This window comes from Peromyscus californicus, unplaced genomic scaffold, assembly GCF_007827085.1.
Source record: "Peromyscus californicus insignis strain IS unplaced genomic scaffold, ASM782708v3 Scaffold_14__1_contigs__length_90479793_seg_2, whole genome shotgun sequence".
NCBI lineage: Eukaryota > Metazoa > Chordata > Mammalia > Rodentia > Cricetidae > Peromyscus > Peromyscus californicus.
The window spans coordinates 29,493,348-29,565,436 of NW_026294436.1; positions in this window are offsets into that span (position 1 = coordinate 29,493,348).

Genomic DNA, 72,089 nt, shown 5'->3' on the forward strand with positions numbered 1-72,089 from the left:
GTCTCAACTGAGGCAGTCAGTGGCAGCAGAGGTCTTCTACCTTGACATACAACAGGAGGGCCAACAACACTGGAAGACACAGGGCATCTCAGAGCCTAGGATGAGAACTCATACAGCCTCTCTTCTACTGTGTTGCACAGGTAGCACATTTAAAGGGACTGTGGAGATAGACTCAGCCTCTTGGTGAGAGAACAATTTATGGCTACATTTACAAACTACCCCAGTGGTTGATTAGTCACGAAAGGGCTAATGTAGTACCCATAGTAAGAAGACAGAACCAAAAAACAAAGACTGTATTTTCACAGTGTTCTCATACAAATACAGATTACAAATATTTATTCATGCTACCATTTTTAACCATCTGGTTGTATACTAGAGCTTATCTGAAGAAGGATGTCAGTATTCTATGCCTCAGAGACCAAATGCAGTATATAAAGATGGCTTTTATAAATAGTTTTATTGGCAGGCAGTCCTGTTCATTAATTTAGGTATTTGCCTTGCTTGTTTCCAGTACAATAATGACATATGTTACACCAGAAATTACATGGTTAACAAAGCCTAAAGTATTTAACGTCTAGCCTTTTACAAAAAGAAAAAGAAAAAAATTCCAACTCCTGCTCGCTGACACCATTTCAACAGCCCTCAAGTAAATGATATTCTTAAATCTAATTCCAACAGACATACTGTCCGTTACTCAAATCCTAAAAGACTGTGCAAAAGATCTGACTTAACAGAGCCACACCTTATGGGTTTCTGCTGTCTGTGTTGGAAGGCATTGATTTAGTAGACATTTAGGTTCCCACACGTGAAATATTTTCCATAGCAGAACTAACCCCACACCTACCCCTGACAGAGACCACAGTGCATATAGCACTAGAAACTTAAGGAATGTGACAATACCTCTTTTACCTTCAATATCAAACTAGTACATAATAGTGAAGAGAGTAAAAACCTAGATACAGTCCTTAGACATTATTGTACTTCAGAATCTTCTGGGATGACTGCTTTGGGGCCCAGTCTTTCAGAGACAAGAATCAGAAAGTTTAAAGGATGGCCTAAAAACTGCATTTTCAGCAGACAGTACATCAATGTTGCAGTTGATGATTCATTTATGTTTATTTTGGTGAGTACATATTATATTCATGTGCGATATCACTTTGAGAAACTCTGAACTAAATGGGCTTAGAAATAAAAAATAAATAGGACTTAGTTAACCATGACTATTCTTTCTTTACTTTATAGAGAAAAAGGAATGCTCTGTTATCTGTATTTATGATATGTTAGTAACACAGCTTATAGCAATGAACTCATTGTTATATATTAGTAACATATCATTCCTCAAATTTTTTCTAGGGTTTAATAAAAAGCCATCATTAAGCACATTGGGTTCAATTCTAAATAATTACATTATCTAACTTCTATTACATGAACCTTTCCTGGGGAAATAAGAACAAACATCTCTTTACTATATTCAAGGTACCAAGGATAGGCCAAAGTAGCAGTTACATCCAAGTCCAGCTTAGCAAACCAATGGGTTTGTTGAGCTTATTTATAAAGCATGTATGGATATGGACGTGTGTGCACCCTCCTCTTCCACCAAGCAGTCTTACAACTGGCAAGTCTTCCCTGCAGGTGCATAGGAAGGGATCTCTCTTCAGTTAGCCTTCCAGTCTCTGTATACTTCAGCACCCTAGGAGACCAAGAAGCCACATGAAGCTGGGGCAGAATCATATGTAACTGCCAAAGACGTACAAAAGAGAGTGGCTGAAATCTTGGGTGAGAGTCTACCGGACTTCCCCACTCCTTCCTTCTCGTGTGGAATGTCAACACACCTGACTCTAGGTGCCTTTTCTAAGTAGTCACAACTGCTCTAATGAAGATGTTAATGTTTGTTATTCTCGGAGGACAGCATTCCATAGCAACCCTCCTTCTGCTCTTTCTGATGACATTGATTATACTTTTTCTGTGTGTGTGTGTGTGTGTGTGTGTGTGTGTGTGTGTGTGTGTGTGTGTGTACACACGTGCATGTACACATGCATGAGTGTATGTGATGTCTGCATGATGATACCCACAAAGGCCAAAAGAAGACTCCAGACCTCCTGGAGCTGGAGTCAGAGATGGTTGTGAGCTGCCCAGCATTGGTGATGGAAAACAAAATGTGGTTCTCTGAAAGAGCAGCAAGTGCTCTTAATAGTGAGCCATGTGCAGCCCCATCAGCGCTTTAAAATTATTAACTTATTGAACCTCATTGGTACCCTGGAAAACACTTTTCTAGTTCTTACTTTCTCTGTAGACCCTCCCCAGAGCTTTATATGCTGAAATTACTTCTAAGCAAATGTTAAGTATCTTGATATCAATACATATGGTAGCTTTGTATGAAGTTAAATAGTTTTATATTATATATGTGAGTGTGTGTGTGTGTGTGTGTGTGTGTGTGTATATATATATATATATATATATATGCACACACATATATAATGTCAATTCAATTTACAAAAACAGTTTAATGTTGCCAAAGGCTAACTGAAATGAATCGTCAGATGTGACCCATCAAATTTGTGTATGCACTCTAAAGACAGCAGTTTCAATTCTAACAGGGATGGGTTAGGCTAATTATTCTTTTTTTGTGTTTTCCAAGTTTCAGTCTGTGATTTTTGCTGTTTACATTATTCTAAGACCTCAAAAATCAATTTCAAGTGTTCACAGGTAATAATGGAAAATAAAAGTAGATACAATAAAGTCAACAAATAATGTGTCCATCTTTATTAGGTACCTATATAAAAACTAAGAAAGAATAGTCTAAATTGATGTGAATGGAGGAAATAATATACTTTTTCCTTTTAAGTCAATGAACATGTGTAGGGTTACATTTCACTACAATGTCAATGTAGTGACATGGCACAATGACATGACTATATCACTGGGATGTTGCTGAGAAGTCATAATGAATGAATTCTTCTATTTTTTCTATTATCATAAATAATGTTCATAAAGAATTATGTGGAAGTGAAGAATTTCCTGCAGCCTGTTCTAAAGCACAGATGCAAAAGTCCAAAAAAAAGTTGTTCTTTTTCCATTGTTTTTCACTTATATACACCTTAAGATAACTTAAATCTTGTGAAAATAAAAGACATTGAACTGTCCCTAGATGAACCCCAACCAAACAGAATTCAGAAGAAGCACAGATGGAAGACAATGTCCCAGTTATTTCATAAGCAACCTGTATTAGTTGCTTTTTACATTGCTTCAGCAGGGTTCCTTATAGAAAGAACAGAAGAAAGGATTTGCTCTGGCCCACTGCATTATGGTACACTCCATCATGAAGGGGCACTGCATCTGCAGCAGGAAGCAGAGGATGGATGTTGATTCTCCACTTACTTTCTCCTTTTTATCTCTTCTGAGACCCCACCCAACTTCAAGAGTAGGTTCTTACTCAGTTAGACCTCTCCAGAAACCCCCTTACCAATACACTAAAAGGTGTGTGTCCTATGAGATTCTTAATCAAGTTGACAATTAAAATTAACCATCACCCAAGCTCAATACAGTCCTTTGTATTTGGTTGTTTGTCAACTTGTGAACGCATGTCCATAGAAGCAACAAGAAACCTAGTAATTTCTAGCGAAAGTACCAATGAGCCTACAAACACATTCAAGAAGAAAGTGTACTAGGTCCCAAGAAGAGGGCACTGCATTCCAAGCAGAGTATCACTGAATATGTGTGTCTTAGTTAGGGTTTCTATTGCTGTGAAGTGACACCATGACCACAGCAACTCTTATAAAGGAAAATGTTTAATTAAGACTGACTTACAGTTCAGAGGTTTAGTCCATTATTGTCATGGTGGGAAAGATGGTGACGTGCAAACAGACATGGTGCTGGAGAGGTAGCTCAGTGTTCTACATCTTGTTCAGCAAAAGGAGACTGTGAACCATATTGGGCACAACTTGAGCATATGAGACCTGTAAGCCTACCCCCACAGTGACACATTTCCTCCAATAAGGCCATACTTCTTAATAGTACCACACCCTATAGGCCAAGCATTCAAACCCATGAGTCTATGGAGGCCATTCCTATTCAAACCACCACACTCCACTCCCTGACCCCCATAGGCTTGTAACTATAACAATGCAGAAATGCATTCAGTCCAACTTCAAAAGTCCCCATAGTCTATAACAGTCTGAACCCTGCTTAAAGGTCTAAAGTTCAAAGTCTCTTCTGAGTTTCATGCAATCTTTTAACTGTAAAATCAAAATCAAAATGCAGATGACATACTTCCAACACACAATGGCACACCATTCAAAAGGTAAGGAAAGGAGCATAGTGAGGAAATGATGGACCAAAGCAAGACCAAAAAACAGCTGGACAAACTCCAAACTCTACATCTCCATGTCTGATGTCAAAACACTCTTGAGATCTTCAAGTCCTTTTATCTTTGTTAACTACAGCACACATCTTTCTTTCTGTTGGGCTGGTTCCCCTCCTTGTTTTCATCTTTCCTTGATAGGTATCTCATGACTCTGGCATCTCCAATATCTTAGGATCTCCAAGGGAATCCAGGCTTCCCCTTCACAGCTTCATACCATGAAGCCTCTCTGGGCCTCCATGCAGGGACACCCCTGCCATACGCTTGGCCTCAGTGGCCTTTCTTAGTCATGGAGGGAGATTCCATAACCCTTTTCTTCTATCCTTGACTCTGAAGCCAGAACCACATGGGCAAAGCTGCTGAGTTCTGCTGCTTGCTGGGGCTGGAACATGACCCCGTCATTCAATTACATCTTCACAAGCTTTCTGTTTCCCATGGTTTTCTTTACAGCCTGAGTTTGGGTGTCCTGGAACTCACTTTGTAGACCAGGCTGGCCTTGAACTCAGAGATCTACTTGCCTCTGTTTCCTGAGTGCTGGGATTAAAGGGTATACCAAAACACCTGGACCTAAACTGTTCTTTAATTCCTTTTCACAAATTGGAAATTTAACTGGGTGGGGTCTTGACCTGAGGTCACCACTCCCTTTATTCCATTTCTTAATCTGTTTATCTCCTTGAACACAGGATTTAGCTCAATTCAACTTCCTGGTGCCCCTTTTCACCTCAATCTGCACATTTTGTATTTTTCCTTGCTCAACTGGCTCCTTTCCATCATAGATCTTCCTAAGAGTGAACAACAGAATCAATACTAGGCTGTTTTGAGATTTCCTCTGCCAATGCAACTAATCCAAAACTCTTCCATTAAACCTCAGGCAGACTTTTTGGTCAAGGACAGAAAGCAGCCATCATCTTCAACAAAATATCACAAGAACAATCTCTAGGCAACATACTAACATTCTTCTCCTCTGAAACCTCTTGAGCCAGGCGCCCACAGTTCAAGTTACGTTTGGCATCACTCTCTTTGATGACCCCACTGAAAGATTTACAACAAGCCCCCATGGTCAGGCGTGTCTGCATATGCCTGGCGGACACTTCTGCCTAGCTAGGTCCAGGTCCAGATAGCCATTTTCGGGTCAGGGCATCTCGCGGGACCAAGATCCATGACGTCCCACTAGCCACGTAAGCACGCAACGTGGCCATGTGATCTTACGCTCTTGCGTGTAGTAGTGACGCTGATCTGTCCACGCCCAGCCTTTAAAATCTGGCGCCATGTTCCCGGTTCCTCCTTCTTCTCCACACACGTGTTTCCCGCAGGCCTGTTCACTCTCTGTCCCTTTAATAAAACTCTTGTTAGCGGATTCTGTCGTGTTTCGTGGCATTTCCTTGCAGGGTAAGCACACAACACAGCCGAAAAACTAACACCCACTAGTATAGGTTTAATCTACAGTTCCAAAGTCCACAGTTTTCCAAACAAAAGTATGGTCAGGTCTATCACAGCAATACCCCAGTCCCTGCTACCAACTTCTGTCTTTGTTAGGGTTTCCACTGCTGTCAAGAAACACCATGACTATGGCAACCTGTAATAGCAATGACAGAAATTAAGTATACATTATTTCCTGTAGTTTCTACAACACTCAAAAGCTGTTTGGGAAAGCATTGAATTAAATTGTTCAGAAGATATAGAATCAGGATTCAAGAGCAAACCTGAGTTTGTCCTCAAGTTCATTGTCTCTATGCAGGTAAGTACAGTGGAGCATCCCTAATCCAAAACTTCAAAGTACAGAATAAAAAAAAAAAAAAAATGTCCCAAATCTGCAATGTCAAGTATTGACCTGACCCCACAAGTAGAAAAATGCATACTATGGGGCTTTGTTTTATGGACAAAATTATGCTTTAAATATTTGACAAAATGACTCAGGCTGCTTAGAAAGTGAATATGAGACATAAGTAAATTTCATTTTTAAACTTGGGTCCCATCTCAAAATTTGCAAAACCCAAATTTCTTTTGAAATTTTAAAATTCTATGTATCAAAAAATTTAGGGTAAGAGATCATCTCTCTGTGATGGTAACTCCTCAAAGACCCTGCTGACTTAGCACTCTCTAAGGTCTTTGCTGATTCCCAGTGCCTTATTCTGAACCCCTCCTTATTTCTTCCCTCCTTCCTCCTTCTCTTACTCTTTTACAATGTTCCTCGTGTAACCCTACTGGGACTGGAACTCCTGGTCTTCTTGTCTATTGAAGACTATTGGGGTCTAGCCTCTAATAGTCTTTTTCTCAGGGTTCCAAAAGAGACACTACCAGTGCCAGGAATTAATCTGAGGGAATGAATCTAAGTACACCGAGCTCTTTAGTTCATCTGCTTTATTCTTCTAAGACAAAATTCTATCTACACAGCTTCAATTCTGTTCTCATATTTAGCTCCTCTCTGTCCCTTCTCCGCCTGTCCTCTCATAGTTCTAAGTTCTTTCCATCTCATTCCCATCTTTGTCTTTGTTCCTCTCTCCAACCTCGTTCCTTCTTTTCCTTTTCCCCTGACCCATATCAAGACCATACAATCAGCAATACTCTGGCTCTCACTTTCTGGTCAAGTGAGGTAAGTGTGCTCAGTAGCTAGGAAATCTGCACCATAGCTTGAATACACCTGGTATGATAAAAGCCCTTTTGTTCTGAGTTAATTGTTGGAAGGGAAGTCTGGGGGTGCCATTTGGGCTGAAGAAGAAAGGAAGGTCTAAGCTTAATTTGCACAAGAAACAAAACTATGTATCTAACATCCTCCTAGCCTAGGCAGTGTCTCTGTATGGATATTTACCTTAATTCAGGAGACTAGCAGGTGGTCTGGAATGCTTATTCTGTCTGCTGTTTGTCTTTGGATGTTTGAGAGGTATCTCAGATAAAATGCTTTTGTCTGGAGCTGGCCCTGGCCTTGGATGCTAGCTAAGGGAGATATCTGATTCTCACACTGAAAGAAAGAAACAACAAGTCTGGAAAAAGGAAGCCTTGCCTGTGTGACTGTTATCTAAATACCTTAATTGTATATGCCCAAAGAATGATCAATCCACATTGTTTATAAATTCTTAGGAAAAAGAATCAACTGGGGAAGCTATGATAGTGCATATGAAATTCACAGCAGAAAACAGCTCATATATTCGAAAGGCAAAAAAAATCAATACTCCTCGAGCCATGGCTTCCTCTGGAAAAATCCTTGACTTTTCCAGCCATAGACAGCTAATTTCTACTTCATATTTCTATGGCCCGCAGCACCTGCCGTGGCTCCCTGAGTGCTGGAATGGCAGGCATGGGCCACCACACCCACCTCTCTGAACTGCTGCTGTGAACTACCTCTAGACTCTACAGTGCTTAACAATGTTCTTCTTCTTTCCTCCTTGCTGTCAATAATTACTCCTCAGCAAAAGTTCAGTTCTGCAGCTAAAGTGAAAGAGACTGATGAACATTCTCTTGCTGAAAACTGAGTGATGACAATTGACTATTAACCTGTGATCTTGGAACATTTTAACATAAAGCTCCTAAAATGTCTAATGTGTTCACAGGCAGGCTAGTGAGAGAGACATCTGCAGGGTAGAAGTTCTCCATAGAGGGAAGCACCATCTCAGTCTACCTGACTGAGAAGTTCCCTCGGGCTTACAATAAAATCAAAACTGTCCCTAAGAAAACCAGGTTGACTGCTGTTGTGCCCAGATCGTGACCCCCAGAGAGACCACCAAAGACGAACATGCTGGAATGCAAAAGCAAGGTTTAATTCTGGATATCCAAAAGCAATACAAGCCTAGGCAGGGACTTCGTCCTATACATCCAATGCAGTGGAGGCTGGAGGAAGTGCCCACCTACCTGCAAGCTCAGCTTTTAAAGGGAAAAATCACATGGTTACATCATTTAGGGGTGCTAGTACAGGTACAATTCTGATTGGCTTGCTTCTAGGGGCTTTCTAGAAATCATGGTTTAATCTTACTTCTAAGGGAGTGGTTGCCCGCCACCATTTCTCATTGGCTGCCCTCAGGTGGGGGCATTTTTTATGGTCAGTTACCTTGGAAACCAGGGAGAGGACATTCCATAGTCTGGCAGGCATTACCTTGTGACTATCTTGTGACTCTGTACTTTTACACTTCCTGGTTTCTGGAATCTGAACTGACTTGTTTCAGTAACTATTGGCCTATTCCTAGAAGGAAAAATCTTAGGCCTTAGTTTTTGGGTGAAGGCATTTTGGTCTTATTTCTAAGATGGCTCATTTTGGTCTCACACTGCAACTGTATGGGTATCATCCTAAAACTAATGTGACATCTAAATGCAGAGCCTTTATGAGTTGATTAGGCCACAAGAGCTCCCACTCCTTTGAATAGGACTTTCAAAGTAGTATTCTTTGCTCTTGTGTCATTATGACATACAAAAGATACTGTTCCTCATCTCTGGAAGATTTAATGATGAAGCAACCATCTTCAGGAAATCTGACTATGCCTTGGCTTTAGAATTCTCAGCTTTCAGGACCATAAGGAATGAAATTCTGTTCTTTATAATTACATAGTCTCAGGTATTCTGTTGTAGTAGCAAACAACAGACTACAAGTGCTTTTTCTAATTCCTCTGAAATCAGTACAGTGATATTCCCTCAGGACAAATCTCCACATGCAGGAAATCTATACATTTCTTTATCCACACCAACTCACATACACACCATGCTGGCTAGTTTTATATCAACTTGAAACCAGCTAGTGTAATCTGAAAGGAGGGAACTTCAATTGAGGAAATGTATTCTAGGATTGGGCTGCAGGCAAACCTGGAGGGTATTTTCTTAAGTAGTGATCAATGTGGGAAGACCCTGCTTATTATTGATGGGACCAACCCTGGACTGATGGTCCTGTTCTATAAGAAAGAAGGCCAAGCAAGCCAAGGGGATCAAGCCAGTAAATAATATTCCTCCATGGCCTCTGCATCAGCACCTTCCTCCAAATTCCTGCCCTGTTTGAGTTCCTGTTTCCTGACTTCCTTTGATAATGAATGAACTGTGAGGTGAAATCATAAGTTAAATAAACCCTTTCTTTCCCAATTTGCTTTGGTCAAGGTGTCTAATCATAGCAATAGTAATCCTGAATAAGATAGAAATTAGTGCCAGAATTGTTGGGTATTGCTGTGACAGACCTGACTGTGTGTTTTGGGGAAGATTGTGGAAGGACTTTGATACTTTGTGCAAGAAAAGCCACTGAGTACTCAGCCTGGTGAGTTGTTCTGTGGGAGGGAACCTGGAAGAAAAGTATGTTAAAAGAAATGTAGGCAATGGAGACCTGGCTTATGAAGGTCCAGAAGGAAGTTTGGGAGTTACTTAAAGACTATGTAACTATTGCATATGTGCTATTTTTAATTAAGATTCTATGGTTCTGGTCAGCTGATGCTGAAGAGTTGACTGTGATTAACAAAAGACCAGCAGCATTGAAGAGAAAGTTTTACTTTATTAGGACAATTGATGCTGGTTAGCAGTAATTAAGAAGGGACCAGCATCACTAAGGTGAAATCTTCTGGGAAGTGTTTCCTGATAGTCAGCACACAGAAGTTGTATTCCAGGGACATCAAAGTTGTATCTTGAGCTAGCAGCCAAACTTGGTAGTGTAAGAGTCTCTCAGGTAGTACTTGTTTTGAAGGCATGAAGGGGTCATGGAGAGTATCTGAGGCTTGGCACTAGTTGGAGAAGTAATGAGATAGGAAAGAAAAGGATAATTCCACATTGGTCAGTATATCATTGTTCACAACAATACAACACAATAGTTTCCAGGTCTTCTAGAAACTACATGGAAAAGAACATAAAAGGGTGCAAGTGTCACTGAGGACCTGAAGGAAAGATGAAAAATAGTGTTGGGGTCATTTTCCTCAATCCCATTGTGCTGCCTCCTTTTCCTCATACACAAGCCCCAGCACCCCCACCCCCATAAGATACCTTTGACTACAACTATTGCAAAGGCTCTACTCCATTTGTTTAGGGTTTTTTTTCCTCCTTTTGCTGTCAACTGTAACAGTAAATAAAGAGCTAGGGGAGTGGATTAAAATAAAAGTATAACTTTTGTATAGCTATAATTTCTGTCTCATTTTATGAAAATACAGTTAGAGCAAATTAAATTTTCTTCATTATATACTGCATTATTATTTTTTAGATTTCCAGTGAGTCATTAGGGTTTTTAATTAAACAGTAAACTCCAGAAAATGAAATGTAAATACTTGAGTCCAAAATTAATGAAGAGGGGGCAGAGGATAAATGATGTCAAGAACCTCTTTCATTTCTGCCAAAGGCAACTCTTCCCTGCTTTTAATAAGTTACCATGCGTTGTTCCCTGTTCTGTTCTCAAATTTTACAGCAATGAGGACAGAAGAAAATTCAGTTCCACAGGGAAGACAGAGTCCCAGATGGCCATCCCTTGTCACCAGAGGAAGCTTCCAGTGCCAGGATTTGGTTATATCTTCATTGAGTTGTTAGCCAAAGAGGTCCCATGGAAATGCCCAAATAACCGAGACTGTTTCCAAGACTATAGGTTGCGCTCCACAAACCAATGGCAAGGCCCCATTGCTGAAGACAATACCTACACAACTCATTGAATGTGGAGAGGTTGAGCTGGTGCCTACCTAGAGCCTCCATCCCTGCTTTCTAGTGTTTTTGGTCCAGGAAGGTACTCTGCAGGCTACCAAAAAAGAAATGTGGACACTCACCCAGCCACAACACTTTTGATCTAGAGTGCTGTCCTGTCTGCAAAATATGCTAGGGCGATGGTGGCACAAAGCTTGTGGGAGTTACCAACCAATGTCTGATTTGACTTAAGGCCCACTTCATGAGGTGTAACCCATACCTGACACTGAGTAACCAAGAACCAAAGAATACATAGCCCAGAGACCTAGGGAAAAACCAAAAACTACTGGTCATGTCAAGCTTTCTTGTTGGACTTTCTTGGACAACCAGCCTAAAAATAACAACACAGAGACTTATTACTAATTAAAAAGCTTAAGCTTTTTTCCAACTAGCTCTTATAACTCAAATTAACATGCTTCTACTAACCTATGTTCTGCCACCTGGCTCAGACATCATGCAGCAAGTGAGAGACCTTGGAACACTCAGCCACTAACTGATGTCTCTATAAAAATCCTTCCCCTCGGGGCTCAGGGAACCCCACTGAAGAGGAGATAGAAAGAGTATAAGAGCCTGGGGGCATGTAGGAAAGCAAGGCCTTCTAAATCAACATGATCAAAGCTCATATAAATCCGTAGTGACTGAGGCAGCATGCACAGGGCCTGCACAGGTCTGCACCACCAGATCCTCTATTTATATTATTATGGCTTCCAGTTTATTGGTCTTATGGGATTCATGATTGAGTGAATGAGTGGGTCTCTGATTTTTGTGCCTTTATCTGAGCTCTTTTCCTCCTGTTTGCTTGTCTTGTCTTGTTCTTATGTGTTAGTTTTTGTTTTATCTTATTATATTTTACTTTATTATTATACCTCCGAGGCCTGTTTGTTTTCTAATAAGAGATAGAAAGGGAGTGGATTCAGCTAATGGAAGCCATGGGAGGAACTGAGAGGATTCAAGAGAAGGGAAATCGTAATCAAGATATATTACATAAGAAAAAAAAATCTATTTTCAATAAAAGGGGGAAAATCAGTTCCAGTTAGGGAATGAGTCATTATTTACATTTGCGTGGTACTGTCCACATGGTGTGCACTTTTAAAATGTTTTTTATGTGTCAATAAAAGTCAATAAGTACCTCCAGAAGGACTTGGCCCAGAAGGAAGGTATCACTGCCCCTACTTAATCAGTAAACTGTTAAGCAATGGAACTGACTTGCCCAATTATACAAGTACCTGTATGCATATGTATACATGAACTAGGTTTCCAACAAAGATGTTTCCATTCCAGATTGTATACCTTTAAACACTCTCATCTTACTAAGGAAGGAAAGCGCCTATTCACAAGCGTAATATCAAATTAGCATAGTTAAATTTAGTCGATACTTGAGCAATATAAAACTACACACAACAGTGATAACAAATCTTCAGTTTTGTAAACAAACTCCAGATTGAAAAAGGCAGACCAGATATATTATATTATTTTGTTTATAATAACAAATATAGGACTATGGTATATCATATATTCCAATATGCATTGATATATCCTTCCTTATGTTATATAGTATATGTACTCTATATAAGTATTCTATATAGAGTACTACTACTTCAAAAAGGAAGAAAGCAGATCTTTGCAGCTAGAATTCAGTCCTTTGAGAATAAGAGATAGTAACTGAAAAGAAATACAAAATGGGGGGGCAGTTCTGTGAGTAAAGTACCTATTGTGCAAGTGTGAGGACTTGAGACCAGACTACAGCATCCCTGTAAAAAAGAAAGAAAGAAAAAAAATGCCAGGCAGAGTGGTGAAGTTGTAATCCCAGTGCTGGGGAAGCAGAAACCAGTGGATCTCTGTGGCTCACTGGCCAGCCAGTCCAGCAGAATCAGTGAACTGTAAGTTAATGAAAGAACCTATTTCAAAAGTTAAGATGGGAGCCGGGCGGTGGTGGCACACGCCTTTAATCCCAGCATTTGGGAGGCAGAGGCAGGCTGATCTCAGTGAGTTCTAGGCCAGCCTAGTCTACAGAGAGAGTTCCAGGACAGGCTCCAAAGCTACACAGAAGGGAAGGGGAGGGGAGGGGAGGGGAGGGGAGGGGAGGGGGGGAAGGGGAGGGGAGGGGAAGGAGAGGAAAGGGGAGAGGAAAGGTAAGAGGAAAGGAAAGGAAAGAGAAAAGGAAAAACAAGATGGACAGACAACACCTGAAGAAAACCCAAGGTTGACCTCTTTCTCTCTCTCTCTCTCTCTCTCTCTCTCTCTCTCTCTCTCTCTCTCTCTCTCTCTCTATCTATCTATCTATCTATCTATCTCTCTCTCCCTCTCTTATACACACATACACACACACACACACACAAACACAATACAAAAAGGACTTATGGATGCTATTGGGTCTGTTTTTTTTTATTTGAGTAGCAGCTGTATGGTGTGGTAATTCCTGACAATACATCAAACTCTAAGCTATGACATGTGCTGTTTTTCCCACGCTTTTTTCAATAGATGGTTTTAAAGGCATGAGGGGTAAAAATTTTGAAGTGTCCTGAAATAGAGCAGGAAACAGCCTTTGCCCGACTCTTTCTCACGCTCTCCTGTATCTTGTCCTAAGGCAGAGGATGCTGCAGTAGCCCACATCCCTGTGACGCCTCCCCTGCCATTCTCTCCTCTCCCTTTTCACTCCTGTCAAAAGGTAATTTTCAAAATATAAAAGAGAAAGAAGTTCACCATATTTAATAATATTTTGAATAATCAGCCTCCATTTTCTTTGAGGGAAATGATTAGAAATGAAATCTAAGAATAATAATTAAGAAAGTTGCCAATGATTAAAAATGTTCTCCCTGGACATCAAGACAGACCAACAACTCTCCCAACTCTGTGTTCAAATTCTTCCTCACTAGCACTCTGAACAACATCACTAGAACAGGGTGGAAGAGAGGTGGAATTTCAGGCTCCGTGTAGTCTGAAAGAGAAAGAGGAAACCAGAAAGCTTTATTAAAAGATATAAAAGCCATGATATTTAATTTCATGGCTCTAAACCCCTCAGAACTTGGATTGCAAACAAGTTATATCTTTCTCTAAACTGCCATCTGGGCTTTTTGAACTTGAGACATCTAATAAAGAGAGAAAAATGAGAAAGAAAACACAGCACATTTTCAAAGATTGTTTCTAATGGGAATCCAGTTTTGACAACTCCACCACTTGCTTTATCTCATTAAACTCAAGGAGACTATAAAGAGGAAGGGGCAGCAGGGAGACTCTGCTAATAAAATATTTAAGAACATCAGGAAAAGCGATGCCAGCCTTTTAGTTTACCCAGAAAAAAAGCATCTTCTTAAGTATCAGTCAAGTGAGATTTACTGTGTTAACAAAATCACCTTCCGATTATGAAGGTGGGACACATACACAGAAGGCAGACAGATACCTATTTTTAAAATCTGGACTGAAAGGACAGAGTAGTCTAGAGGAAAGACAATGTCAGGGCTCCTGCCCTTTGCAGCTGCAGTGCTGACTTTGACCTCATCATTCACAGGTGAACAGGACTGAGTCTCTCTGCCTCTGAAAATACCCTGGAGCCACATACTCATCGTGCGGGGTGTTCGTGTAACCTTACATAAGATTTAGTATGCCTGGGAACAAACAGGGATGACTATATAGCTAATGTCTGAGCAGCACCTCCTGAGCAATTATGATTGCTACAGGAGATGAGTGATTGATTGCACGGTTTGGAGTTTGCCATCTTTCACATCTGCATTTTCCTCTAGAGCACTGAAATAATGATGGTCCCAGAGAGCCATGAAGATTGCCCGAGCCATCAGCATTTCCCTCTGTGTTTGACTTTCATTCCTCTGCGTGTGATCGCTTCTGAAATAATGGTCACAGAATTGAAAGTGCCCTTTATAGTCCCCGCTGATGTCCATGTGTACTAGATAAGCAAATGCAATTTTTCCTATTACGCTAACCAGAGAAAGACACCGCCACATCTTCGAGAGATGTGTACATACAAGGGAGAGGATTCCACTCGGGACACTAGTCAGCCCAAAAGAAAAAGAGAGAGAAAGGATTCGGAACAACGAAGCCAACAGTCTGACTTCATCCACACAGGCCCACAGAATGAGTGGACATCCTACACAGGCATGCAAAGTTTATTTCGGACTAAGTTGAGGCTGTGTTTTGCACATAAATGGTGTACACAACGCTGTGTGAGTCTGTGCTACTCCAAAGGCTACGAGAAGTATCCATTGTCCATCCTTTCTGTGGCTGAGTGTCCACTTGGCCCAACTTCTCTACATGCAAAATCGCTCCCTACCTTCATCTTGGCCTCACCCACATATTAGCCAGTTTTTGAACAATGAGAAGTTGTTTTCTTAATGGCATTTACTGTTTACCACTGACTGCGGAGGGGTCTGCGGAGGGAAATTCCTAAGAATTTTGTGCGAAAATGTGAGCTGTCAGCTGGACCGATCCTTGATCTTATCTATTTTGCTATTGTTTCAGATTATAAATGGGAAAATAGCAGGAACAGAAAGTGTTTTAAAAGCCCAACCTTAGGCTTTTTTCACTCCATAATTTGTTACTTTCTTTTTCTGGCAAGAAGAACTTAATTATGTGAAGTAGCAACAGCTCACCCAGATTCTTCAGTGATCTACAGCACAGATAAGCAATTCTGCAAAGTTAAATATGCAGTGAAAATACTACTAATCACTACCCCAGGAGCAGCCCAAAAGAAAGATTCGCCTGTGCATTGTGAACGCATCCATCATTTGCACAGCTTTGCAAATACTCAAAAATTTAAAAAAAAAAATCAGAGCCTTGGGGATAACTAACTCTTTCATAAATTATACCATAGTAATAAAGGTGTTACAATATTCTTAGAAATTAAGATAGAGGCTAGTCCTCACAACTTCAGAAGAAAATACAAAATAATACATGGGATGAAATCTCTACAAATTAAATCAGTTCACTGAAATACATCAGAGTACATGCAATGCACCATTCTAAATTTAGATGCGGCAATACTTCCTAAGAATGCTTTCAGCTAGGGTCAGAAATTCTTTCCCCTGTGTGGGGGGAGTATTTGGTAAATGGCCTTAGGCTGGGAACCTGCATGCACACTACCTTACTTTATCACATTGTATTTGGACCATAAATTATGATTAGAAAATCTTCCTAACCTCGGAATTCAATCTGTCCTGTTGGATAACTTTGTGGTTTTTAGAAAATGTACTTATATACAGACTTAAAGCAAAAGAATGTAACTTAAAGGCCAATGAAGGTATAATTAAGAGTATAATGACATAAAACATGAATAAGATATTGAAAAATTCAATTTGAGCAGTAGCACTGTATACTTTATAATTTTAGATGGCATTTGGTACACGGAGGAATAATTCATCGTGTATTTAGTGCACAAACAGAAGGCCTTCCATGTGTCTGTCTGTCTGTGTCTTTATGTGTCTGTATATATGCTTGTATGTGTCTGTGTGTCTGTGTCTGTTTCTGTGTGTGAGGGTCTGTGTGTGTGTTTATATGTGCCTGTGTGTGAATGTCTGTCTGTGTATGTCTGTCTGTGTGTCTGTATGTGTCTGTGTCTGTGTGTGAATATCTGTGTCTCTGTGTATGTGTGTGTGTGTGTGTGTGTGTGTGTGTGTGTGAGTATCTGTGTCTGTGTGTGTATGTGTGTGAGTATCTGTGTCTGTGTGTGTGTGAGTCTGTGTCTCTGTATGTATGTGTCTGTGTGTGTGTGTATCTGTGTCTCTGTATGTATGTGTCTGTGTGTGTGTGAGTATCTGTGTGTGTGTGTGTGTGTGTGTGTGTGTGTGTGTGTGTGTGAGTCTGTGTCTCTGTATGTATGTGACTGTGTCTGTGCGCCTGTTTGTCTGTGCTACTCAGGATAGAACATAGGTCTTGTATATGGGAAGCAGGCGCTCTGTCACTCAGCTATATCCCGACCTACTCCATGAATTCTTGAGTTGCCTGACATTTTCTGATAACTCAAGCACGTTTTCTGGGCTTATGTTTCCACAATAAACCTGACTCTGATGCCCTGCTTCTTCCTCTCCACTCCTTGCCCCCTTACACCAGGCAACCTCCTATTTCAATTCTGTACTGAAGCCAACACAGGACCCACTTACTGTTCATTCATTGCTACCACAAAAATTATTAATTGCACTGAAAGTTTGGGGATACCAAAATGTTTTGCACCCAGAAACAAAAATGAGTGAGTAAATAAATGAATGGGGAAATGAATGGGAGCGGTCCTCGTGAATAAAGAACACTGACGGACAGTGCCCTTCTCCACTGAGTTCCTTTCTTTCTCTCCTGGTGCTTTGCTCCCCAGCTCTCATTTCTCTTTCAAAGTGATTTCATCTCCTCCCTACAGACTTATACCACAAGTTTCCCTTCCCACCTGTAAGGAAGTGTATTTATTTATTTTTGAGTCAGACTCTCACTATGTAGCCCTAAATGGCCTGAAATTTGCTGTATAGACCAGGTTGGCACCTAACTCACAGAGACCCACCTGTCTCTGCCTCCAGAGTGCTGGAATTAAAGACATATGCCACCACGCTGGCCGCCCATAAGGAAATTAGAAAAATATAATTTCTTACGAAAGCCAGTTCTTGTCCAAAAATGAATCCTAGTGTTTGCTCTTAAGATGATTGTTCCACCTCGTACTTACCTCATTTGGCCTTAACAGTGGCCTGTCTGAGGAGAGACTGTCGTTGTTATGCCATTTCTCAAACAGGAGGTAAACAACATTCAGAGAGATGAAGCTGCTGCTGGGCCATGTGACTCACGAGAGGCAAGATGGTGACTTAGGTCACCTCACCTCCCAAGTCAGCATCTGTTCTTCTATCAACTTTTCTTCTCTCCTTCAGATAAAGATGAGAATGCCTCAGGAAGTACAGTACATGTGTCACATGATTCTGCAGCACTCTAGACTTTGAAGACTGCATCAATCAGTTTCCTCTTCTTTCTGGGAGAGAGCTTATCCATTTCCCCAACAACAATGTAGCCAAAGGAATATCAATAAACTGCTGTACACTATTTCCCAAAGGGCTTGTTTCATGACACTCATGAAACTTCACTTCTGCTATCATGAAGCAGGTAAGCACAATGACCCCTGAAGGTGTAGGAACAAGACAATGTAGCCTTCTATACAAGAGTACTGCTTGAAGGAAAGACACTAGCTGATTAAGAATATCCAATTTGGAGCTGGAGAGGTGGTTCAGCTGTTAAAAGCTAGGCTCACAATCAAAACTATAAGAATATCCAATTTGTTGTGGGTATGGCAGGCTCATCTCCAATCACAGCTCTCAAAAAGCATAGGCAAGAGGATAGCCAGTTCAAAGGCATCCTAAGATATCCTGTCATAACCATCAATGAGGGAATGCAAATTAACAGGTTTTGAAAGCCTATCCAATTTGTGAAAGCCACCTGAGGATGGACATTCATCCATCACTGCTGATAGTGTCACCCTAACCCAGGCATGCCCCTGCTGAGTTGGCATAACTTCTAGGCTTCTATAGAGGAAAGTTAAGATATGTGCAAGTAAGTTTACCCCCCTCCAAACCCATGTGCCTGGTTTCCAAACAAATAAACCAGAGAAATTTCCCTAGGTTCTAGAATAAAAGCAAAATCCATATATGAGTCCTGGTTTGTTCTTTAGTGGGAAGAGGAGACACAGAGTAAATAAGAAGATAAGCCTAGGTGCTAAGAAAAGGAAGGGTAGAGACTATGGGAAGAGCCCCATGCCACACCTCATGCCGCTCTGCATCGTATGGATCCATTCGTATACAGGGGAAGGCAGCTCTTTAAAGTTGAATGTCGGGCATTTGGGGCCATTATGGGCAATTACAATTATCAAGAAAAATTCATTCAGCTAGCAAGGCTTTCATTAACTGCTTGATTTCCTAAGTAGCATAGTGAAGTCTAGGATCATTGTCCATAGTGAAGTCTAGGATCGTTGTCCCGACTTGAAATATAGGATGCTTGTCTATCATCTGCGTCTTGACTTTTTTCCCCTTAAAGGCCTTTTTGTATAACTATCATTTCCTTCTCTCATATTTCATGCTCTGAAGCAGCTAGAGGTTAAGCACACTGAACTTGGCTGCACTGCCAATGTTTTAAGAGTTCTGACAGCTTTATTGACTAGATTTCCACAATAATCAGAGATTCATTTGTCCATGAGAAGCTCCAGGTAGTGAAAATAATCCCCAAATTCTCTTTTTTCATGAAAGAAGGTGCAGAGCCCAGACAGAAGTGAGAAATGGAAAGCTTTGAGCCTAAGGGATGCTCGCAGACTGCTATCGATCCTCACGCAGCACATTGATTGGCCATGGAACTCTGCTCGCTGCAACATCTAGCCGAGAGAAAAAGCATGGCAGCAGATAAAAGATGTCAGCAATGTCACCAGCTGTGATCACCAGTTTCCAGAAGGGATGGCGACAGCGAGGGAAGCATCTTTAGCATCACATCCCGGGGATGTTCTGTCAAGTGTTTATCTCAGTAAGCTTGGAGAGCACATCTCACTCACGTGTGGTTCTAATATCGAGGTTTGTGGTCTACATAGTCACTCACGTTATTATGTTATTTCCAAGTGGAGAAGTTTTAAAGGTTTTGCTCTTAGGAAGCCCTTTAATGTGTGAACATAGACTCTGTCAGTCATGCAAGTCTAAATAGACCATAAATTGGAGCAGCCGCAAGGTACAAAGGCCCATGGAGCCCAGAACTGCCTTCTGACCTTCACTTTAGCAATGAATGACTGTGTCTTTGGGAAAGTTAGATGCCTAATCCATGCCTCCTTCAACTATACAACTATACAATGAAAATAAGTAATAGTAACTATAATGCAATTAAATGAGGGTTTGCTTGCTTGTTTTTTGTGTTTCAGACATGGTCTAAATTACTCAGTATGATCTTAAACACCCAGTCTTCCTACCTCAGCCTCCAGTGGAGCTCAGATTACAGGCTGTGCCACCAGGGTCAGCAGAGATTCTATCTTTAAAGTGCCCAGAACACTGCCCATATGATAGAGAATATACAAGTGCTTGTGAAAATAATATTTTCAATGAAAGTTTACACCTTGGCAGCAGGATAAAATCCAGGGCACACCATGTATTGTTACTATTTAAATCCTTCCTGTCAGACAATATCACAAGATAAAGTAATTTGGACTGCACCAGATAAATGGGGTATTTGGCTTCTAAAAAAAATTTAAAAGACATGTAAATGTTATTCACAAAGTCTTTATATCCCACTAATCCCTTCAAGTAAAACACCAAGACCAAAAAAAAAAAAAAAAAAGAAAGAAAAGAAAAAGGAAAGAAAGAAAGAAAGAAAGAAAATTGACTCTTATCTACAACCAAAAATCACAAACAATCCATCTCCTTTGTTAGCAGAAATATTTAACCTCAGTTAGCTAACCTCTGCTGCTCAGCAGGCTCCTCCATCCACCAATTATTGTGTATTCAGGGAGCACAAACCAATTAACCTGAGCAAACAAGAATAAAAGGATAAACTCTCAATGGTGAAAGCCATATGATGCTCTTCAAATGCTTACACCCTGTGTGAATCACCTTCATTGATTCTCATATCCTCTTCCACCTTACTTAGAAAGTGGCTTATAAAAAGCAAGCCATGGGGGCTGGAGAGATGACTTAGCAGTTAAGAGTACTTGCTGCCCTTGTAGAGGACCTAGGTTTGGTTCTCAGCACCCATGTTGTGGCTCACAACCACCTGCAACTCCAATCCCATGGGATCTGATTCATTTGGGGGGCCTCTGTCAGCATCAGGCGTGCACATAGTGTGTATTCATACATGCAAGCAAACACTCTTCATGTACATAAAATAAAATAAAAATAATCTTTTTTAAGTTGACCATATACGTTTTTTTCAGATTTGAAATACCTTTTCTTTCTTTATTCTTCACTCATACAATACAATACATCCCCACCTCAGCCTCCCCTCTCTCCCTTCCTCCCAGTAACCCTTTCCTACCTCCCCTCTACCCCAGATCCACTGCTCCTCTGTTTCCCTTCAGAAAAGAGCAGGGTTCCCAGGGATATTAACAGAACATGGCAATAAGACTAGGCACAAACCCTCACATCAAGGCTGTCACAACAAGGCGACCCAGGAGGAGGAAAAAGGGTCCCATGATCAGGCAAAAGAGTCAGAGACACCCTCACTCCCACTGTGAGGAGTCCCACAAAAAAACCCAAGCTAAACTGGGCGGTGGTGGCGCACGCCTTTAATCCCAGCACTCGGGAGGCAGAGCCAGGCGGATCTCTGTGAGTTCGGGGCCAGCCTGGGCTACTAATGAGTTCCAGGAAAGGCACAAAGCTACACAGAGAAACCCTGTCTCGAAAAAACAAACAAACAAACAAACAAACAAAAAAACCAACAAGCTAAACAGCCGCAGCATGTATGCAGAATGCCTAGTGCAGACCCATGTAGGCTCTGTGATTGCCAGTCCAGTCTCTGTGAGCTCCTGTGAACCCTATTTGATTGATTCTGTGGACCATATTCTCTGGGTGTCCTCAACCCCTCTGGCTCCTACAATCCTTCTTCTCTCTCTTCTGCAGGTTTCCCGAGCTCTGCCTCATGTTTGACTCTGGTTCTCTGCATCAACTGCCACAGGAAACCTCTCTGATGAAAATTGGTCTAGGCACCAATCAATGAGTATAGTAGAGTGTCATTAGGAATTAGAAATCTTTTATTTTATTTTATTTTGTTTTGTTTGTTTTATTTTATTTTATTTTATTTTATTGTCAGTCGAGTTTGGTTCTCTCCTAGGTCTCTGAACCATCCAGCTTCCAGAACCTGGCCATGTAGGCATGGGCTCCCTCTAGTGGCTTGGACCTCAAGTTAGGCTAGTCATTGGTTGGCCACACCCACAGGCTCTGAGCTACCACCATTGCCCCAGAGAATCTTGCAGACAGGACAGGTTGTGAGTCAGAGGTTTTGTGCCTGGGCTGATTGCCCAGCCCCATCTACTGGGAGCCTAGCCTAGTTACAGAAGATGTCTGGTTCAGGCTCCATATCCTCCTTTACTAGGAGACCTCACTAGGGATCAATCTCACGGCTTCCAGGAAGTTTCAACAGTGCTAGATTTCCACATTGCCTCCCAAATGCCCACCTGTTCCGGTTGTATCTCCCAATACTCTCTTCCTCCTCCCCTCCCTTCCCACCTTCTTTGTCCCCATCTCCACTCACCCCTAGTCTACCTGCAAAATCTATTGTACTTCCTCTTCCCAGGGAGATCCATGCATAACCCCTAGAACTCTCCTTGTACCTAGCCTCTCTGAGTCTGTGGATTGTAGCATGGTTATCATTTACTTAACAGCTAATATCCACTTATAAGTGAGTACATATCATGTTTGTCTTTCTAGGTCTGGGTTGCCTCACTCAGGATGATTTTTTTTTCTAGTTCCATCCATTTGCCTGCAATTTCATAATGTCACTTTTTTTAGCAGCTGAGTAATACTCCATTGTGTAAATATAACACATTTCTTTACTGATTCTTTCATTGAGGAACATCTAGGTTGTTTCCAGTTTCTGCCTATTATGAATAAAGCTGCTATGAACATAATTGAGTAAGTGCCCTTGTGGTAGGATGGAGCATCATTTGGGTATGCTCGAATACCCAAAGTGGTATAGCTGATCCTTGAGGAAAATTGATTCCTAATATTCTTATTTTTTCTTTTTTATTTAATTAATTAAACTTTTTCATTTATTTTACATCCTGATCACAGTTTCTCCTCCCTCATTTCCTCTTGTTCCCTCCCCCAGCTTCCCCTCTATACTCCCCACATCCACTCCTCCTCTGTCTCCATTCAGAAAGGAGCAGGCCTCCCATGGGCATCAACAAAGCAAGGCACATCAGGGTGAGACACGACCAAGCTCCTCCACTTGCATCAAGACTGGGAGAAGCAACCCAGCATGGGGAATAGGTTCCCCAAAGCCAGCTCAAATGCCAGGGACAGGTCCTGATCTCACTGCTAGGAGCCCCATAAACAGACCAAGCTACCCAACTGTCACACACATGCAGAGGGCCGAGGTCAGTCTCATGTGTCTCTGTGGGTTCGCTGTCATGACCTTGACCACCTACCTGGTTCCTACAATCCCTCCTCCCCTTCTTCAACAGGACTTCCAGAGCTCTGCCCAGTGCTTAGCTATGGATCTCTGAGGAAACAGCAAAGCTAAGTTTTCCTGAAGGATGTGAGACATAAAAAGAGTTCAATATGAGATCATTAAAAATAATAATCAAAATGGAAGATGGGAAGCAAGGGAAGGTGAAGAATGTTACAGGTTAAAACAAAAACCACTTATCTAAAAAGAAGAGTGCAATCTACATCTAGGGACAGATGAACAGTTTTTGAGGCACCATAGTAAATGACAGGACAGAGTTGTTCAAAGCATTACATTTTCAAGATGGCAACAGCAAAAATATATCAAGTGGGGGCCACTTCTAAATGTGTGGCCTCCTGTGAGTGCACAGGTGCCGTGCCTGTGAAGGCTGCCATTCCCATGAGGACATAGTGAGGACAGACACAAATGAATACATGGGTTTAGATGCAAGTCAAGACGCATCTAAAGAAAGGGAAACAGTGAAGGAGCTCACTAAAAGGGAATAGACTTGGGGGCTGGAACTATAGCTCAGAGGTAGATAAAGCACAGGTGAGGCCCTAAGTTCAATTCCCAGCACCAAAAAGGGGGTGGGGCTATATTATGAAAATCCAAGATGAAAAGTATATAGACAAAAAGACCCAGGAAAATAAATCTAATTCAACGCTGCCTGTCAAATGCACAATGGAAAGATAAACAATGTGCATGTATGAATATTCACAATGAAGCCCTTTTATAGAACTTCTGTATGCTAATAAGGAGATAACTTTTTAAAAGAAAATTGGACCCAAAGAAGCAAGGCCATTTACCCTTTCTGAGGAGTGAATGGAGGGAAGGGGGAGGGACAGAAGAGGAGGGAGGGGAAACTGCGGTTGGTATGTAAAATAAATTGTAAAAAATTTAATAATAACAAGAAGAAGCAAGGCTATATTTGAGCCCAAGATGGAACAATGCATGGCCTTCTTATGCAGGCAGCAACCATTCTGGTTACCCTAGGAGCCTAATTGAAAGTGGGGCAGGGAGAAGCAAGAGAGCAAAGGGTTATGTAAAAGTTCTTTCAAAGGCCTTTGAGTAGGAAAACATCCAATGCAGGTCAATCTTTTTTTTAGAATAAAGAGGATGTGTGACAATTGAAACCATACTAAATCATAACTGACTTTCAGATGATAAGAGATATGAGGTACCCGACCATGAACAGACAAAAATGATCCATTATGAAACACTGCTTTATATTGCACAAAGTCAGGAGTTAGCTATTACATAAATGATAGTCAAAACAGACTACCAGCCACTACACACAGCCAACGAGAAGAGAAAATGGATCCACAACACAGACTTATTTCACATTTCTATTGTGTGCGATAATCAAAGTCATCAACGGCTGATGTGTGCGCTCTGACATTAACAGCAAATCTAGTGCATCAAACGAATTGGACACTCGGATCTGCTATCTCCACAATTCAATAAGGTTACAATTGCTCAAAATGGTTTTGAGTCATCTCGCTTTATGCTAACTTTTAACCTGCTAGGATTTTTAAGTTCTTTGTTTTTTTCATTTAAAAAAAAACTGGAAAATAAACTAGGGCAAAAATTATAAAGTTCAGAAGATGCTTTTCTTTTTTATTTGAATGAGTTCTGAAGATAAGACATAAAATTAACCAAATATTGAAATGTTGACAGGAATCTGCATCAAGTGCATAGACTATCGTTCTCAACATATCCATAAATATGTAAAACTCCATGGACACAGAAAGTACAATTAAAAGTAATGCTCAAGGCTATATAAATGAGCAATAGTTTCCTATTGAATGGCGAAGACAACAAGACTCCAGTATATTAAGACTTGCTTAAGGATGTGCTTTTGACTCGGGGAAAGGCACAGCTAGAACTTAGCCCAAATGCTACAACCTCCTAGAAATTCATCCAGATGTTATAGGTACCTACGAACATGATGAATTGTCACTGTTTCTGAAAGGCAAGTCAGTCAGTCCTGGTTGTCATGACAATAATCCTTCCTGGCTGATGACTGAATATGTAAAATGCAGCAACCGACCCAGACAGGAATAAACCTTATTAAAACAGCACTCTAAAAATGGCAGGGCTTATCTGGTTTCCCCATTCTGAGCTGCAGAGTCTTGACTGAAATTGTCATCTGAGTTAAATTCGGCACAGATGTCCATATTTGATAGCATCAGAAGATACTCATTTTTGGAGATTTATTTTATTTTTACTTATGTGTATATGTAGGGGTGCATGTGTATGCAGGTGTCCAAAGAGGTTACAAGAAGGAGTCACCAGAGCCGGAATCACACATGGTTGTGAGCCACTGGATGTGGGTCTGGGAACCAAATTCAGGTCCCCTGCAAGAGCAATACATGTTCTTAACAGGGGAGCCATCTTTACAGGCCAAGAAGATGTTCTTTGTGTCGGGACTTTGGAGGGTAAATATAATGGTTCAGAGTAATGACCGATATAAAATTAAATTTTAAAAAGTTACTGTGCATACATTAACATGATCGCTCATACACTAAAACCACAAGGAAGTTGGCAGTTCTGACACAGAATCCCTTCAGTGAGAATTAACAATACCCTGCCTTCTCATTATTTTGCCTTCATTCTAATAGAGTCTGTTTTCCCTGCCACATACTGCCCTTTTCCTGAGCCGGCATGTTGTTATGATAGTTTTCCATGACAGTATGAATGCAGGCTCTATGTCTACAACCATTCAGAGTTTGTATCCACAATAGCCTCTTCTTTCCATGCCTAATAAAGAGATCCTTTGCCCTCTACACATTGTAATCTAAAAGAAACGAGAAAAAAAAAAGTCCATGACAAGTTCTAGAATGTATTTATGTATTTTTCATTCTAGCATGAAATTTTTATTCTGGAGGTTTTTACTCAACTCCTGTTGGTGAGGAGAGAAAATTTCACACATTGCCCAATCTAAGAAAGGATCTTCCATCCCTGCCCCTCACAGGGCAGAAGCAGCAGTCATGTGACTCGATGTAATCAACTTCCACAATGTAAAACTCAATCATGGAAGTGTCCTATGATGCATATCACATTTCAAGCTTGTGTAAATTCTCTGCCACCGCACAGCGCTTGCACTCTTTTTCTCAAGCCCTCATCATCCCAAGCTGGTCTGCCACATAGGTGCTCACGCACACACCCACTCTCTGGACAGAGCAATCATCCCTGAAAATGCAAGTTATCCCAGACCTGCGGGGCAGGCAGCATGGACAGATTCTGTACACTTCTTGACTCTTTCTTCCCCCTCCCTTTCCTACTCACTGCGCCTTCTGCAGCTTCAGAGCTGTGACCCAGAAACCCACTCCTGCTAGCACTTTTGCCTTGAATTTCCCTTTGCCTGTGCTAAAATTATATAAAATTGTTCTCTTGCAGCTGTCTTTGAGATGGAAACCATTCTCTGATCCACAGTGCTGCTTCTGAACCTTTCATTTCTCTAAAAGCTTTGAAGTCCACAGCTACTGAGACTATGTCAGCTTACTATGACACCCAGTTCTCCTCTCGACCTCATTCCCATGGGACCTCCCAAAACCGGAAGACATCTTCTGACCCACACACTCCTTACACCCCTGCACCATTCCTCACCCCTGAGTACTTCAGCAGCCTTGTGGATGTGTCCTCTTAACCTAGGTTTACCACTTGTGTAACTATGCTTCCCACAACCTTGGTCACCATTTCTCCAAGACTTTGTTATCATCATAGAAGAAGACACTTCCTTAGTCTGTTTTCTGTTGCGTTACAGAATACTACAGACTGTGTAATTTGTAAAGAATGAAGTTTAGTCAGGTGGTAGTTCGGGGGGGGGGGGGGAGAACAGGAGAACCAAAGTGGAGGGGGCCACATGTAGTAAAGGCCTTTGCATTAGTAAAGACTCTGCAGAGTTCTAAGGCAGTTCAGGGCATCACATGTTGAGAGGGATGCACGGCAGAGACAGAGACAAGCTGGTTTTTATAACAAATTCCCTCTAGTGATGACTCATCCAATGATAATCAATTAACCCATGAATAGATTAATCAATCCACCCCTGAAGATAGATTCCCTGATGACCTCACAGTTGCCTTTAAGGATCCTACCTCTAAATACTTTATGGTGGAGCTTAATTCGCAATTAGTTTTAATTAGGATATCCAAACCAGAGTATATATCACCCCAGAGTCTTCATTTGGAACATCTCTGATCATTCCCTTCTTCAGAACCTTCTCAACCTTCCTAATGCTGTGACCCTTTAATACAATTTCTCACACTGTGGTACCCCCCAACCACAAAATTATTTTCACTGCTAATTCATAACTATAATTTGCTACTGTTATGAATCATAATGTAAATACCTATATTTATGTTTTCCGATGGTCTTAGGCAACCCCTGTGCAAGAGTCATTTGACCCCCCCAGAGGGGTCGCAAGCCACCGGTTGAGAACTGCTGTTCTAGATAGTAATGTTCATTTGCTCTTCTATTCAACTATGATCTCAACCTATGGCCTCACTAAATCTTCACATCACCCCTGCTTTTCTTCTCAAGGTCATCTATATCCCATAGTGTGAGGCTAGAATCAAGCACTTTGAACCTCCTTACCCTGTCTTATTCCACTGTACTTAACATGCAGAACTGTCTTCTATTTCTCTCTCCCTTTTTTTCCTCTGCCCACCCCTCAAAAGCTAGATATTGCTACAACTACCACACTTTTGCTAATTGAACTCACCTTAATTTCATCATGACAAACTTAAAAACAATTGTCGACAGCAAAAAAAAAAAAAAAAAAAAAAAAAAAAAAAAAAAAAAAAAAAAATTGTCAACAGCTCTCAGCAGCATTAATCTCTTCCCAAGCAACTTTATTTCCTCACCTCACTTTTCAAGATGACCTTTTTTTCTCCTCTAAACTCTCTGTCTGCCCTGAAGCAGAACTTGCCTCAAAGTCATTGGGGTGGGGTGGGGGGAATCAAATCGTCTAGATTAGAATCCCATCATAGCTTTACTGTCAACTCTACAAATGTTTCCCATTTGCAATCTTAGCCGTGTCTTTACACACATCACCAACAATTGTCTCCAGGCACACTTTTGCTGCAGGCCTGTCACCTTCTCAGGAATTTTTCAGCTTCAGAAATCTCCTCCTGCCCTGCTGTCCACCATCTCTCCCTGCTAGGTCATTTCCATGAGGCTGCAAATATTTTTCTAAGTCTCACTTTTACCCAAGTAGGCAGACCTCACAAACAAAGAAGGAAAAAAACTCTCCTCAGCTCATACCACCCCAAAGCTAACAAGCATTTTCTTCTCATTTCCTTAACAAAACACCTTGTCTATATCAGCTAGCTCTCGTTTCTTTTCTCTTTACATGTCAAGCATTCAAATATACTAAGATCACCAATAACCTTTGGTTGCAAAGTATATGCTCATTTTCCTGATTTATTGTAATTCTTCAATGGCATCTTTGAATTACCACATGTATTCTTACACTTTTAGAAGTCATCTGTGATAGTATTTCAAATTTATATCTAGATGTAAGTCCAGCCCACTACCACTTTCTACTTTAATATGTCTCTTTAATTTGTAATGGGCATCTTATAAGACAAAAACATAGCTCTTCCCCTAGGTAATTTCCAAGTCAGGAAACAGAACAACCATCTACTGAATCATTCAAGTTTAAATCAATGAATCTTTCCTTTCCCCATACTTTCTAATCCATCAACAAGTCCTGTTGGTTCTAGCTCCAAAATACATCTTAAGTCAATTCACTGCCCTCTGCTGTATCACTGCCAGTTCCCAGGGCACCATTGCCTCTCCTAGCACTGAATTCAAAGCTTTTGAATTGGTTTTCTGTTTAACATCACCCTTAAAATACTAGTTATTCATACTACGTAAAAGAGCCGGACGGGGGCCAATGAGATGGGCTCAGTGAGCAAAGGCATTCACCAACAAACCTGATGACCTGAGTTTCATCCCCAGGACCCACGTAATCAAAGGAGAGCACAAACTCCTATAAATTGTCTTCTGATCTCCACACATATGCCGTAGCAAACACACACACACACACACACACACACACACACACACACACATAAATCTGATTTTCTTTAAAGGATTTTAAAGAGCCAGATGTGTTTAAATGTAACTCAGATTGTATTACCCCTTGCTGGAAACCGTCTGATCTTGTCTCATTTCTGCAGAATAAACCCAGGTTCCTAAGCACGTGTCTGCGTTCTTCCATCTTACTCTGTTACAGTTCTCTGACGGTTTTCTCCCGTGCACAGTGGTCCACAGCATGACAAGCTTTGCTGTACTCCAGCGTCACACACCAAAACTTTCCTACTAATGAGAACAGGGAGTGGAAACTAGCTAGGGCAGAGACCTCAAAGCAGCAGTCCCAAAAAATGTCCTTACTTGAACCCAAAAATGCCAGAAGAGAGTTTTGCTTCCTGTTTCTCTATTATCTCTTAAAGGAGTCCCTTCCCCTAAATACTGTACATGCCTACAAGACTAAAAGTGAGAGGAGGTATCTGGACACATGGTTGAGCCAACCCTACTGAACAGCTCATCCCCCTACACCCTATCATACTTCACCATATGTCTGCCATAAGTCCCGTAAAAAGTCCCCAGGCTACCTGGTCCATGGTTTCCTATTTCTTGGGACCTCTTCTGCTTTACAGTAGATCTCTCTCTCTCTCTCTCTCTCTCTCTCTCTCTCTCTCTCTCTCTCTCTTCTTAAGTTATCATCTATGAATCTCTGATAAACTTCCTTGAAACTTACCTTTGATGGTCCATCAATTTCATTCCTCAATAGGAAAGACAAGAATATAAAAGCTGCCAGGCTTGGGACAGAGTTGGTGGCCATCAAGTGTCCAGTACCCTAGCTCCCGATGAAAGACACTGTCGTTCTCAGAGACACCTCCATATTCCTATATCACTACCTCTAGGCCTTTGTGCTTGCTGCTCTTTCTGCAAGAAACATGGGAGCTGTTTATTTGAAAAGCACAGACTCTTCACTTGGGCCCACAGAGTAACTAAAATCAGATGAAAGTTTGGCATCTCTGGCTTCATTTTGGTTCTGTACTTCAGCAAAAGGCAGAAAGTTATGCTGTGGTCATTAACCTTTCCTCTTACATCACCACAAATTTCAAGAAGAGCAAAATCTCTCAGAAAGACACACACACAATTAATAAATAAGAGTAAAAATTTAAAAAAAAAAAACATGTACTGCTTTTAGCAGCATCTTTAGTTAGCCAGTTGCTTGGCTGGAAATGTTTAGTTATATTTAGCTCATAGATTTAGAAAAGCATTTGGTAACCCAAGCAGTTTATGGTGCATAAACACAAGGGGGTCTGGGAAGATGTCTCACGGGGAGAGGGGGCTTGCACTGCCAGCATGAGGACCTGGTTTGAAACCGCAGCATCCACATCAAAAATCATGGTGCAACTGTGAGTGTCCAGAGCTCCAGCAGTGAAAGAGGCATCGGGCAGGTGATGAGAGTTAACTGGCCAGGCAGCCTAGCTGAAAAAGAAAATGGTGAGCTTCCTGCCTTTTCAAGGAATATCTCAAAGGAGAAAAGATAAAGACTAATAGAAGAATATAACCCATGTCCTGCTCTGGCCTCTGCATACACATAGAAGCACAGGCACCTGCATATTCACATCTGTGTAATGCACATACAAAACACACACACACACACACACAGACACACACACACACACACACACACACACACACACACACACACAAATGTACTGGCAACAGACCTTCAACAACATACATTTTTGGGGAACTCCCCATGTCCAGGTACAGCTCAGATCTCATTGTGTGTACCAAACTACTAACGTAACTATTCTATTTACTTTGTGAATGACAATATCTTATATGTCTCCTGATTTGAAGCAATCACAGTCAGACAACATTCTATGATTCTCTTCATTAAGATGCAGGAGTAATAACTGTCGAGAGTGACTAATAAGACAGCAACCGGCATCTTCTTCCAAATCACAAAAGTTGAAAGGCTTTCCTGAATCTTGATTTGTCAAAGCTGCTAGCATTGGCATAATGAGAGATAAAACGTATTTAAACCAACAAACTAAATGCTTTAAACCAAATATCTGCATGTTTGTTTAGATGCACTTTTCTCTGTATAATAAAATAAAGTGTCGTTTATACACCAGCTTTCTAGACTGTGGTGATATTGTGTCCCCCAATATATTGTGCACCCTAATAAACTTATCTGGGGTCAGAGAACAGAACAGCCACTAGATAGACATAGAGGCCAGAAAATGGTGGCACACATACCTTTAATCCTATCATTCTGGAGGCAGAGATCCATCTGGATCTCTGTGACTTCAAGGCCACACTGGAAACAGAGCCAGGCATGGTGGCATACCCCTTTAATCCCAGGACTTTTGATCTCATGTCTTGCTTGGAAAATAAAAAACACATAAATAAAAAACACATAAAGGCATACCCCTTTAATCCCAGGAAGTGATGGCAGGAAGCAGAAAGATATATAAGGTGTGAGGACCAGGAACAAGAGGCTTTTTTAAGCTTTTAGGCTTTTAGCAGAAGTTCAGCTGATTTCCATTCAGATAAGAATTCAGAGGCTTCCAGTTTGAAGAAACAGGATAGGCTGAGAAGTTGGCAAGGTAAGGTTAGCTGTGGCTTGTTCTGTTTCTCCGATCTTTCCGCATTCACCCCAATAGCTGGCACCAGGTTTTTTATTTAATAAGACCTCTCTAGATTCATGTGACACTAGACCTTTCTCTAGGTCCAGTGCCACACTGACCCATCCTGCAGACAATGCTATGAGGATAGGCCGTAGTAGCCAATGTCCTACCAACCATTCTGGAGCAGTGCCCTCAAAGAGAACCGTAATAAACTATTCTCCCCGGACTCCCAGCTCTGTGGTTGGTGGGAACCTCAGCTGCCTGGAGAACTGGGGTCAACTCCTTGTCATGATTTCAGTTCTCCCTCATGTGGACGCTGGTGAAACAGGGCTCCAGGCTCAGTGTGGCAGAAAGCATGTGGGCTCCCGCGAAGCCTGACTCAAACTGAACACTGTGCTACTTAGGAGTAATTATACTTTCTGTTGGGTCTCATAAAACATGTGTTTCCATAATGCTAATGATTTTTCCATTTTGAAAGAAAAAAAACTTTGTATTTTGAATTATAATTAACAGATCTCAGATGGTCCCAATTAGTTCAATTCTGATAATAAATAATTTTGAAGGACTAACAACATACGTTTACATAATAAAGTAAAATTGCTAACTCATTGTGAAAGGAAACGAAGGCTGCATTTTAAAATCTTTCACTTATTTTTTTATTTATTCAGGAAGAAAAGGCATTGTCAAAAGGCTTCTGGGTTCAGCAGAGTAATGGATCTTGGAATAAGAATGAGTTGCACCGGGCGTTGGTGGCGCACGCCTTTAATCCCAGCACTCGGGAGGCAGAGCCAGGCGGATCTCTGTGAGTTCGAGGCCAGCCTGGGCTACCAAGTGAGTTCCAGGAAAGGCGCAAAGCTACACGGAGAAACCCTGTCTCGAAAAAACAAAACAAAAACAAAAAACAACAACAACAAAAAAAAAAGAATGAGTTGCAAATCACGCCTCACATCACTCTTGGGCTTGCCCCTCTCTGTCCTGAAGCAGCTCCTGTGTACACAGCTCTTTACGGCTTGCACCACACTTCAACCACAGCACAGTAACCCATCCCATGAAGCTTCTACTCACTTCCCCAGATGCTGACAGGGCCCCCAGCTTGGCCTGTCCTCGCTCATCATTCTAATCCAGGCTTTTCTGAACCTGGTCATCAGGTAGACACCCGGAGAGCACAGAGCTGCCTCTGGCACTACCACGGACCCTTGTGGAATAGATGATGGATAAATGCTTCCAGTTCTCCATCCCCATTGCATAGTTCTGACAATGCACTTGATAAGATCCTCAGAAGACAGCAATTGTGTAGCTAAGTATCAGTTAACACATGACTAATAACACATCCTTATTTCCTCTTTCCTCATTCTATGCCCCTTAGTGGCGCCCCAGTCCCTGCAACTACCCGCCTCCATATAAACTTACATTCAAAACCCTTCTTAGCTTGTTTTCAAAAGAAATTCCATTGATATTCTCTTTTACTTAAGGAACTCTTGAACTGCAGAAAAAAAGTTAAGGTTTTCAGCTGGTAATTTTAAACACATTGTATTTTTACTTACAAATGTATTTTGAATTAAAGCATACATTTCTATGAAACTTTAAAATCTTATACTCTTAGTGGTTAACACAGAAATCAAGTGGTTACTGTAGTGGACACAGAGTAAGTCCCTCAGGGGTAACAGCCTTCCTAGTACTCTGCTGTCAACTTCTTCTACCTCTGTGAATCTAGTTGCCTAAGGGCTTCTCTCTGAAACTTCTGAAAGTCTGTTCTGCCTGAGAAAATAGAGGTCACAAGTTCTTAGAACTATCCCCTCTGGTGTCGATCTCTAGCAAAGACCAATAAAGTTTTAGAATAATACTTTGAGAGATGATATTTCAGTAAATAAATGGCAGGTAGGTAAGAAGATGATAGATGATAGATAGATAGATAGATAGATAGATAGATAGATAGATAGATAGATATGCAAACACAAACAATAGCTGATGATGAAAGAAGATAAATAGATGATTAGATAGACAGATGATGATGAAGATAGATGTATAAATTGATTGATGGACAAACAATACATAGGTAATGAAGAAGGTGATAGATAGATAGATCGATAGATAGATAGATAGATAATAGATAAATTGATAGACAAACAATACATAGGTAATTATGTCAATGGATAGATAGATGATAGATAGACAGACAGACAGACAGATAGATAGATAGATAGATAGATAGATAGATAGATAGACAGACAGATGATAGAATACATAAATATATAGAGAGAGATAGACCTTCCTTGCCTCCAGGTGGTATATTCTATACTTTTCCTGATTTCCTGGTGAGATTGCATGTCAATAGTTATTAGTAATAACTATCTTGTTACTTTCTACTAGTTGCCTTCTCTTCTCTGTCTCCCTTCTCTATACACCCTCACTGGTACTTACAGCGTTCTTCAAATAAACCACTTTGTGCAGGCAGCTGTCTGCAAGACTGTTTCTGTGGGCACCCAGAGAGAGACAGTTTTGTGGGCATACTATCTGTGAAGCACTGCTCCGGGTCATATACAACTAGAATACTGTACTGTGCAGAACTGCTTTGCCGTTTTTACCGACCAGGGTTCATGCAATCTACAAGAGAAGATTGGAAAAATGAAAAAAAAATCACACTTTAATTTACAAGAAGATCTTTAAGACTGAATTGGAGATCATATATTTCTTTAAACACAAGTACCTCAGGGTATATGTTGCTTAGGGATAAGTGTGTGTATGTGTGTGTTGGGGTATTTAGGAGATTTTGTTTTATCCTTGCTTTATTTTCATGAATTAGTGGTGCATTTTATCTGCACTAATAGCAAACTTTTTGTTTCAATTTTTTTTCAAAATAATATGAGCTCTGTTTTTCTCACTGCAGAACAGACAAAGGATAGCTAAATTGATTTCTACCACTTCCTAAATCTTTTCATAAAGTCTCTTCAAATGTCAAACTGTTATCTGAGGGTGTATATTTTTAACATTCCAATAACACCATGTGCTATTTAGGATCCCAACCCTCACCCTTCACTGCAGACATACCATTTTTTTTCCTAAGGTAAAATTGAATCAAGGAATTTGCCTGAGGCAAGGAGATAGAGGAGACACCTAGCTTGGGTGGATGTCTATCCAAAGTGAAAAAGAAGCACATGCCTTCCTCTCAGGAAGCTGCCACATGAAATTTGGTTTTAATGATCCCCTCCTTGTTTCCAGGTTGTAAACACTATTATTTGAAATATTCCCACCATCATCCAAGCTACTTTCACAAATTCCCTCAGATTCCAAGAATAAAGAACCTCTGTTCAGAGGCAGCCAAAAGAGGAGAGGAGAAATACCCAAAGTGTTGATCTTCCAAAGAATCTGGTCCAAATACAGACTTAAGATGGACTCAGATGAGAGATGGCATGGGAGAATATAAAGGCAAGGCTGGCATTGTTCATGGGAGGGAAGGGACAGTCACAGATGGTGACTCCTGGTAAATCTCTAATATTTACAGGGTGTTTTCTGTGCCCTAATTATTATATTAGCTTCAAATAAACCTCTATGTAGTCATTTACATCCATCCAATAATCATAAAGAAAGCTGAAAATTACTATAACATCTGAAAAGCAAATCCCCAATTTTATTACATAAATGTTGACTTCAGAAAAGGGCCCTTCAATACACCTGAGGTTCAAGTATTCAGGATGTCATTTTTCTCTGTCATATCTGTGAGGAAAAAAAAAATCCACTCTTCTGCCTCCAGTCCCTCCAAAACTAAGGAAAAATATTTTTCATTCTCTACCCACACAGTGACTAATTAGAATTTATATGTTGTTATTTGAACATTTGATGAAACACTGTCATGCCATGTTTAACAGAAGGGACACATTCGGAGAAGTGGGGCATTAGGTGATGTTGTCATTGTGTGACCATCATGTATGTACCTAACACACTACTATGGCTACAGCCTCACTAAGCAACCATAATCACATGGGCACACCAACCTCACTGACTAAAACACTGCTAGGTTATGTGCATCTGTATTATCAGGCAATATCTACTGCCTTCACTGAGGTATTTTTCAATATCTTATTTGCATATGCTAATTATACACAATAATTGGTTTCATTGGGACATTTTCATACATGAACATAATATATTTTGATCATATTCACCCTCCCACTCCTATTATTCCCCTTACTCTTATACCAAGATATTCTTAAATTGTAAAATTTTGTTCATCTATTCTAGCAACAGCTTTTGCTTTTATGGGCTTAGCCATGTAACTATTTCTGCAATATTAGGAGAATTCTGCCACTCTGTTGCCCCTAAAAAAACAGTTGAACTTCCTTCCTCCACCTTGACACCAGCTCAGGCATATTCTCCCTTGAATTCCTAGAACTCTCTGAGGGCATGGGTTAATCATGACTGGTAATAACTTTCCACCTAGCAGTGATGTTCTAGCACCATGGAATTACAACTTTGACTATATTGGGCACAGTGCCAGGTTCCAAAGACAAAGAAATGAAGGAATCTTCTAGCTCATGATCTAGAGACAATCAAGACATGTTTTCCCAGTGCAGAGACTATCTTATGATGGCAGCATGTGTGAGATGCTGTTAGAAGAACATGACACAGCAAAGCAAAAGAGGTGGGCATGGGGTATTTCTAGAGGAGGAAAGAATTGAGCTAAGTCTAAAAAGGAGTTGAAGAATAGAAAGATGGAGGAATTACTGATGCACTACCATCCCTCCTTTCTGCAAAGGCTCTTCAGGTCTTTAGGAGAAACATGGCACAGAGGTGGAACATCACTCAAGTAATGAATTCCAATATCCTAAGAGCTCAGAGACCCCTCCTGAAAAACAGAGGTTGCAGAGACAACTTTCCTGAGAGGCAAGCAAAGCAATTTGTTAAGTTCTAGATAGTGAGGTGAGTTAATAATTCCACAAAGGGTAGGAAGAGGCATTATAAACATATTCAAGATGTACCTTATCAGGATCTGGAGAGATGGTTTGGGGTTTAAGTACCACTCTTGCAGAAGACCTGAGTTCATTTCCCAGGGCTCATGTTGGATAGTTCACAGACACCAAGGGATCCAAAGTTTTATTCTGGTCTCCATAGACACTGTACTCATGTGGACATATCCTAGCACAGATACACATATATACACATAATTTGAAAACAGTAAAAGTTTAGTAAGGACCGTGTCACCCCATTATGGGGTAATTCCATTTCAATTGTTTGTATGTGTGTGTATATATTTTGAAAGCTTCTACATTAATAGACTTTCCTGACTTTTTCAAAACAATCTTTAGTGTTAGTTATATCTCACTATATTACTTATTCTACACTCCCCTCCCATCCCTTACCCTAATTTAATTCTTCCATTCTATTATATCATTACCTTTTAACCATTTCTGTCTTTCCTTTTTTTTTTTTGTTTTTTTGAGACAGGGTTTCTCTGTGTAGGTTTGGAGCCTGTCCTGTAACTCACTCTGTAGACCAGGCTGGCCTCGAACTCACAGAGATCCACCTGGCTCTGCCTCCCGAGTGCTAGAATTAAAGGAGTGTGCCACCACCACCCAGCTCCCTTTAACCATCTCTTATCATTGTGTTCTACCCCACATCCCTTGAAAGTCTTCCTCCCCATGGTCCCTTACTAATTTCTTGACTTCTATGAATATTCCAAATAAAACACACATATTTGAAGATTCAAAGATATATCCATATATGAAAAAAATTGTTTGTCTTTCTAGGTCTGGGTTCCCTATTAGATGCCACAAGCTAACAAATAAAAGGCTCAATATTAGGAATAAGCTTGAAGTTTTTGGTCAATGAGGTCCAGTAGACCCCCCCAAACATGATATTTCCAATGCTCTTGGGTACCCTCCAGAACTTAATGGTAAGACCATGTTGCTGTAGATAGTGTATACTTGAGTCACAGAACATGGAGAAATCAAAGTAGGATTAAACTGGAAGCTTCATCCCTATTGGCTAGCTTCATAGCATTTGAAAATATGTGCATACAACTTGAGCAAAAAAATAATCATCAGTGTTACATAGCTGTGAACTCTGAGAACTGGAGTAATGAGTGGCCTGGCAAGTCATACCCATTAGTGCAAAAATGGCATTAATGTCATGAGAATAACCAGTTATTTTCTGCTTACATTTAAGTTCTACTCTACAAGATGAAACTATACCTGACATTGTTGCTAAGAACCTGTGGCTACACAGGTCATAGGCTCTAGGGGAGAACGTAATATCATTATTCTGCTAATTAAAAATAGTATTAAGCTAACTCTTAATGACTTATTATTATACCCATAAAGTAGTGTATCTCTCAAGCATCATCAGAGAATCTTCCTTCTGCAGTAGATGTAGATTAACACAAAAACCCACAACTGGTCAAGACAAAAAAAAAGATAGGACCCATGGTAAGAAAATATTTAATCTCAGCCATTTTTAACAATGTTAATGAATATAGGGAAATATCCATTATGCGAAAAAGAGAGAAAATCCACAGCAGGAACATGTCACCCATGCCAGATGTGCTGGTGGGAAGCAGCCATAAATGGGCAAAGGACCACTTTACAGTTGCTGACAAAACAAAATAAGAACTCAATAGCCTTGGCCTGGAGCATCTGAAAGTTGTCAATGATAGGAGAGTTAATTGGGTGGTTAACGGTAAAAGATGAACATAAAAATACCTATCTATGTTCAATGCCAAGCAAAGTGAACACACTAGCATTTAGGAAACAGTATATATTAGACTCCGAATTATTAGGGCAGTTCCAAAACTAAAATCTGATTTAATACTCATAAAAACAAGAAATTTTCCTACAGTGCCTGTCTTCTATCAACTCTCATCTATTCGCTTCAGAAACTTGCCCGTTCTTGGGGGCTGGACAGATGTCTCCATGGTTAAGAGCACAGATGGCTCTTGCAGAATCTGTTTCCCAGCATGCACTTCCAGTGGCTCACAACTGCCTATATCCCAGCTTCAGGAAATCCAATGCCTCTGACCTCTGCAGGCACCTGCAGTTCCAGAAACACACACACACACACACACACACACACACACACACACACACACACACGCACACACGCACGCACGCACGCATGCACGCACGCGCGCACATGCACGCACACCTGCACACACACACAGCACATAATTAAAAATAAAAATCTTTTATTAAAAAAAGAAACTTGCTATTTTTTCAAGTGTATTCCTGTTTCGTTCCTGTCCTGAAATACCTGCTTAGTTTCCTGTTCTGTGGTTCATGCTACTTTCACAGCAGTCTTATGAAGGGCAGTGCTATAATGAAGTCCTGGGTTGATGAGATAATAGTCTACACATCTTCAAAGCAGACACTAAAAAGAGTTATAGAAATATGAAGAAATGCTACTTTTATCATTCCAGTTTTGTGTCACATAAACAAAATTTTGAACTTGTTAATAATCCTTAAGCGTGGAAGCATATGGGGATTCCACTGGTTGCTGAGTATTTAATTATTCATTCTAGAGCTGGATAAACAGCCCTGGGATGGGACCCTAGAAAGACAAATCTGAGCTAAAATCCTCTTTGTCACCAAACCTTCAAAGATCCTTACTGCAGACCAGAGCCCCAGTAACCTCTGGGGTATCCTGGAATCCACATCCCCTCAGAAACATTGTTCAATACTCCTCAAGAAGAGTGATTTTTTTTTGTTCTTTTCCCAGATGTATAATTGCTAAGGTAAGAAACCACTCTTTTCAGAAGGCTGAAGAAGTAGCACTAGAAAGATTCCGGTTTTTATGAGTCCTTCCTCAAAGGGACACGGCCCTTTCACTATAGAGGCTCTGGCTCCATAAGCCAGACAGGACTTTCTATTTTTACCATTCCACCTAGACATTTTACAGCTGACCTGGAACTTTTCTGTTTCTACAGATCAAGTATGAAGATAGCATATTTTTCCTCTCTGCTTTCATTGTCAGGGTTCTGATGAGCTAACTGGCGCCACAGGTGTACAAGGCTCAGACCCTTCTGAATGCTCTACTGATGCTGAGGCCTGCCAAGAAAAATCCCCCACCTTGCCTTTCAGTGCAGTGCGGGCCCCTTGGTCACTGCTCACTTAATGCTGCATTTATTGTTCATCTGATGGGCTGCGTTTTCCACGGTAGGGCAAAAACACGAGAGGGTGATTGAACTGGAGAGAGAACTGAAGCTCCCTAGGTAAGTTATTTCTCAAGGCAAACAGTGTGTCTTCTGAGTACTGCAGGATGGGGGAGTAGGCCTTCAAGGGAAAATTCATTGTAAACTTCCGATCCCTCTATGCCTTTTAATCCCTTCCTCTACATCAGTTCTCAACCATGGGATTGAACGACCCTTTCACAGCAGTCACCAAGGACCCTCGGAAAACACAGACGCTTACATTACAATTCATAACAGTAGCAACATTACAGCTGTGAAGCAGCAACACAAATAATTTTGTGGCTGGGGGTCACCACAACATGAGCAACGGTATTAAAAGGTCACAGCATCAGGAAGGTTGAGAACCACTGCTCTACCTCAAACCCATGCCGTCAGACCTTTCTAGTCCATTCACGGTGTTGACTCATGTTTCCATCAACCAACCAAACTGTAAGAACTCTTCTCTACTTGCCACATCTCTCATCGCTGTGACAACTACCTAACAAAGGCAACTTAAGGAAAGAGGGCTTGATTTCGGCTCACAGAGGGTAAGGGATACATATGTCATTGCTAGGAAGACATGTCAGCAGAAGGCTGAGGCCGTGGGCGGCACTGTGTCTGCAGTCAGAGAGCACAGAGTGGACAGGAAGTGAAACGGGACTATAGACCCCAAGGCATGTCTCCAGTTACCGGCATGTCTCCAGTTACCCGCTTGCTCCAGTGTGCTTCCACTTCCTAAAGGTTCTGCAATGCAACTTTCCAAAGCATCGCCACCAGCTGGAGACCAGACCTTCAAAGATATGAACCTGCAAGGGACATTGCACACTCAAACGACATCTTCCTAATTCTAGTGCAGAAACTTTGCTCAGTGAACTCCTAGCAACACACTAAGCCTTTTCCAACTTTGTTTCTTCATCCATTGTTCCACACCTCTCATGTCCATTCCCACACATTCCCCCAATTTCTCTTACATAAATTAGAAAATGTGTGATACACTTCAATCATGTGTCATACTTTGTACTTCATCTTGGGAGCTGGCTGGGAATTGAGTCCTATGGTAGGTCTACATGCAAATAGGGCAAGTCTTCAGGAAAATCAGCATTGATTTATACAGCAATTGCATCAAGTAGGGTCTACATAACTTCTTCAGACAAAGCAGGATAAATCCTCTGGCTCAGCTAGAGAGATCATCCTGTTACAGAGAATGTGGCCACTATCACTGTGGAAAGAGAGGTCAATACTGATATGCCATAGTCTCTGAAAGTGTGGAGACCTCTTCTATAAGGATTTAGAAAGTTATTCTTGCTGAGGGTGAGTCCAGTTTTACTGGTAGTGAAGTCTCTTTCACTGGGAATGAGAAGACTCCAACTGCAAAGAAGAATGAGAATTTAGGAGGTCAATGCCCCCATCTTCATCGGAGTCTTTCCCAGTTAATGCTCTCAGTTTGCCAGCAGACATGTGCAAGGCTAAGGAGTCAACTTGTGCCATAATCCCACTCACTGACAGCAAACTGAGGTTCTGTGTTTTGTTTTCACTGGTCTCAGCCATTTATCTGAGACAGACAAGACTTCCCTTCTGGGAACATTTACAAGCTCTGGGGTCATTCATGTGCCATTGACGTGTCACTTCAGATTGGAGTTTCAGTCCTTTAATTAGTCCTTTTATTTCATCATTTTCCCCATGTACTAGAAACAATAAACCACATATTATAATTTTTTTAGTTTTCAAAAAAAAAATTGAAAGCGAGTATACCAAATCACTTAGTTCCTAGCTTCTCATAGGTGGCTCATTAGGGGTAAATAATGCAGATGCTTTGAGTTTACTACAGACACTTCATGCCAAGAATTATCTTCAGAACTGGAAATATATCAGCATATTAGAAGCTAATTTCAGGAGCTCTGGGGTTGACTCAGAAAACTTATTAAAATTCTGTTCCCTTAGAACCAGTCTCAGTACCAAAAATCCATGTTAATCAAGGTTCTCCAAAGAAAAGGCTCCAACGGGATATATACAGATATGGAAGACTTATTGCTGGAATTGGCTAACACTATCTGCCATCTGCATGCTGGAGAACCGAAATACAGTGGGGTAATTAATTCCCAGACCAAGTCTAAACAGTGAAGAACCGGCACTGCTGGCAGCTAAGGACAGGAGAAGATGCCTGTCTTAGTTCAGGGGGGAAAAAAGGATGTTTTTCCTTCCTCCAGCTTCTTGATCTACTCCCACCTCTGAGAGATTGGAAACACCCACTTCTGTTGATAAGGACAATCTTCCTTCATCGGTCCACTATGGTCCAAATGCTAGCTCTTCAAGAAATGTCTTCAGGAGGGCTATGGAGACAGCTTATCAGACAAAATATTGGCTATGCAAGCATGAGTACTATAGGTCACATCCCCAAAATCTACATAAAATCCAGGTGGCCACAGTGACCTCTATGTAATCCCAGAATGGGAGGCACAGATAGGAAATCTCTGGAACAAACAGGCTAGCCAGAGTAACTGAAATGGCAAGCTCTATGTTCATTGAGAGTCCTAGATTCAATATACAAGGTGGACAGGGATCAAAGAAGAAACCCAGCATCAACCATAGACCTCCACAGACACACACACACACACACACACACACACACACACACACACACACACACACGTGCATCTTTTCACGTGCATGATATTACGTAATCATGCATACTATACACAAATACACACCCCACAAAGAGATAAAATATCTTCAGAGGCAAAATAATGTTTTGTCTCAAACCATTTACCACCACGTCTCTTAAGCAAGCCAGATAAAATTATTGCCATAAAATGATCCTGTGACCTTGAAAAGTGCTAACGAGCATAAGTTTAGAACTTACAATGGTTTTAAGCCTTGTATCCACATGTACTTATTGTATGACCATGGATAAGGACTGGACCTCTGTGGACTTTTCTTTTTATGAAAAATGAAGTTATTATTAGCTCCTTCAGTGGATTTCTGTAAGTCCCAGTTAGTCCTTGGCATGTAGAAAATGCTTAGTAAGTGAAAACTTTTATTATTACATCTTTAAAGTACAAGATGAGACTGTAATGGACAAGAAATGAATAGCAATATAAAATCTTTGGGGAAAAAAAAAAAGGAATTTGACCAAGTTGGGCAAGTCCTCGGCGAACTTGGTGTGAGAAGCACAACAGGCTCAGAGGCCAAATGCAGTGGGCTAAGATGAGGGGCAATGAAGAAGTAAATCCCGGAAGGCTTCCTCCTGCTGCACGGCAGCTCAAACGCCTCTGAGTTTATGAATTTGCGTGGCAATAACCTTAACCATAGGACAATGATGACATTTACGTGAGAGTACTTCAGACAGAAATCATTTTACAGTCATAGATCACCGAAGAACCTGGGTCACTCTGGAAAGTATTCTTTTCTTCCAATCGCATAGTCTACCTTGGGTTGCCTCTCTAAATGAGCGGATGTATCTCTGCTCCCTACTCCTCGAGAGAATTCAGAGCACCAGCAGATTCTATTGATGTCTTCCTCAGAGTGGGTGCAAAGTAGAAAGTCAAAATTGAGTTAAACAAGCAGTTTCTACAAGGGAAACACATACAGGTACCTAGACAAGTGAACAGCATCAGGCTGCCAGGTAGGGTACTAGAACTTTTCAGCGGTGGCCCTTTAATTACCTTAATGTCATCTCCTACTCTCCACCATGACTCATCCTCAGGGACTCATAAAATCTTAATAGCAAGGACACTACTGCCCTGGGTGAATCTATGCAAAAAATTGACTCTGTTATTAAAGTCCCACTGATCTCTGCCTTTGTGACCTCCCAATGCCCTTAGTAGCATGCTACATTTGTCACTTTTGATTAGGTTTGAACCTAGATGGCCTCTCTATGACATACAATTAAACTTTATTAGTTTGGATAATACTAATTCAGAATTATCCCTAATTCAGGTATATAGTTGATATGGAGAAAAGAATTCATAACTAATTCAAATGCTGACCTTAGTCACAATGGTGTTTTTTTAGAAATTAGCTAGAAGATAAGAAACTTCAAGTTGCCAATCTCCTTTAACCTCTAATAAGCAGTATAGATGGGTTTCAAACAGTGAGATCATTAAGACTATTCAGTAAGACTTTAAGTGCAGATTCCTTCATTCACTACTGAATAAAGAATTCAAATTTCAGATGTATAAGTATAAATATCTCCCATGTAGCAAATCATGTGACTAACCAATATTGGGAATCACAGTACTAAATTATTTTCAAATATTCTGTATTGGTCATTGCAGCCTCTTATGTTGTAGTAACGGATGACTCCAAATTCATAGCAATTTATATAAAAAAGAAGGTCATTTTCCATTCCTGTTTGTGCTTATTGTAGTTTAGCTGAGGTTTTATTGTGTTTTTACATATTTGTGCTAGACTCCAGTCTGATAGAGTAGCCTTGCCTACAGCTTTGCCTGCTGGGTGGCAGAGGGAAGATGACAGAGAAAAGGAGCACCTGTCAAATGGCCATCCTGAATGGAACAATGAGACAATATGAATAATCATCAGCAACGATGCAGTCTACCAATGAGCTCTCTAACACCAGAGATGGAAAACAAAATCAATGGCTCCAATATTAAAATGTTATTACTATAAATTTTTAATTAGGCATCTTGAGGTGTAGTTGCTATACAAAAATTGGATTTGATCATCTGCCTATCACTGTGAGACTGTCGACTGAATCAAGTCATTAACATATCCATCATCACCAAAAATTTCCTTGAACCACCCTTGTGAATGTTGTGACGTGTTTTATCTTGTTTGTTTTATGGCAGGGACACAGCATGGTATTCATCCTCTGGAAGTTCTAAGTGCACAAGCCAGTGTTGTCAGTCATACTCACTATGTCACAGAGTGGGTTTTGATAACATATTCATCACACACAAATGGGGTTTTTGATTTGTTAGTATAGAGCCTTCATTTGCACTCCCTAAATGCAGACCCAAACATCAGGACTTAGAGGAAGATAGATGATTTAGAAGGCAAACCTGGGAAGATACATAAAGAAGTTATAAAAGGAAGATGCAGGAGCCAATAAAAAGCAGAAGGGACCAAGCTTGAAAAGATCCTTGACAACCAAACCTCAAGACCCTCCCACTAGAAGAATGGAGAACAAGACTTGTCTATCCCGGCCTCGCTATTCATTGAGGGTTCCTCCTGGGAGCTTAGCTATTTTAAACTTTTTGACGTAGTCTTTACAGGCAACCAAGCTCTAAGAACACTGGAGAAAAGCTTGAGGCAGTGAAAGGAGAAGATGCAGGTACTCAGGGTGGGGACCGGCCAGTGGGGCAGAGCCTGTTGCAGGCACAGGAAAAAAAAATAGACTGCTGGCAGGACACGCTAGGAGCATCAGGAGTCTCTGTTATACCTAGTCCAAGTTGACCTCCATGCGTATTTTGATACTTAATCATAAAGAATTTAGTATCTCTAAGTTTACCTGACCACATTCTCTCTGAATTCCCTGGTGCCACTGAGTAATGAGATTCTTTACCTGAGCATCCCCTCAAGAACCAACTAATATGAGTGGCTACCTGAATCGTGTGCTGAGAAATATTCAACATCAGGTTTGATGGAAGATAGACAATTACGTATATGATCTGAGATAAGAGTATATAACTAGTTTTCAATATATCTGTATCCTTTAGCTTAAATGGTGGGGGAAACATCAGTAGTCAATAGACATTGGTGAGAAGCACTAAACTATTCATGTAGAGTGCTCAGGAAAAGAAGATTATATAATGTTTTTTAATTGATTCTACACATTTAAGCAACATACAAAATTGGGCAAATGTAAGTAAGCACATAGCTCATGGACCAAAAGTCCCAAACTCAGGGAAAAAAGGAGATGCTGGGCTGGATATGTAGCTTAGTAGCAGGCCATTTGCCTGGTCTCATCCCCAGCACTGAAAAAGAAGGAAGGAAAAAAAGCATGGTAGGAAACACCTTAATCCCTGCACTTAGGAGGTGGAGGTGGGGGAAGAGGATTGCTGCAAGTTTCTGGCCAGCCTGGGCTCCATACTGAGGCTCTGTGACAAGTAAAGAGAATCAGGGAAGGAGAGAGAAAGAGGAGGAGAAACTAGGCATCTCAAAGATCCTTGAGGATTGAGTCAGGACTACATTATTTCTCTGTGGGAAATAAATCTAAATAGGTTCACAGATAGAAGATCCTATCTTAGAAAGCACGGAAATCTAAGAAGAAATGCGCAGAGGCTGGTGAGTTTGCCGTTTTTTCTTATTCTCAAAACAACTTACACCACTCTCACTTCTAAGAATCACAAGCAGTCCTTTAGGAGAGCACAGACCCATTGCCAGCCCTCCCTTCCCGCTCCTCCACTAAGCAGTGAAGAGTCTTACATGAACAGGGAGCACAGGCTGGCTTAGCCTTAGGTTTGGTTACTAGGTGACTTTCTGGCCTCCTTAGCTAAGATTTCTCACCTCCAGTCTCGGCTTCAACTTCATTAACAGTAGTTTGACTTGAGCTGACATATAGATTATGAGTCTAGTTGTGAAAGATTTAGAAATGGCGATGCCTTGTTCCTTGGCCTGAGCCCGGCTGGACTCACTTTCTGCTTATGGCCCTACCTGATACCAGCCTTTCTTCTTCCTGTCTAAACTTTTGCTGACATTCTCTGACCCTTAGTCAGCTTGTCACAAAAATTAGACCAAATAGTCAAGCCCTCGGGGAAAGACAAATGGAAGTGCCCTGCCCTTTCCACCGAGAAAGGCATCTTTTACTTCTCGGTTCAAAATCAGCAGCCGAGTGCAACTAAGAACATTTTCTTTTTTTCCACAGGAAATGAAAACCTTAAAAATTTGTAGCCCCTGAGTGCTTTGCTGGATGGTAAGGTTTACGATCCAGCCACCATTTAGCCAAAAGCAACTTTTCAAAAGGCTTGGGCTATTTGATAGTGTGATTAGAAATTTATTTCAACCCTCACCAGTGACATTAGATTATGTAAACTTCCTGGACTGCGATGGGAGGATTGCACATAAATATGAAAATGCTGCCGATTAGAGAATAGCCCAGGGCCCGAGCTCCGGAATCAGACCTTCCCTGCTGTGTAGCCCCGACCAAGCTGATCCTCCTTTAGCACGTCAGTGTCTTCGTTCGTTAAATCAGCTCTACAGCATGGCCATGAAATCACATATGTAAATTAGATATGCAGGAATAGGATTCGGCTAGATTTCCATCACTAGAAAAGAAGGGAAATGCTCTTGTTTTCCCTTTTAGCTGTTTTTTTAAAATTTATTCTTCTATCATATATTGCATCCCAACCTCAGTTTCCCCTCTCTCCTCTCCTCCCAGTTCCTCCCCCTCCCATATCCTCTATCCCCCAAATCCACTCCTTCCTCCTCCTTTCACTTCAGAAAAGGGCAAGCCTCCCAGGGATATCAACTAAAAATGGAAAGTTAAGGTATAATAAAACTAGGCACATCTCTTCATTTTAAGGCTGGGCAAGGCAACTCAGTAGGAGGAAAGGGGTCCCAAAAGCAAGCAAAAGAGTCAGAGTCAGCCCCCATTTCCGTATTTCACAGGAACAGAACACCAAGCTACACAACCATAACATATATTTAGGGGACAGCAGGTCAGTCTCATGCAGACTCTCTGATTGCCAGCTGAGTCTCTGTGAGCCCCTATGAGCCAGGTTAGTGGATTCTGTGGGCCATTTCTTGTGGTATCTTGACCCCTCTGGCTCCTACAATCCTTCCTCACCTCTTCTACCAGATTCCCTGAGCTCCAACTAATGTTTGGCTGTGGATCTCTGCATCTGCTCCCATCAGTTGTTGGACGAAGCCTCTATACTCATAGACCAGAGCCTACCATAATCATCATCATAGAAATGCTCTTATTTATAAAGATTGACAAGCTTAGAAAGGATGCTAGCCATTCAATGACTAGACTTTTTTTTAACTCAGTTGCTGTTAACTTTAAGACACAAGCCCTAATTTTTTTGGTATTTCTCCTAATAAGAGATAGGGTCTAGCAGCTGAGGGTGTAGGCAGTTGCAAATGCTTGCTTTGTCAACATGAGGACCTGAGTTCAATTCCCAGCACCTACATAAGAAGCCAGCATGATAGCCTGCATCTGGAATCCCAGCACCCGGGAGGCAGAGACAGGCAGATCTCTAGGGCTCATTAGTTGACCAGCCTAGCCTCATCAGTAAGCCCTAGGTCTAGTGAGAGAGCCTGTGTTAAAAGTCAAGGTAGACAGCTCCTAAGGAACAACATCCAAGGTTGACCTCTGGCTTTCATACACACACACTTACACATGTGCATATACTGTCCCCCACACACATGAATTGGCACACAACAGAGAGAGAGAGAGAGAGAGAGAGAGAGAGAGAGAGAGAGAGAGAGAGAGAGAGAGAGAGCCTGTTACAACCCTGGATTATGAGATTTATGCAAGCTGGAAGTGATGCTTTCCACTTCTGAGACTGGGTCATAGAAGATGATGCAGCCTCCGCCCCCTTGGAGACTCTAACCCTGAGAACCCACTCAGGCTACCAGCCACATGGCAAGAGAGCTGTCTCGTCAACTGTGGCAGCTGAGCCCAGGCTTCCAGCTTGTGCAGTCATGAAAAGAGATGAAGAAATCATGTCAAGATTCTAGTCACAACTGCTGTAGAAGTTTCCAGGTAAGACTGCAGACAGTGTGGGCCAGAGAAAAGCCTCCCCATTGTGCCTTATCCAAATCTCCACACTTAGGCTTTATAAGCATAAGATGGCGGTTGACTTTGCTGCTGATTCAAGGTGATTTGTGATACAGCAATACCTAACTGGAAGAGTAGCTGAGCAAAATAATGGAAAGAGTCCAGAAGGACGCCGGAGGCAGTCTTATTCAAACTAAGGCTTGAGCTTAAGAGCAGATAATACCACAACATTGAGGTTCAGCTGTTCACATGGCATACAGTCGCCCTGCCCAACCTTGAAAATTTCCTCCCACACAGACCATTACACTGGCTTCAATGGAAACTATGTATCAAAGTCAAGTCACTAAAAATTGTCTCAATCTTTTTAACAAATCAATATGCTTAAATAAACTCCAATAACATGATATTAGAGTGATAGTTCTTTAATTGAACAAGGATTTGGTAATGTCTGTACTGTTTACCGCTCTGTGGAATGAGTAGACCTCATACTCTTGGATAGCAAGAATCACTGGAGATGACTGTAAAAGTTTAATCTCGAGACTTCCCGTGGAGGTTCTGCTTCAATAGATGTGCACTTTGACGCATATATCAGCAAATTGAGATACTGATAAGACAGCACAAATGTCTTCCAGTCTCCTGAAGGAAGGGGAAAATATACAGGAGTCTCTGCCTGCCAGTGCTTCTGCCCTGCAGCAACTTAAGGTGAATTAAGAAAAAGGGCATTTGTGTGAAACCATATAAAGACAGCGTTTAGGCTTCAAGTTATATTTCAGGTTCTAATCCGCAAGTATTTTTCTTGCTTAATTTGAATTGTCAGCTAAGAGAAATACTAGACCCAAGAGCCTAAGGTTTTCTAACTGGCAGAAGAACTCAGGCAATTTACTTAGTGGCGGATCTGATTAACACAGTGCTTTTACAATTTATATGAGCAATATATTCTGCAGATTAAGTGAAGAATTTACTGTCGTAAAGCTTAATGTTACTTCAGGACGACGAAGGAAAGCTCTGTATTTCACAGTGCACAACCAGTCCAGGAAGAGCTCTGGACAGGATGCACCAGGCAGATGCTCAGTTACAGGGAAAAGAGCATGGGATGGAATTCTAATAAGGCCTTTCCTCCACCTGTCTCCACTTTGTTTTCCTCACACTTTGGGGTTTACAAAAGTATAAATATTTTTAAAGCTCCTTCTTTAAACACCCCCCCCCCAAATATATTGTAGGCTAGACATGGAGGAGTGAACAAGTCTATCCTCTCTCTTTCTTTTATGTCATTGTGACCAAAAAAAAAAGGAAAAGAAAAGAAAGAAATCTAAAATATATAATTTTACATAGACAAAGAGAACAGGGTATGAAGTGACAATTATTAAAAGAGTTCAACAAAATTTTTGAATCTACAAATGGCGTAGACAAGGAAGGGCTGAAGAGATCCCTTAGCTGTTAAGAATGCTTGATGCTTTTATAGAGATCCAGAATCAGTTCTCAGCACCCATGTCGGGTGGCTCACAAGGGCCTCTAACTCCAGCTTCCAAAGATCCAGTGCCTTCTTCTGGCCTCTGTGGATGGACAGACAGAAACACACACATAGACACACACAAACACAGACACACAGACACACAGACACACACACACACACACACACACACACACACACACACGGACTGAAATTTGAACTTAGATGTTGAGGCTCATTATTCGCACCCCTGAGTCCTGAACTCAGGTGCTTAGATGTATCTGGTATCTTCAGTGATAGGATGCAAGGTTGCACTAATCAGGAAGCTTAACTTAATGTTTGCACAGGGACAATTCAAACTCAGATTCCTCTAAAAGCCAAGAGACCAGACTAATCCCTTTCCCTGAGTCTCACAGAGAACAGATTTTCTTTGGAAAGTATACGGCCCCCTAGAGAATGAGGGTGATACAAAATCAGGAGAAGTCTGTGGAGAGTGATGGCAGTCCTTAATAACTAAGCCCAGGTTCCTTTCCCTGATTCTGCCCCTAGCCATAAATAGATAGATAGATAGATAGATAGATAGATAGATAGATAGATAGATAGATGATAGGTAGATAGATAAGTAAATAAATAGAATAAGTCCAGCAACCAGACCTTATCTCCAAACCAAAATCTTATTCCAAAAGAAGACATCTTGTCACCCATCCCACAACAGGGAAGTCCAAAGAAGGTCTTTTACTCATATACAATGGGCTTCCAATCACTTGAAAAGCCTCCCTCTTTGTATGGACAGACGTGCTCAAAGATTAACAGTCTTTGACATAGAATCATCTAATGTTGAGGGAAAAAATAAGAATAAAAAATAAAAATAAAGAATAAGCAAGAATAAAGATCAAAGAAATATAGAAAAATATAAGAAGCAGAAGAAAATCTCAAAACAATTATAAAAATAGAAATATAAGCAAAGGTATATTGCAATACAAAATAAGAATTTTGTGTTAGTAAATAAGTTTTTTTTTTTTTTTGGTTTTTCGAGACAGGGTTTCTCTGCGTAGCTTTGCGCCTTTTCCTGGAACTCACTTGGTAGCCCAGGCTGGCCTCGAACTCACAGAGATCCACCTGGCTCTGCCTCCCGAGTGCTGGGATTAAGTAAATAAGTTTTATATTACTAAAATGAGTTATATATACTAATGATAAGCTTTAAAATATCCATGTATATACATTACCCAATCTACCTGAAAATATTTGATGACGGGGCAGGGTGGGGGAGAGAAAATTAGAAGACTGACTGAGAGATCCATATCTGCTAATTGATACTGTAAAAAGAAAAAATTAAGAAGATGCAATATATTGCTAATTAAATGCTAAAAGAAAAATTTTCTATAAACAAAGGATATGTGTTCAGAATAATATTGTTAACCAAGTGCCCAAGCTAAAATAGGAATATTGTGTTATTTATAGTGCACATGCCATGATTTCTTTAAGTTCCTCCAAGACATGCCTCAAATGTGATAGACTGTTGCATCTCTTTTATGTAGAAGTTCAGGGACAGAAAGGAGGTCTGTTTTATATGATGGTTCAGGTGTCTACGAACACTTGCTTGATGGCTTGTTGTCCCGTAATTTTTCAGAGCACAGAGGAAACACTCCTATTTGTAATGAGTTTTTCTCTGCCCTGACAGCCAGCTCCCAAATAATGACATGGAGACATCTTAATAATTGTGAAAGCTTGTCCCACTAGCCCTTCTAATGGAAATTAACCCACTTATATTAATCTAACTTTTGCCTCATGGCTTTTTACCTCTCTTCCATCTTGCACCCCCTGTTTCCTCTCCATGTCCTCTGGCATCTCTCTTACATCCAGATTTATCTCTTCTTATCTCTCTCTGCTGAGAAATCCCATCTAACCTCTTCCTGACTACATATTGGCCATTCAGCTCTTTATTAAACCAATAAGAAGGTGCCTTGGCAAAGATACATCTTCACAGTGTACGAAAAGATTATCCCACAGCACCTCTTTCATAAAAGGCTTGGTGCAAACAGTATTCCTTCCTTCTACTAGCATTCTCTCCATGAGAACTAGTCCTAGACCATGTTCAGTTCCCAGAGAGTTGGAAAGTGAGGTTCACCAAGCAGTTTATTTCTAGCTTTAATTCCTTATCATGGAAAAAATAATAAGTTTTTGTGAATGATAATTGCCATACTTTAAAAAATATCACCATAAGATTTCAGATCACCTGAGATGAAGAAAATATCCTAAAAGGTCCCAGAGAATGAGACACAAAATTCTAGAAATGAGAATGCCGTGAAATTTCACAAGAGAAATATAGTAAGACAATTGAGAAAAAGACATTAACACTTAAAGGAATTAAGGCTTTTTATAGAACTGCACAGTCTTGAAGATTCACCACCAAAATATTGCCTTGGGAAGTTTTTGAAGAAATGTTCTATGTAAACAAAGGAGAGAACCAAGAAAGAGCAGAATGCAAAACCCAAAACTTGAAAGTGAAATAAACTGAATTACAGTGGTGGTTGTGAAAAGAAGCTTAAGGCTGATAACTGTGCAGGAAACCTAGAAAGCATGTCTTAATGTGACAAGAAGATCAAATGTTCTAAAAAGGATGAGCCTGAATACACACAAGATAAACTTAGAATATCTGATATATTCCAAGAAGGCTTCATGTCCTATTTGAAGGGTGAGTCATTAATTAATGATAGGCACAAAAAGGGAGAATATTTACCTGTGTTCCCCAAAACACAGGTTCTGAGCCAAATGTCAGTATGTTGTTCAATTATCAGAAGTGAGGGGAAGACCAAGGAAGAGGCACATGGTGAGCACTGATCAAAGGTGGTTATCAAGCCTTTAGCCATGCCAAGAACTCTGATATCAATCTTGACAGGTTCAATCCACATTTATGAATTAAGCAGACACCGTCATCTATGGGCAAGGTGATGCCTCTGTGGCAATAGGGAATCAAGAAGTGTGCACAGGAGGTGGGATGGACATGGAGGTTGTGTGATCATCGCTGAGGGCAGTTAGAGCCTATGGCACACCATCACAGAAAACAGAACAAACAACCAAACTCTCTAGAGACAAGGGAGGCTGTCTGACTTTAAAGTAGCTCATACAAGGATCTGATCAGGGGAGTCAATACTGGGACAAAGCCATTGAAATAATTGAGTGGAACTTCCCAAAGGAAAACAAAATACAAACAGTAAAGATTGAAGGAGGATCTGGGTTTTATTGGTTGAGACAGGGTCCCCTACATAACCCAAGCTGGCCCTGATCCTCTTGCCTCAGGATCCCAAGAGCTGGGATTACAGAAGTTTACCATCTTGCCTGGTGAGATTGGACTTTTAAAATGCAGGGTTTTTTTTTAACCTGTAGGTATGTGTTTTTAGAACAAAAAGGTACACAACATTTAAAACAATTAAAAGTATTTTACATAATAAAGTTCTTTACACCAGACACCTAATATTATAACTAAAAATTATTTCTAATTTTAGCAAATGTAAGTGGAAATGCTTTTGTTGCATTGTTATGCTCTATGTGCATATTATAAAGTTCACCAATAATTCTTGAACTTTATAAAATAAGGACCATTTTATACTCTGAAAAGTTCTATAGAATTTTGGTTATTGATATTTATAATATTTGAAAACATAATTAAGATTTTAAAACATCTATATATTGATTTACTCTAAAATAACACTGTGTTGCATCATAACTAACATTTTTGTTATATAATAACCCTGATGTATTAGTTTCTTTTGTGTTGCTGTGATAAAACATCAAGGAGCTTGGAGAAAAGCTGGTTTTGACTTATGGTTCTAGAGGGCTACAGTCTAGAATGGCAGGGAAAATACGGTGTGCTGTTAGGAGCAAGACGTTAGCTGGTTATATTTGACCCCCACACAGGAAATAGAAAGAGAAAACAGGAAGTGGGCAAGGCTATGAATTCTCAAGGCCCATCCCCAATGACATACTTTCTCCACCAAGGCTCTACTTCCTAAAGATTCCAAACCTTCTCCCAGCAGTGCCACTGACTAGGTCCACATATCCAAATACGTGAGCCTCCACAGGACATTTCTCATTCATCGCATCACAAACATCTTCCGAAGTGGGCGTTTTAGTGGGAAAAGTGTCATTGATTATCACTCCTGCAACACTCTTTATCTTCTGACTTTACTGAAGGCAGTTCATTTCTGGCAATTTTTCTGTATTCAGCTTTTTTTTTTCTGAGATATTAGTTGGTTAAATCTATGGGGAAAGAAATAGTCTCAAACAGATAAGTTGTGCTAAAAGGAAAGGGTATTTCAATATCTTTTTCACACAACTGTGTTTGTTCCCCTTTGATATGACACCAAGATCTGACACTGGAAACCGTATCCGTGGGGTCTTTATACTGTGTTCCATTAAAAGCCATTAGTCTGTCTTATAGTTTGAATGGACTATTCTGTTAACAATGTGTGATTCTGTAACATAATGGGAATTAGTCAAGGTTCTCCAGAGAAACAGAAAAAAATAGGATATACATAGAGAGAATGACTGATAGGAGAGGGAATTTACAAGGTAGAATTTTCTCAGGTCATTATGAAGGCTGAGAAGTCCCAAAGAAGCCTAACTGCAACCTGGAGAGCCTGGGATGCCAATAGCTTACCAAAACCCATATTCAAAACTCTCAGAAGCTAGGCTGCTAACAGTATAATTCTTACTCTGGGGTTGAAGTCCTGAGAACCTGAATCTTGGAGTGCAAAGGCCAGACAGCCTAAACTTTTGAGGCTCAAGGCCTGAAGAATGGCCCAGATTGAGGAGAGACAGAGGAAATACTTTTCCTCTGCTATCCAGGCCCCAAGCTGATTAGACAATACCTGTCCACATTAAAGGTGGACTCTCCCTTAGTCCAACTGACCATGCCAACCTCCTCTGCAAACGTCCTCACAAACATACCTGGAGGTAACACTGTACCTGTTGTCTAAATGTCCCTAATCCAGTCAAGTCTGATGACATGACAGTTGAAGGCATTCATCACATAATGCACCACCCATTCGAAGAGTACTGGTCCACTGAGCTGTTTGGATCTCATCAATGCTGAATAATTTCCTTACAAATTCATTAATATCACCAGTCCAAGTAGGAAAGCATTTGGGTGCCAGGAAAGTACATAGCTCATAGTGATGGGTAAAAGCTTCTCAAACTTCTGAGTGAATAAATTTCTAATTTATGAGTGAAAGTTCAACAAAATTAAAAAGATAGATTTTTTTTAAGAGGCAGCTCACTTTTTCTGATTTCAAGAAAATATCTGGCACACACATTAGAAATCTCTAGTTTGTTAATTGTTCCATTCATCTAAAAATGGCATAACAGCTAGGTCATCTCACAACTCGGATACACACATGCTTTTCTTCAGAGCAACCTGAAGTGGGATCATGTCAGTAGACAACCAAACCACTTCCCACATTGCCACAGAGAACATTAAAATAACAGGCCCTCAAGGGTTGAAATTTAATACAGCTAATAATAATCTTTCCTGCTTCTCGAATATACTCTCATACGTATATAACATTATTTTCTAATGCCAAGGTCGTTTCAACCTAATTTTAAAAGGTAAATAAGATGTTCTATGACTTTTAAAAATAATTTTGTCCTTCAATGCACCCAGAAAGTACGTCAGAGACACATACTTTCGATGGCTTGTACCTAGGGAACTACTGACAAGACACCAACAGCACACGTGATAAATGGCAGGTTTTTTTTTTTTTTTCCTTGACTAGAGTAAGAGTTGAACTAATCATTCAAAGCCATGTGGATTTAATTCAGGCAGTAGGATGCAGTGGTAACAATACTTGATGATTGCACAGAAAATGGTCCTCATGATATTCCTCAGAATTTATCAGCCAGTAATTTCATTCAAACTATGACTGTAATTCTGTCTATCTCTATCTTGGCGTGGTACATCTGTTTCTTGGGTTGTTGGAAATACCAGAGTTCCTTAAAATCCTGCCCTAAACCAGTAGCACTAGGGCAATGGGAAAAGATTCCGGAAGTGGAAATTCTAGGATATACACATGTATGTGCGCACACGCGTGTGCATGCCCATGTGTGGTGTGTGTGTGTGTGTGTGTGTGTGTGTGTGTGTGTGTGTATGCACACACGCCCTTTTCACAGCCAAAGCTTTGTTACCTAGAACTGTAGTATTTATTATCTATGACTGAATAAAAAAAGGACCAACTCTATTGCAATTTACAAAATACATATTTTCAAATATGTAATAGAATAGCCATATATAGAATGAACTGAAGGCAGAGAAGACAGGAAAAATGACAATTGGTTCAAGACTATACATTTTTCATCTATGGAGAATAAAACTGTCCTTTCATACATGTGAACAGGATCAATAAAGTCATAGGCATTTTTCTAGTAGGAATATCATCCAGATAAAGAAAAGCATAGGAATAAGCACATGATGGCTTCATTATTTACCACACACCAAACCTTTATCACCAGCACTTCTCACCTTTCCTTTCAGCCCCAAGCCCTCCTGTTAATTCATTCTCTCCACCTCCCCTTGGGACGGCCTCTCATCCAATCTGCCCTCCTCTACTCAGCAGGCCAAGGGCTTAATGAAGAGTATCTTTTCTTCTCTTCTTGCCCTTTAACTTCCTAGACCTGCTAAATTTTCTTAAAGATAGGAAGCTGTTTTGCAATCATTTCTGCACCAGAAAAGAGGAGAAATGCAAAACCCTCTCGTGTCCCAGTTGGGGTCTTCCTCTCTTCCCAGACACATTAGTAATAACCAACAGCTTTTTTAGGATGATGTTTCTATTTTAAAAAGAGGGAATAAAACTGCGAACAGGATAGAATGCATATCAGCGCAATTTAGCCTGGGAAAAGAAGAGGAAGTCAAAAACGCAAAGACCTTGGAGCTCAAGTTGAGTTTATCTGTTTGTGTGTACAGGGGGACAGAACCAGGTCAGAATATCCTGCTGGGATTTATCTGTCCTGGAACAGAATTACTCTGAGTAAAACTAAATGCATTTAATGCAGGGTATATGATAGCAATAGTATGAGAAACCCCTCAGGTTTGACCCTTAATTAAACCAAGCTAATTACATAAATAAAAGATTATCCAAAGTTATCCCTGTCAAAAGCATTCAAATTACTCTGTGCTTCTGGCTGCAATTATACTGGAAGTGGAAGCTAATAAGCCTTCAGAGAGTGACCCAGATCAGGCGACATTAAAGCTTAGAGGAAGGCAGACAGTCAACAACAGAGTGCAGAAGAGATTTGGGGGTGTCGAGAATTTCATCATCTTTCTTAGTTCCCCAAGCTGCTCAGATTTCCTTAATTTAAACTGAAAACAAACACATGCATTTGATTAAGTAGACTGTTATAATGAGGTCCACAAAAAGCTTTTTAAACATTTGCTGAAGTTTTGAATGAGAAATTCTATAAAAAGGCAATTTACTTATACCAGTATGAAATTTGATTAAAAATACTTGAGAAGCTCACATCCATTCAGCCACTTGAATTCAAAGCAAGACCTATTTTTGAATGAAGACTATTACATATTTGAAAATATATTACAAAAATTATAATTGATTTGGTCCCTTTATTCATTCATCATGTAACAATCCTAGGTAAGAAAATTATGGCTGTGAACAAGGCACAGGTATATTATTGTCTTCCTGATGTTTATACTCTTTAATTAAATACAGAGGAAAAGACAGAGGAGAGATAAAGAGGTAGAGAGGAAAGTAGGGAGGCAAGGAGACATTATGTGACAATAAGTGTACTATGAAGTAAACTGTATCAGGTAGAAAACACATGACTAAAATAAAGAAGAATCAGAAGTATTAGGAGAAGCATCAAAGGAGATAAAACTAATACCTAAGAATGAAAAACCATCTTTGCATCCATACAAAGAATAGAGAAAAAAATTTACCTGAAAAAATTTCCTGAGGCGAAAAGCTAGTCATGCTCAAAGACATAAAAGAAAAAAGTCTATCTTGTTCAGCTCATGTATAGGCAGTCATGATGGTGAGACTTTATGGGTATGGCTTCTGACATTACCAAGACACACAATGTCACAACCAACTTCCATTCTATCTTCTAGTTCTTATGGTCTTTCTGCCTCCTCTTCCATAATGATCCTTGAGCCTTAGGTACAGGGGGATGTAATGCAGAAGTATCCATTGGGACTGGGTTCCACAACTCTGCATTTTAATTTAATATGGTTTTATATAATGGTGTCTGTTGAAAAGAGAAGTATCCTGGATGAGGGGTGAGGACTAGACTTATCTGGCAAATATTCTGGATATAGTTAGGGATTGTGCTAACTTAAGAATGTGCTGGCTGTTGGTTCTCTTTTGAGATCCATGACTTCACTAGCCCTGGGTAGTTGGCTAGGTTGCCAGTTCAAGACATGATTTCTCTCTTTTTGAGCAGTTCTTAAGTCCAGGAGGCCTCAACCCTACACGAAGATCTACAGGCAGCTAAGAAATACTGAGGGCAGGAGAAATAGTCCAGAGAAGAACACATCAATTGGTTATCCAATACCAAATGGTCAGCCTTGAAAACAAATGTACAAGGAATATTAGACAGACTGAGAAGGTTATATTTATCTACTCAGTAGCGTGTGTGTGTGTGTGTGTGTGTGTGTGTGTGTGTGTGTGTGTGTGTATGTAACAATTAATAAAAAGAGTCCATGAATGTGAAAGACAGCAAGGAGAGGTATATAGGAGGGTTTGGAGGGAGGAAAGGGAAGAGGGGAAATGATGTAATTATACTATAATCTCAAAAATAAAAGAAACATATTTTAAAGAAAATAAACATGACTGGAATGTGGTAAGCCAAGAAAGTGACAAAGGAGGAGACTGGAGAAAGTCTTGACACATCATAAGGGTCAGTGGTACTGGAGGAGTAGAGAAACAAAGGTCAGAATGGCGCCAGGAAATGTGGCAACCTCGATGGCATGGGTGGGATCAATTGTAGTAGAACTGGAACAAGAACAATGACAGGCATCTCACTGGAATTAGTATGCAAGGAGGAAAGTAGCAAAATAAATCATCATCCCCCCGGCATAAAGTGGGAGCTGCCATGGAGAAACTGCTAAAAGAAATATATAAACCCAGAAAGCTATGGTTTCCTCTTCCAAACACGAGAAAGACAAGCAAATATCCGTGTTCTGATAAGACTGAGGGGACTAGGGGAGTAGAGAGGCTGATTGGAAGCCTAGATGGGGTGCTGGAGTGCAGAGCACAAAATAAACTGTGAGGAGAAACATTGCAGAACAGAGAAAGACGGTGTGGCTCAGGCTGCCTGTGGAAACACCATCCTGCAGTGCTTCACGCTCTCCTCACCTCCCAATCCCTGTGCTACTCCTTCATTTCCCCTGACTCTTCACCTCCCAGAGCTGTCGAGGCTCCAACCATCAATAATTCTATCTGCTTCAAAATCACCATGAACTTCAAGAAATTGTTACTTCCTGAGTCTGAACTAATCTCACAGTGCCATTTTACTGCCAATTTTTAACTGCTGAGTTTTAACAATTTTATTTACAAGATGTCATGTAATGAGCAAAATAATTTAGGAAAAAAGAAAATTCAAAAGTGGACTTACAAGGCAGCAAGAGCCAACCTCACTGCATGGAGTTTTCTTGCATTCTTTCTCAGTGTCTTTTTACTGTATTATTCGAATTTTGACAGTCATTTTTCTATCTATGCTGATACTTTTCAGTTCATTGTGTTGCTTTAATTATTTCTTGGCTATAATATCCCCACTTCTTCATAGAATATGTATCTCTTTTAGAAATATGTCTTTCTATATTCACACAGCAACTCATTTGCTTTCCATTGCCCAATTAAGAAAGAGATAACAAGTGTCCAACTGTTGTGTCTAGGGGAAGCTATTTCTCTGGAGTCATTCACCACCTCTGACTCTTAAAATCTTTTCTTCCACATAGACTCTTGAGCCCTAAAGTGAGAGATTTGATAAAAAACATCTCATTTAGGACTGAGTGGGTGCTCCAAAGACTCTCACTCTCTGTACACTGTTCATTTGTGGGTCTCTGTGTTAGGTACCATTTACTGCAAGAAGGAAGAAATCAGGAAAACAACCCCATTCACAATAGCAACAGAATAAAATAAAATACTTTATAGTAAACCAAGAAAGTGAAGTACCTCTGTAATGAGAACTTAAAACAAGAGAGAAATTGAAGATGCTAGAAGATGGAAAGACTTCTCTTGTGTATAGAGTGGGAGACTATAAATTGTTCAAATTGATATCTTACCAAAATCAATCTGCAGATTCAATACAATCCTCATCAAAGTTTCAATACTACTCATATATATATGTATATATATGCTAAAATTCATTTAGAAGCACAAAAGATCTCAGATCACCAAAGCAATCTTAATCAAAATTTACTCATTAATTAAATGAGACTGACGGTATCCTCATGCCTGACTTCAAGTTATATAGAGCCATAGTAACAGAAACAGGATAGTTTGACACCAAAAACAGACATATTGATTAATGGAAGAGAATAAAAGAAGTAGATATAAACCCAAACATTTACATCCACCTGATTTTTCACAAAGATGCCAAAAATACACACTGGAGAAAAGACAGCCACTTCAACAAGGGTGCTGGAAAAACTGGATAACTACAGGTGGTATCAATTGTAGTAGAACTGGAACAAGAACAATGACAGGCATCTCAATGGAATTAGTACGCAAGGAGGACAGTAGCAAAATAAAATAAACCAAATCCAAATGAATCATAGGACCTGGAATTGAAAATGTTGGAGGAAAATCTAGGAAAAACATTTAAAGATGTAAGTATAGGTAAGGGCTTTCTAGATAGGACCTGTGGGGAGCAGAGAAAGCCTTATGTGGATGTATAAGGGGCAAATGAAGTTCTGAGTAAATGTGTGTTGTTGACAGGAGCACAGCTATGTCAAGGACCTAAAAGCCTCAGACCCATGGGAATGGCAAAGTCTTCCTTGGGTCAGGCTCAGGGGAATGGCAATGCCTTCCTCTTCTCCAAGTATGGATGTTTACTTCTCCTAAAAGCAGTGTGCACTGAAACTATCAACCACAGCTTCCTCCTGAATAACAGCAACCTAAAAATACTCCCCTACAAAGATCTATTGAGATTAGTTAAGCCAGCCGCCTTGTTCAGCTGTATACAGTAAACCTACCTCCTTGACTCAAATGTATAAAATAAATGCGCTGAGTTTGCAGAATGCTAATGGTCTGTCTCCATCAGAGCACACTGCCCACACAGTCCCAGCTTTTCTGTGTGGGTCTGTCGCTTCTTCATTCCCATCACCTCAATTAGGTCAATCCCTAAGCTGTATGGGTTATAGCAAGGACTCCATTTTCTTTTAGAAAATCATGTCAACAACTGACAAGTGGGACTTCATTAAATAAAAACACTCTGTGCAACATAGAAAGAGTAAAGAAACAGACTACAGAACAGAGGAAAAAATCTTTACCAGCTGTCCATGTGGCAGATGATTACAAGTATTCTAAAACACATGAAGAATACAAAGAAATGGAACAAAAAGGCTAAATAAAAATAAAATAGACTAAGGAATTGAACCGGGTTCTCAAAAGAAGAAATGTCAATAGCCAATAAATATTTTTTTTAAGTTCAATATTCTTAGCCATCAAGAAAATGCAAATTAAAGCTACATGCTATCTCGCATATGTAGATCCTAGCTTCTGATTTTTATATGTATATGTATGTCGAAGTGAGTGTGTGTACAGCCAGAAAACTAAAAAGGGACCCATGAGATTGGGGGAAAAAACAGTATTTTAAGAAAAGGGATGTGGAAAGGAGTAGAACATGTGTGATATGAAGGTGAAGTGGGAACACTAGAAAGGTTTAAGTGGGAATAGAAAGTAAGGATATGGGGGTGTATCAAGGAGATCGCTAGTCAAAACCAAATATATGTGAAAATACCATAAGGAAAACTGCTATGTTGTAAGATGATTTTAAAAACTAAAAAGAGAGCTAAGGCAATGGTTCCACAAGGTGAGCCACTTGCCACTCAAGTGTAAGGACTCATAGTCTGAGTTACCAGAACCCACACGAAGCAAGATGTGGTAGTGTACATGCGTAATCCCAACACACCTATAGCCAAATGGGAGGCAGAGGAAAGAGAATCCTGGAAACTCACAGGTCATCTAGTTTCTAGTGCACAGCAGTGAACAAAAGACCATGTCTCAAAAACAAGGTGAAAGGTGAAAACCAACGCCTGAGGTTGTCCTCTAACTTCTGTGTAAATACCATGGCACCCACGTGCCTGCACTCACCAACTTTCACACCCATATGAACTTGCACACCCACACTTACATGCTACACACACACACACACACACACACACACACACACACACACACACACACCATATAAACATGTATATAGATACACACACATTTTTTAGAGAAAAAAGCTGCATTGTTGAGATTATTATAGCTGAGGTAATTTACTGAGGTGGTTTATTTGTTATAAAACATTACCTGTTCAATACTTACTTTTATAAACAAGGAAGTTATTTCTCAATTTCCTTTTCTAGACAGAATTTAAGGTCGTAGATGCCAAAAGACATTTACTTTATTATTGCTAGATAGTTGCTCATTGATATAATAGTTGATTAATAAATTATAAATGTCTATTTTTTTTCCCCAAGAAAGAGCCATTGCACCTTTCTGGGATGTTTTCAACACAGTATGAATTGGAGGTGACTGGAGTGCCCCCTTCAGAATATGCATTGAGCTACACATCTGCAGTGATCTTGGGCGGGAGCACTGGCAGCATTTGCTCCTTTCTCCATACAATATTGACACAATAAGTCGAGTTTTCTTTCCACTACCGAATATCAGGACAAGTTTAGGAATCACCCTAAAGAAAAATCTGTGCTGTGTCACAATGAGAAAATGCATTCATTTCACAGAATAAATGGCTTGAAATCATAATCCCTGAAGACAATGCCTCCTTCCCCATACCTGAGAGTGTGTGTTAATCTAACAAACTCTGGCTTTTGTAACACCTGCACTTCTTAGAGGGCCGTGCTTAGAGTACTTGTCTCTCCTGGATTTCAGTGGAGAAATCCTAAAATCCTGCCTTCAGCATAGCCCCTTTTAAAAGTAATTCTTCTCACTTTCCCTCAAAACATAGATCTTTAAATCCTTATATATTTTCCCAGGTGTAAAGTGAACAATTCTTTCAGGACATTAAAAATATTGTTTATCTGCACAGGCTCCTGTCTGCTCAAGCCAGAGCTTTCTTTCTTATTGTATAGCCTGAAGCTGAAAAGACAATACCTCATTAAAAATCACACCAGTCACTGGTTTATAAACCAAATCTTCAGACAGAGAGTTTTGTTTTGTTTTGTTTTAAGTATTTGAACCTGCTCTATTCAGATCCACTGTTAAAAATCGGTTAAGAACACATTAGGTTCAGCAATCCCTAGAAGTGTAAGAATGATACATTATCACTATAGCACATTATGGAGAATGACATAAAATGTAATGTCACCTAATTAATTTGGGGACTACCAGAAGGATTATTGTTTAAAATAGCCAAAGAAATGCCTCCAACTACAATTATTAGCATATCTTATAAAATATTATAACCCACCAGGCATTATCTGCTTCCCGTCATGGGATGCACCAGGGATGGGCTGGAAGAAGGAAAGGAAGGGATACAAAACAGAGGAATGGAAAGTTCTAGAGAGCAATCTGGAAAGCCAAAGACTCAGCCTATAAAGGACCATATTTCAGGGAGAATTAGTAGCAAAAGAAGGACGTTGATAACTTTGACCAGTGGGGAACTCAGGAAAGGATAGCCTTACAGAGTTGAAAATGCTAGACAAGACAGGATAGCCACGAGTGCCAGAAATTTCTTGAATAATGGAAGCCAGCGAACACAAGAACCATGTTCCACCTTGAATGTTTCACACTCAATCACAGTTTTCTTCCCACCACTGAAAACCTATTATTTCATAGAATTTGGGTTCATTTTAAGTAGGAAATACTTCTAAAAGTGACTATAAAGGAAGAAACTTCCCTTAAATATCACAATCAAATAAATGTTGTTTAAAAGAACATTTTCAAGTGGGTTTAGCTATTTTATCACCTCTTTTTCTCAAGGGACCGCCATGTTTTATTGTCCAGATGGTGACGCTGACCCTTATTAACACAAATTAAATTGCACATAGAACCTAAAGTATGCCACATAGTTTCATCCAAGAAAAACAATGATTAGCATTCCAGCTCTACATGCAAGTTTCTGCTATTAAAAAAAAGAAATAAAATTCATTGGAAAAGATTACTTTTATCATCTTATGCCCAGATCTGAATCAGTCATATAATTGCTACATTAAATATACAGATATAATTTTTTCTAGCAGATATTTAGAGAAAACAAAAGCAAATCTCTTATTCTGATTTCAATTAATTTGGAAGATGATGTCATCAGTAAAATAAGAGGTTCTAAGGAAGTTAAGAATTCCCTAAAATGGATGGAGGAGACACACTTGAGGTATTTTTCTCATGGAATCCAACAGGAAGTTATCTTTATTTAAAAAGATTTTAAATCCATCTTAGTCTGGTAAAAAAAAAAATCGTGCTGGAAAATTATTTCTTACACAATTGGTTGTGAGAAACCAGAGAAAGAGAGCATCAGGACAAAACATCTTTGTAATTAGTAACAAATTCTGAGAAATTAAACAAGATCACAGGCAAGCATAGATAGCTAAAGTCAGCATGGCAGTGCTAATGGGCACCTGGATACTCTTACCGTGTACCCATGATTCTAGAATGAATCTATCAATGGGTGTAAATTCTAATGATTATTTTAGGAAAATAAAATACGCTCAGAAAATGATTAAAATTTACATCTACATTCAAATTCTATAATTTGCAATATGATAATCAAAATCTTTCTAAATTGGGAGATAAAGACTTAGCTTAGCAGTTAGGAGCACTTATTACTTCTGCAAAGGATCTGGGTTTGGTTCTCAGCATCCACACTGCAGCTCACAATCACCTGTAACTCCAGTTCCAGGAGCTCTAATACTTTCTTCTGTCCTCCAAGGGCACCAGGCACACATGTGGTACACACACACACACACACACACACACACACACACACACACACACACACACACACACAGCAAAACATTCATACACATAAAGCAAATAATAAATCCTTTAAAAAATTTAATATCTTCCTAGAAGTCTGTAGAGGGTACTAGTTAAGAATGTTGATCTTGAGCAGGTTGTGGTGACACACAACTTTAATCCCATCACTCGGGAGGCAGAAGCAGGTGCCTCTTCATTAGTTAAATGCCAGCCTTGTATTCACAGTATGTTCCAGGCCATCCAGGGATACATAGTGAGATCCTGTATCAGAAGGAGGAGGACGACCAGGCCAAGGATGGGGAGCAGGAGCAGGAGTGTTGACCCTGGAACGGGGCTGTGAGGATTCCCAGACTGTCTCTTCTCTCATTTATTGAAGCAAAGTAACTTAGTCACCCTGAGCATCAGTGTCTTCCTAAGTAACACAATGACAACTAGAAATAGTGGCTAGTAATAGTTTGACACAAAGATTCAGTAGCCTTTCTTGGAGAGTCATTTGTTTTTTAAACTCACCATACTATTTGGAAGACTGGGAGGAGGTCCTTACCAACATATTCACCATCTATATGAGGTCTCAGTAATAACTATAACTAAAGTCATCCATACTCTTAGGTTACTAACAATACTTTAAAAAACAGTCCCATGAAATAAACATCCTTATATCTACTTTTCAGATAAGAAAACTATTCAAAGTTTAGCTCTACTGACATTTTTTTTTTTTTTTTTTTTTTTTGGTTTTTCAAGACAGGGTTTCTCTGTGTAGCTTTGCGCCTTTCCTGGGACTCACTTGGTAGCCCAGGCTGGCCTCGAACTCACAGAGATCCGCCTGGCTCTGCCTCCCGAGTGCTGGGATTAAAGGCGTGCGCCACCACCGCCCGGCTAGCTCTACTGACATTTTTTTAAAGCCACTGGATGTCAGAATTCATTTAGAGATTCTAGATTATAACCCTCCAATACCACTTTGCAATAATCACTCCCATCATTTTTTTTATTCTATAGTAGATATGTATAATAACAGCTCTGTTTCTGGTAACAGTAGGTCACAAAATGTGACCTGAGAACTCCTGGGGCTCCTGAAGACCCTCACTAGGAACTCACAAGGTGAAAACTATTTTCATAATAACACTGAGACCCCATTTGCTTTTTTCGTTATTTTCATTCTTTGTAAACACACAGTGAAGTGTCCATAGACTGAGTGATCTGTGATACTGTACCAAATTGAGCACAGAAGCCTATGTGAGAATGCAGTTGTCCTCTACTGAACCAGACATTAAAGACGATTGCAGAAGTCTAAAACGATGCCACTCCACTAACCAGCCTTCTTTTCATTTGGGAAATTTAACATATTTTTCATTAAAATAATATTTGGACTAATAAGTTTGGTGTTTTTCATAAGATATCAATATATATGCTTCTTAACCTAGAAAGGGATATATCCTAGCAAACCTACAGTAAGTTAAGACTGTAATAAGACAAAGATACCCCAATACATCTAACCTAACACGCTGTGTTGCCTCGCAAAGCACTGCACTGCTGAACGTTGGTTGTTTAGCCTGTAATTGCACAGCTAAGTAGAAACTGATGCTCATTACCACCACCCAGCATCCCGTCAGTATCATACTGAGTTTTGCTAGCCTGAGCAAAAATTAAAGACAAAAGAATCTAGTGAATGCATCTTTTCCAATATTGTAAAGTTGAAAAGTTGTAAGAGGAAGACCATATGCATACTCTTTTTAATATTTTTATCTTTAAATGTAAACATACTAAAAACATCTAGACTTGGGACACATAAACAAAAGTTCTTGGGGAGGGTTTAATAATTTGTAAGAGTATAACGGTTTTCTAAAAGCTATGAAAAGTACTCATAGCATTCACGACACTGTCACTACAAGATTATACAAGGAGAGCTTTTCAAGGAGTGCTCAGTGTAGTTCAGCAATTATTTTGGCAAGCTGGAATACTGTCTCAAAACAACAACAACAACAAAAAGTTTAATCAGTTCCCAGCTGAAAATTCAAATGTCCTAGGTCAGGCATTTTCAAGTGTTCCTCTTTTGCTGTGTTGCCTAATGACAGACAGAATGACAAGATATGTGATTGGGAGAGGCCAAATTACCAAACAGGAAGCCAGAGAGGATTCAGAGATCAGGCTTGGACTTTCCTAACAACTTGATCTCATAAGAACCTGCTCCTTGAGACCAATATTCCATTTGTAGGGCAGCACCCCTGGATGGCCTAATGTCACAGTTACTATCTCATTGCTGAAACATGATACCTGGCAAAAGCAACCAATGAAATGAAGAATTGATTTTACTCCCTAATTCCGGGGGATTTGGGCAATCACTGCAGAAAATATAACAACATCAACGGGGAGAAATACGTTCCCATGGCATCCACAGTCAGGAAGCAGAGATCAATGAACGCTGAGATTCAGCTTACTTTTTCTTTTATTTAGCCCAGGACCCCATCCTATGGACAGACGCTACCCACAATTAAAGTGGGTCTTCCCACATCAGTAAACCTGTTCTAGATAATCCTTCACAGTATATACAGAGGCTTGTCTACTAGGTGACCCAATATCTTGTCAAGTCAACAATATTAACCCTCACATTTAAAGGCATTCTATCAAGTCTCAGCTCTTAAAGATTCTAAAAACTCTCACATCACCACAGAGGATCAAGCTCTCAACACGTGAACATTTGAAGGAAAACAACCACCAAACAACAGCAGAGTTGATGCCTAAGTCTATCTTCAACTTCACACATTTGAAGATAGAGAACTTAGCTTATCTCAAAATAGGGTAAGCACATCATTGTAAAAAAAACAGTATAGAAGTCATGCATGGTAGACCATGCCTGTACTTCCAGGACTAGGAAAGCCAAAGCAGGAGGATTGCTGTGAATTCAAGGCCAGCCTAGACTGTATAGCAATATATTATATTAATAAAACAATAATGATAGACTCAACTTTTCTATGATGTAAGAACATACCCAATACAACCATTTGCTTTGTACTTTTGGTATATCAGTCAATAAATTAGGAGACACTTAACACTTTATCACAAAGTAGAGTTTATGTTGGATGATTTTGCCCAATGTGAGCTGCTGCTAAGTGTTCTTACCAGATTTAAGGAAGGCTAAGCTAAACAGAGATGTTGTGTGGGTTAGACAGGGCAAATGCACTTTCAGCGTATAGTATTTTCAATTCAAAATATGTTAATGGAGTTACAGTCCCACCATAAGTCAAAGGATATCAGTATTTTTTAGTTTGTCTTACAGTTTTCTCCCTTATTTTCCATATGCAAAGAATAATTCTAATTTATAGGACAGTTTTAAATGGTTATAATGGATAATTATTCCAGCCCTCAAAACTGATGAAATAATATCACATCCACTGAGATGTTAAATGTAGGGAAAAAAAGATGCCAATTTGCTCTGGTTGTAGCATATTTCTATGTAATCTGCATATTGAAGAGGTTGGAAAGAATACAACAGCAAAAACAGTTACTCCCTTAATAAAACAAGCCCAATAAATTTTGAAATTTTTGCGTGGCTACTTTGACTGTAACACTTCCTAGATTTGCTATTTAACCTAAATTAACTTAAGCAAATACTAAAAAAAAAATGTAAAAGTGGCAAGCAGAAGAAGAAAAAAATAACAAATAAAACAGGATACAAACCAAAGATCATGTGCCAATCTCATCCTCAGAGAAAGTTCAGTCTGATGACATGAGTCCTCCATAGACAAAAAGAAATGGTTTCTAAGTTAGGATGCACTTTAATATTGAATGCTATAACAGTCAGCAAGCATTAGCTAAAGATCCTTTCTCTGATTTACATGAAGGTCAACCTGATAGAAAAGTCCAAGTTTCAGGTAGGATACTAAATTTCTTAGATGACCTCTAGTGGTCATCCAAGACACACATTGAAGTGTGAATTAAGAGCTGCTTATATTACCAAGAACAAAAAGATCAAATAACAGATGGAATCCTGAAAGTGTCATTTGCAGGTCACAGAAATTTTTAGAATATTCAGTGTACAGAAGATCAAAACACTTTAAGGTATATATCCATTTCCTATATTTAAGAAAACATCCTAGAGAAAAAAATATACAAAAATCTCAAAAATATTATAAAGTAGGAAATTAATTTTAACACTGTCTAGCAACAACATGAGAGCTAGCAATGGCAACTGAATAAAAAACAATAATTCTTCCATATAGTAAAATACAGCAACTGAGAAGGATGGCATAGCTATTTAAATAAAATGTATTAGCAAATATTGTTCAATTAAAACTCACATTGAAAACAAGTTAAAATAACATTATGAATAAAATGACCACATTTGCTTTTTAAAAAATTCTGTTTGTGTTTATTCAGAACATACACACTAAATAACCAAGAGGGTTGGAGTTGGGCTTTCAACAGTAGAAATAAAAATGGGATTTTTTCCCCACCACAGAGACACTTGCTCAATCAGGTTCATTGCTGCTCTATTCATAAAAGACAGAAATTGGAAACAACCTAGATGTCTCTCGATAGATGTATGGATAAAGAAAATGTGGTACATTTACACAATAGAATATTACTTTACCATTTAAAAATGAAATTATGAAATTTACAGATAAATGGATGGAACTAGAAAAAAATCATCTTGAATGAAGTAACCCAGACCCAGAAAGACAAATATGGTATGTACACATTTGTATGTGAATGTTAGCTATTAAATCAATTATAAGCAAGCTAAAGTCCATAGAACCACGGAGGTTCAGAGACACATTCTCCTGCAGTAGGCGGAACAAATGCGGAGACCCACAGACAATGTACAGAAATTGAGAGATCTTGGAACATTCAACTCTCAACAAGATGTTTCCATGAGCCCTGTAAGGAAGGAGGCAAAAAAGATTGGAAAAGCCAGAGGGGATGGAGGACCCCAAGGAAACAAGGCCTTCTAAACACAGGAGGATGAACACACATATGAACTCACAGAGACTGAGGCAACATGCACAGGGCCTGCATGGGTCTGCACCAAATGGGGTCCTATAGCTGAAAGGAGAAGTGGACATATGCCCCATGCCCAATGTGGAAGCTACCTTCAGTTAATAACCACTTACAATTTTCTCCAGGAGAATCTCACTGGGGACACAAACTGCTCTTAAGAGTAGGACCCAGGCCCAGAAGCAGATGGCCAACAGAAAACAAACTCAATGGCATCTTTGGAGGTTCCTTGCCTCATAATATCATGTTAGGGTTTTTTAATGTTACTTTTATTTTATTGTATTTTTTTACCCTAATGGTTTTTTTGTATATGTTATAGCTTCCAGTTTTGCATTTTTGTAGGATCCCTGAATGTACAAACCAGGGTGTCTTTGTGTCTACATGTATTTCTTGTGCCTTTTCTTGGGCTCTTTTCCTTCTGTTTCTTTGTTTTATTCTATTCCAGTTTATTTTTATCTTATTATACTTTATTTTATTTTATTATTAGCATTTAGATGCCTGTTTGTCTTCTAAGGAGAGGCAGAAAGGGAGTGGGTTAAGATGTGAGGGGAGATGGGGAGGAACTGGGAAGAATATATGGAGGGGAAACCATAATCAGAATATACAGTATGAAAAAAATTTATTTTCAGTAAGAGAAAAAAAATGGGATTTTTTTCACACACTGGTTTCTATTTTGTTGTATAATATTACCTTGTAATAATGACTTTTCACAAAAATAAGCATACATACATGTTTGTTCATGAAATTTTAGTCAATTTCTCACAAATTTTACTCAAAGACATTTTTCCTAACCTACCCAGGCATTTGTTTGTGACTCGGTGATATCTCAGGAGGTTCTCTGATTCATTAACATGTTTTCTCTCAACTGATTATAGAAATGAATGCAGGCCAACACATAAACTTAAAACATGTTTGTAATTTCTTTTTTTTTTTTTTTTGCAACTCAATTACGGGATTATCAAGTGTGGACTGTGCTAGATGACAATGTTACATCACAATGTCAAAACATTGAACAACCCTGGAAAGACAGCTTCCTATGCACACTTTTCCTCAGAATTTTTTTTATTCTTGTAATCACACTTTAATTTGCTCAAATGAACTGATGTGCCATGCACAAGGCCATAGGCTTGCTTGTTATTTCATGAGGTGGTGAGAGTGCAACACACAGGTCCTTGTGCCCACAGACCTCCAGAAAAAAAAAAAAAAAAAAAAAAAAAAAAAAAACAGGAATGTTAAGCACATAGGATTGTCCTCTCAAAGGAATGGATGTAAAACCTAGTCTTACTTGCAGAAAGCATGGAATTGGAGGTGATTAATAGCCTGGGGACCTGTGTTATCTGTTGGGTCAGGCCATATCAAGCTCCTACAACCAGAACGGGAGGTGGTTAGTAATCTAAATAACCCTTACAGGCAGGAGGTCCCCAAGCTCCTACAACCAGGATAGCAGATAGTCTAAATGACCCTTATAACCACAGGCTCCCCCAGGCTCCCAAAACCAGGACCAGAGGTGGCTAATAGCCAAAATGACCTCTACACTATCTGCATGACCAAGACCAGATCCTTCCTTAGACCCTTAAACTAGCACAGGTAGCCTATCTCTAGAACCCATCTTCTTGGAAGAAATGACATGGACCCTGAGTTGAGTTTTGATGCAGTTATGCTTTCTTGTGCACTGGGGATTGTATTACACCAGGAAAGTTTTTTAAACTTTGTTTAAATACACCAACAATAAAGTACCTGGCATCAGACTCTCTAGAAGGTTTGATGCAGGTTTATGAAGTCAATCTGAATCAAGTTTACTTTTTTTCTTTTTCTTTATTCTTCTCTCATACATTACATCCTGACAGCAGTTTCCCCTCCCTCCTCTCCTCCAAGTCCCTTCCCTCACCTCTCTCTCCCCCAGATCCA